Raw genomic sequence first — 72,089 nt, 5'->3', positions numbered from 1 at the left:
CCATTCTTAAATGTGGACCACAGAGGCAGTGAAAATTTTAAGTGGCTTAAAAAATTGTCCATATTCAAACTAGCCAGCTGATAGGTTCTGTCAAGTCACAGAGGAAGCTGTAAGCACTTCTTTGCAAGAACATCACTTCCAGGATTGCTAACCCATGACAACTTAGAATAAACGCTACTTAGGCACAACTGAGACATCAGTGTGTTATCAACACTATGCTCATACCCAATGCAAAACCAGCATTGGATCAGGTACTGAGAAGAAATTAACTCTATCCCAGTTGAAACCAGGGCAACTTTAATCCATTACTTGTATAACTTAGCCTACTACAAATCCCAGATGTTGTGCATCAAAACTGGTGCTTTCTTCCCCCTTTTATTTTTTTAGGTGAAACAGAGTGCACCATTTAAATTAAAAGCTAACAGGAATAACAGTTTATTCTTAGTGTGGTTTAACACTGTCATGCTGATAGCAAGATATCTGACAGTGACTTTGACCACCAGATTCTCAGCCTTTGTTAACCTCCCAGTTTCCAATGATTCAAACAGGATTAAGAGTTATCTCAAACAGAAAGGAAGAAAATGGTAATCTTTCTCTCACATTATTTCAATATCAGATATGCAAACTGACTGACACAAGTTTCTAACGAAATGGTTAAAATGAGAGGGAAACACACATCCAGAAAGTACCTGTTTACACCCATAAGCATCAAAACATTGTTGTATCCTCTTTCTGAAAAGTTACAGAACTGTATTTTTCTTCTTTTCAAAGGATGTTAAAATATTGTGTTCTTTAATTTGTGTATCTTGTAGATACATTTCTTCTGCTTTCCCAGAGTATTTAGGAAGTTGCAGAATCATTTGAAAAGGTAAAGGTTTGTCTCCTTTCTAAAGATGCATTATTTTAGAAACCAGTTATGACACTTTCTCTTCCTTTGATCTGATGAGGTTAATTTGGATGTAGTTCAAGCATGTCTGAGCATCTGTCTTTCAATTCATCTTGTTTTGGATGCAAATTGGACACTTAAGAAGGTTTTGCTTTTGACTCAGTTTATCTGAGAGCAAACATTGGATCCTCAGATCTTTGTAAATGTATTTGTGAACCATACTAATGTTTAATTAAATATTTTTATTAGTATCTTTACCCTGATCTGAACCATTTACATTCTGTTTTACCTAAATATTTCACCTGCACAATTAGCAAATGTCAGTAAACTGAAAATCATTAAGTAGTTAAGGACTTCCTGGACTCTCAGTCTTAGTCTTAAGTAATTGATGACATAGTCTCTAGTTTTAGTTAGATGAAATTAAAGAAATCCACTTTCTATGGCTAAATTCTGCCAATCAGTTACAGTATTGGCACTGGGATTAGTGCTTGGACTCAACCTTTAATACCAGCTTTTAACAAAATGCTACCTGAAGTGTCCACCTATCCACAAATCATCTGGCTCCTACAGGTAACCCTCAGCTAGGATTCCTGCATTTTATGTGACAATCTGAGTTAACTGCTGTTAGGACTTGATTTTTAATTGCTATGCATTTATTTATGTTCTCTGCAAAACCCTTGCAAGTTAAGATAAAAATAGCACTGCCTTAAGGATTGTTAACATGAAGGTCATAGTAAGCCTGTTTTCTGGAGGGGAAGACTGAAGATTTTTTTTCTTTGTCTCTGTTCAACAGTAGATAACAGTACTGCAAAACTTAGAGTCACTGCAGTAAGATCTCTCTTATGGGTCAGGGTAGGGTGCTGCTGGTCAGGTCAGGCTCCATGGTGGGTGTTTTGCATGGGAATCACTTGCCTCTCTCTAGTACACTTTTGTAATTAGTATTGTTGCTCTTACTGTTCATTTTCTTACCTTATTGCTGTTTCCAGTAAATTGTTCATATCTCAACCCATGATCCTCACCTTTCAGGCCTCCAGTTCTCACTCAACTTGCCGCAAAGGGGAGGGAGAGGGAAGAAGGAGTGTGTGAGTGAGTGGTGCTTGGTTTGGAGGATTTTGGTGGAAGCAATAAATTCAGAATACCATTTTAAACCACAGTGGGCTCTTACAGAGAAGTCAGCACAACTGTGAAGCAAAAGAGAAAACTGATAGCATACAGCTAAATAAAGACTAATGTTTAAGGCAGATGTTTACTCAAGAAGCACCTATCAGCCTTTCCCTGAATGGTGACCACTAATTGAATTAATAATAAATGGGACACTTTAATCCATTTCAGCTACTAGGACCTGGTAAGAAAGGACATTTTTTTCTGTCTTAAACAATACACACAGAAAACATTTCCTTCATATCATTTAAAGCTTTAAAAAAGAATCACCCAGTTCAACACATGCAACTAAGCAAGTTACCTGGGCTTCACAGGGATGACTGATGCAACAACAGAATTAATAGATAAACAATACAAAACCAACTGTGGTTATGTAAATGTAAAATGGGAATTTGTACATGCCTTGAATCAGCTTTGATTTAGTTATCCCAATTGATTACTTGCTGAATCCTATTAGGAGAGGCATATAAATGAGAAGTGAAATTTGGCAATTTATTCAAAGTCTGCTGGAAACTAAAGTGAATGAATATACAAAACATAGGAACTCACTAAGCATTTTAGCCTCAGTCACATGCTGAAAACCAGGTCTAAGTTTGTCCCACCTTAAATTTTTCTGTACCACCAAAGTGCTTGTAATTGCTACTGAGTTGCATATTTTATTGTATTGAAAAACATTTCTACTTTAATTCAAATTGCCTTATGTGGTTTTCTTTCTAGAAATACAGGGACAAGACTGAAAGAAGCAGTGTCAGTGTTTCAAATGGAACATATTTCTCTTTATACTCTTCACAGAATATAAGGTCCAAACTCTACACCCTCATGAGGATCCTCTCCCAGTGCCACAACTTTTAGTCAGCTACACTTTGCTCTTCGACTTCCGACTTAGGCTGACTTTTCTGTAGTACACTGGGTGGGGGGCATAAACATCTCAAAGGTATGTGAAGCCCCATTTCCTTCCAAAATAGTTTAAAAGGTGCAGCTGAGGTGTCAACATGACATGCAAGTCTTGAATGGCAGCAGCAGTGTGACATTATGATGAGGCACGAGCAGGTCCATAAAAAGTGTGCTGTCCTAAAATGCTGACAAGAGGTCTGAACAGAGCTTTACTCTCAGCAAAGCAGATTCACAACAGTTAATGCAGTGAAAAGAATACACATCTCAGCCATTCAGAATATTACTGAGGTATGTTTTTTCAGCCCCTCCTTCTTTAAAGCTCATCTCAGAATACTTAGACCTTCATTTTACTTCTACTGCAAACTGGATCATTTGAGCCAATTTTATTTGCACATCTGTGTAAAGGACAATAAAGTTTTTCTCAGTCATCGTATGTCAAATAGGATGAGGGTAAACACTCATAATTGGACAAATTTGTATGAATAACCTGACCTGTATTTTCTGCAACGTGGAAGCTGCAAGTCAGCTGTGTGCCAGTGACAGACTAAGGGACATAAATGCAGCACACACAGAACAAATTAATCCTGTTCAAAATTTTATTAAAGTTCTAAGGAAAAGCAAAAATCATAAATTGAAAAGCAGTTTTTTCTTATTTCAGATGCTTGTGCCTAGTGTAACTAATCAGTGTGTGAATCATCACATACAGATGAACTGTGAGGTGAGAAATTAATGTTACTTCATTTAATCCAAATAATGGAATATTACATTGTGGAACTCTGAAATAATTGTGGATGTGAAGAAAGGAGACAATAACTTAGTTTTCAAATTATGGCCATCAGTGAAACTTATGTTACATGGAATGAAAGAAATGCTGTGTGAAAGAAAGTATTAAGCTTTAGAACCTCATATATTAAAGTCTCTCTGCTGCAACATAAAAGATATGGTATTAAGTAAGCCCCATATAGTGTAATTGAATGTGTTCAAAGAAAAGGTAAAAATACTGATAAAAATACTGAAGTGGGAATAAAGACAGAATGTAAAAACTTTCTGTAAAATTGGATTGTATGAAAGAATTTTAACTTTAAAAGAGGAGAAAAATGACAAAAATTAATTGTAAAATAGAGATATGTATTAAAAATCACACTAAAGCACTCCTGGAAAGAATACATGACAATCAATAATTACACATTCTATTCACTCAAGGACGGGAGAAATTCAATTAATGTTTAGTCTTATTAAGAAGGTTTAAAATCAGGTTTTGTTTCTTTTTGTATTAAAGAGTTTTCATGTAATTCTACAGGAGAAGATTTAATAAATACTCTCTGCATGGATATTAGAGGATTTTACTGGTTGCTAAGCTACTGCAAAACCTTTTTTTAAATTATTCTGTGGGTAAGTATTTGTTGGAATAATGTGCAATGCAATATTACATTTGCTATGAATGCACAGACATGGAAAGTATTTATGAAGTCTGTGCAAGACTGTCCAAATTTTTGAGTCCAAGAACATTAATTTGTTCAGGCTACACATGGGAGAAGAGTTCCAGCAGATCATACTTCTCAAGAGTGAAGCAGATGCTGGCCTTAAGCAAATTAATGTAATAGATAAACACTCAGAATTGATTTTCATCTTGTAAGTCTGTTTTCAAGTCTTTTTTTCAATCTGTGGCAAACAGGGTGGGGAAATGACCTAGTGGAATGGTGTACAACTGATAGTAAAAGTGAGCTATCACCCTTTAATCAGCTCTCTACACAGGTAACAACACTGATGTTAAGGCCCATTGCAGTTAAATTGTGAAAAGTAACAAGTGCTTTAGACAAAAATATTAACAAAAAGAACCTCAACATCCAACAAATCAAAACCCGCAGTTAGTGCTTCTGCTATCCGGCAGGTTTATAGTTTCTTCAAATGAATAAGCAAAGACAGGTCAATTATTTAAGTACATTTCTTATACTTCCAGTGAAAACTAGGAGACCGTTTTCAGGAAGTCCTTTTCTCATCAACAGCCTGAATTTTATTATATTTTTAAAATTTTGATTCCTCATTATCAAAGTATCTGGCGCTTCTTAAAATCCATACATCCCCAGAATACTCATATGAGACAGGATACTGTGGTCATCACTCCTTGTAGCACAAAAAAAGTGCTTATCAAGTTAGTTGGGACTAGGTTTGGATCCCTGGTATTCGTTCACCTTTTTTTTTATAGGAATAGAAGCCAGATATAAAAGGAAATGTTTCCTGTTAAACTTTTTTAATTTCCTTTTTTGCTTTTTTCCCCCTCCCTCCTCTCCTGCCCCCATCTTGCCTCACCCAGCCCCTCCGCAGTTATCCATAGACAGTTTTAAAAACAGCTGGATGCATATAAATTTATTGACATATATTAGGGAACTGCGCAGTCCTCTGCACTTTTCTGCTGCTGGACTAAGGTTACCTTATCCTGCAGATCAGACATTTGCTGCAGGATGTGACCTGGTAGCATCACAATCAAGGTACAGCATGTGGCTCTCTGCTGGAAACATATCTAGAGAGAGAGACCAGGTGCCCAGTTTCTCCAACAGCCCTGCTTCAATGTGACTGTAAGAAGGAAGGTAATGCCATCCCATTCTCATCCTTGTTCACATGTAGGTATGCATGAGTGGGCAGCTCTGATTTCCAACAAGGAATGAAACTTTAAGCTGTGTTCTGATCTCAGGGATGTAAGGAGACACTTCTAAACCTGTCAAAACTTTGTGATTTACTTCAAGTTATTCTACATTTTCATGAACAAGAAGTAAGACATTTCTTTTGTTGTTGCTGTTCTGAATGTATATGATGCAATTTCCCATTTCTTGTTTTGTAGCACAAGTTCTGAAAACACTCTTTTCTTATGAAACATATTTTATTGCCCTTATAAGTTTATAGCTGCTCAGTGCTGCTTTTTACAAGAACAGAAGATGTCTGAGACCAAGAAAAACAAAATGGAATTTCTGGAAGAAAAATTTACATCCACAGCTTTTTCAAACTTTGAGTCCCAAGTGTCTGCACCTTCCTAAACTTTCTAAAGGTTTATTTGGTTTAATTATATACATTTATTTTCTGTACTTTCTAAATCACTGTTGCTTTTGAATCTTATATTATGTCTGTTCAGGATAAGCTGAAGCATCCCTTTTCTGTGCTCAGTGAACAATGTGTTTTACAGCATTAGTAAATTAAAGTTACCGATTCCTTCAAATCAAAGTTGCATAAATGTTTGAATTCACAATGCCTTACTACATTATAAAGCTTTTCAGATTAGACCATAAGTAAGTGTAAATTCTTAAGACTGTTCTTGCCCAAACCTGTTGGTACTGCATGATTACATTCAGACTTAGGGTAGGTAATTGTGTCTGTGAGTCTGCTCTAATTTCTAGTAAATTTATACACAACAACAAAGGCAACCTTTCCCGTCATACCAGGTGCAGAGGGATACATTAAGACTAACAAAGCAGGAAGGGGTCTCGAATTGAAGCAGTTTTTAAAATGACAGCTTAATGAAAGCAGTGTGAAAATACTATCAGTTGGATGGAAAACATCTGTCCTCAACTATTCCTGAATGATGGAATGTTATGAGATACTTAAAGAATTTTTTACCAGTCTATGTCTCTATCAACCATAGTTCAGGCATGACTTGCCCCCTTTAATATCACAGCAGTGACACTCCACAAAACCTTTCAAATGATGTGTAGATCCTGTAGTGGTCCTTCTGCACTAAAGGAATCCTTCAGAAATGTTGCATGCCATGATTCATGGATGCATCATTAAGTTAAAACTTACATTTTTGTTCTAAATAAAAATCTGAGAGTGTAAAATAGCTAATGAGACTTATGATATGCTATTCAGACAATATGAAAATGAGAACCTTAATAAATGGCATTATATAAATTTACTACATTACCTGTCATTTTATCTGAATCCATAAACACTAGCTATAAACTGTGATGAAAGTCATCCTTACAGATTTCCTCAATTTGCTGATGTTTATTTAATGGTTTCAAGCAATATTGCTAATTGATCATTTTCCATTTCTGCCCAGTATTTTATATTCCACCTAGCATTTTCAGAACAGTATGACACATCCAAATTGTGCCTTCATTGTAACACAAAACCATCCTTGATTGACAGCAGCAGCAAGTTTGTCACAAATTCACGTTCGTTTTTCACAGTGTGATATACTGACATGTCTTACTGGCAACATACAAAAATCATTTACAATTCTAGCTGAGCCATTCATGCTGCTGCGGTCAAGGGTATGCCATTACTTTAAGTTTAAAATCCACTGATATAACTCAATAGTGCAAATTTGCTTCAGGCAGGTGGCACAGAGGTTCTCAGATTTTTTTTTTTTCTCCAGAATAGGAAACTAATTGGTCATTTGTTTTATGTTCCAAAACGGAAAGAAAAAACTCAAGGAAGAAATTTGCAACAATTTGAAAGTAGCTCTGATAAGTACCCTTAAAAATGTACCTGGGCAGGTGATCAGCCCATGATTTATGGACAAAACACTGGGGACAGGGTACCAATTAAATGAGAACAGCCACTGGAGTCATTTTTCTGCAAAACTGCTTGAATCTCAATACTTATTAGATAATGTCACTTCATTCATTATATACCACACCTTATACATTTTTACATATATGTTTTTAAATTTGCTTCCCTGGGATTAGTGTTCATCAGAGTTGTGCTTTGAGAAATACTGGCAAGTGAATTTTAGTCCTGACAATGCCATTGCTGGCAGGTTGCTTTCTCTCTTTCTGTGTGTGGGTTTGTTTGTTTGTTCCTGGTTTTGTTTTTATTTTGTTGTTGTAGTTTTTGTATAAGTTTTGTTTGTTTCGGGGGTTTGTCTTGTTGTCTAGGGAGGTGGGTTTTTTAAAATTTTTTTTTTTTTGGACCTGTTTACCTTGTCTGTCTTACTCCCTGTATACTCTCTCCCCTATCCCTGTCTGTCTTGCGGGAACAGCAGTAACAAGGAGTTGGCCACCAGCTGAGGTCAGACCACCATGCTTACAGTCAGATAGATATACTTATGGCTTTGCTTGACTAGGTAAAATACACATGTATACCTAAAAATCTGAATATTATTTAAACCTCAGTGTTAAAATCTGTTATGAGTCCCAGTGTGCTTGTTATTTTTGTCAAAGTAAAGTTCTGGTTCAAAGAACTATAGGCTCCTCTTTTGAATTTGATGTAGTTTTTATATTCGCCCAGCCAAAAGGCAAATTTTAAGATCCATTGAGAGCATTTGTGAAGCCATAAAATATTGTTATCTCAGCACTTCATTTTCAACCCATTGAGGAAATATGAATGTTTACAGCTGAGGTGTGATTTCAAGCCCTAGCATTAAAAATACTGTGTGAAATATTGAGGTCACTGAAATCAGTGATCAGCTGCCTCCACAAAGGCATAATTTTTATTTCTGCAACTTTACAGAGATTTGCTATCTGCTTAATATTAAAGAATGACAAAAACATTGCAAAGTGTCCAAGGAAGATAGGTCACAGTTTCAGTTCAGTTACAGATTAGTTTAAGAGCCAGTGCTAATACTGCTAATACCAGTGGGGCAAAACTTTCACCATATACAAGTGAAATCACTGAGGAATGCAGAAAGCCATTAAACAAACGAGAACATTTCCTTACATTACTGATGTATAGGAGCCATACACAGAAACTATCACATGGAGTTGGGACAATCAACCGTTATGATAGAGGATGAACATAGTTCAAAAGAAATAAGTAAAAAAAAAGTTTCTTCAAAGTCAGATATAAAGAAATGAAGGCAGAAAAGTACACAGGTGACTATTATGCACATATATACACACAAAACTGAAATATAAAAATAGAGTAAATCCCTAATGAACATTTCCTGGAAGGCATAGTTATTGGCTTATATTTATAGAAAAATCGTTTTCTTTTACATTAGTAGTAAACTACATCCACAATGGAGAGAAGGAAAAAAACACACACAAAAAAATACTTATTTTTGATTTGAAGAAAGACCTGTAAATATGTTGCACATTGTTACACCCTGGACACTTAATGTATGGGCTAAACCAAGGTTCTTTTGCTTTGGGTAGACGCAAAGAAGAAATACCAACCAGATTTTCTCAAGAGCTAAACATCACACAAAAGTTTTCTAGCAAAAATATAGCAAATTAAGAAAACTTTAGCAAAGGACTAAATACAACACCAAATTCAATATAAAGCACTTATTTTAACATTACTTAGCATTAATTTAGCATTTACTTAGCCCATTCAACTTAGAAGCCCTTAAACCCATAAAATACTAAGTTACTCAAAAATGTTCAATGAAAAAGAGAATTAGGAGAAGAGAGAGAAAGACAGAAAAGGTACAGAAAAACACACACACGGTTACCAACTCCTAGGGTTCCAGCATGAGTTAGAAACACCAGGAGAAGGCAGGGTCTAGATGAATGGCTACTTCACAGTCAACCCCTTTTAAACATTTGGCCCTTCATGGGCCTGTCCCTCAGGTGGGACTTCTGGTCACTTGGCCAGTCAGGAGCTGGGTCAGCACTGCCCCTGCTGTGTGATTGATTGATTGATTGATTGACAGCTCTCCTAGGCTGGGGGGTCTGGGGGCAGGGCCCTGGCTCAGCAGAAGCAAGGCCTGACCCACCCGCAACCACACACACACAAGCATTGGCTTGATACACCAAACTTGTCCAGTCTGACATGCATTCAGCACTCTGGAACAATCCTCCCCTATGCTCATCCAGATGAAAATAAATGCACAGTTGTAGTGTCCTTTCTTCTTGTACCACAGGCATTGTAATTAGCTATCAATCAAATGAATTTAAACTTTATAATGAAAATATAAATGGGGTTTTTTTGATAAGAGTGATGCTGGTGCAAAGTTATGCCTTTAAAGCTGAATTTAACCCTATTTTAGAAGGCAGTCCTGGGATTTATCCACTCTTGAATAAAAGACTGAAATTATCTTTTACATATGCATCTTCCTGTGTGCTCCCTGATTGTTTGCGAGCGGATACCATGGTTCTGCTGAAAGGTTATATTTGTTGTAATACCTTTCCTCAGAAACCTACGTTTATAAACTTAGTAATTTAGGACGCTGCTGTATGTTTGGAAAAAGTGGTGCAGCGTGCACCATGTTAGAGGGCTCTTGCACTGTGAATGCTTATTTCTGGGAATGGATTAAAATAACATTGCTGTACCTGGCAGGTCTAGAGTGAGTCCTAGATCAGTCAATGATCTAATGCATAAATGGAAGGATCAGCATGGGCCTTTCATTAAGAAGCTGTCTGAGATGCTAGCTACTGCCCTAGGTACGTGGTAATGTGCTGACAGCTACAGCAATTGCCTAGGAACAGGAGGGGAAAGAAAAAAAGTCTTAGGCAAAGTCACAGATCTGCAAGCAGAGATCATAATTTAAAGTTCCTAAAATGCAGGAACAAAGTTTGTAAGCAAAGTTCTCAGACTAAAAATAAGAAAGCTGAGTTACTAAGGAGGTGTGCCTTTTAAGTCTTTGCTGAAGATTGACCCTTAGCAGTTGAGCAAGTTTGCATACAATGTTCAATTTATACAAAGAAAATTATGATTAAGAAGAGTAAATAAAGGAAAAATTCATATTTAAGCTGATCAGAAAGATAGCAAAAGTCTCTCCTTAGCAGAGAACTTCAAGAGAAGCCTAATCCCCACAGAGTGTAAGAAAAACAAATCTGACTATCATTTCAAGGGCTAGAGGCACTTTTCTGAAGGTTGGATGAAATATCTTTGCAAAGCCCTGGGTATAAGGATGTGCCATACTTAATCTAAACCTTTGGTTGTTTCAAACTTTCTAGCCTCCAGGCAATGGCAAATCCTTCCGTAACAACTTATGGAGGGTGAAACTGAAATCATACACAAGACAGTGGCTTACACCAGGTGATGGTTTGCATGTCATAACACAATGCAATTTCCTGCCATTTTAAGCACACCTGTTATGTCTAGCTAGAATGGGAAATGGTCATAGCAATAGAAACTTCTTGAAGTATTACATGTACAGTCACTCTGCCTTAATTTTCTCAAGCACACTAAGCACTAAGCAGCCCTTAGCTGAGTTTGGCTTCTAGGCATCTCTTGGAAGGCTGACCTCTTTACATTTAAAAAAGCTGGTTTGCTTAAAAGTAGGACACTTCTTCTATTCAAAGTTCAGCTAGCTCCTGCATCTGATAGCAAATGTCATAAAAATTTCAGCAAATCCAAAGACTTACGTGGACATGATTTCTACTCAGATGCCATTAGCACATTAAAAAAGACATGTTAAAAAAATTACTGTTCTGATTGAATCTTAATTTTTTCACTCTGTAAAGAACTTAGCTTGAAAATCAATATTCAGTACTCCTTTGTCAAACAGGCATGCTTAGTATGGCTGAAGAAAGGGTGGAGAAGAGGAGGAAAATAATCTGCAAAAGGGAAGGATCACTACCTGATTTGCAGGTGTGAGCCAGTTTTTGACCATTGCCTTTGACTGCTGGTAGCTAAATTTGGAATGACCAGCCACTGACAGAAAGGAATGACAAAGGAATCAGGGGGAAAAAAGAAAAAAAGAAAAACAAATGGAAAAACAAACACCTGTAGCAAAATCTATAGTGTATTTTAAGTAGCAACAACGTCCTCCTCTTTAATAGCTTTTTAAATTCTATCGGGAAACCAGCCCTTTGATGAAAGGCACCTGGTTCAAGATGCACAACAGCTGTAAATTTATATTTTCTTTAAAGCACTCAGAATCCCTTTGTTTCTGAAGAAAATACAGCTCATTTTCATCAAAATATTGAGAGACTTGAAACCTGCTGTAGTCTTAGCAGAAGTAGCATCAGTTTCAAAAAATGTTGACTTCATGCCACATCTCAGTTGGATGGAGCCTTTCCTCTTTCTGTTAGCAGCTTGCATACAGACATCCTTTTCAAAGGCGCTGGTAAACCTTGGTGTGAGGATTAAACTGAAGTTCTCCAGCTGCAAAGCTGATGGCAGTGGTAGATGGGACATAGGGCTTTTTGCTACAGCAACACTGTGTCCCCTGAGCTAACCATTTTGCCATTTGGTCTCCCATATTTATAAAAGCTGCGTAAAGTTGCCTTTGACTGCAGGCTTGGCAGGCTCAGATGTGTAGGAGAGGTAAATCTTCCTCAAGGCTCTGGCAGCCTGGCACTTGTGTGCTGTGTGCTCTGAACAGCATCACTCTGCTCCAGGTCACCTCAAAGCCTTGTAACATCTCCCCTCCCCACTGTATGCTTAGCTGCAGTTTACAAAGGTTAAGAGGGCTGCTGAAGTAATTGATCTGATTCTGCTTCTTTTACAATACCAGTGAAAATCCAACTGATTTTATTGGAACTACAATAACAATTGTAATAAAGATAGATTAAAGGAAAAGTGGCATGTTAGGGAACCTAATCCTTTCACCAGCTTATGTAGAATTATTTCTGATGGGAAAAGCATAGGTGGCTACCCTGATCAAAAATATAAGCTTAGTTTTATTTGCATCTAAGTCTGCTGGAAGAATCTGGATGTGTGAATAAAACTGCATGTGGAGTTTTATGTCTTTATTTAAGTTTGGCTATAGGAATTCTGTAATCTTAATGATCACATCATACCAAGATGAGATATCAATGTCTCATACATTTTGTGCTTGTAATGAGTTTCCCAGAGGCTCTTTGCATGTGGTAATTGCATACCATCATTTTACAGTGGAAACTATGTGTTTGAGAATGAATACTTGAGATCTCAAGAATGTTTACTGAAAGAACAGAGGTAATCGTAGAATCAATATCTCCTTTAAAACTAACGATTCGGTTGCTTAATATTTTATACAGAGTAATAGTTGTGCTGCATAAGAAACCTGAGAAGGACATCCATATTGTAAATTTAATGAATCAACCAAAACTCCTTGTATTGTCTGAAAATGACATGAAGGGTTTAGAAGAGTCTTTGAGCTAGTGAAGCTGGTGTGTAGTATTTCAAGCTGAAAATAAAGAGAATGATAGTATTTTTTGAACCCACTTCTGGGATCAATAGCTGTTTGGAAGAGATGAGATCCACCTGATTATGTAGGACAAATCTACCTTTGTCAACAGCCTGGTATGGTTTGTAAGACACTTGGTAGGGGGAGATTTCAAATGGGAATAACTGGGGAGGGAGAGGTTTCCCAGCAAGTAAGGAAGCTGTGTGTGGAGTAGGCAAGCCAAAGGCCTGGGGTGATGGGAGCAGAACTGGACACAGTAATTAACAAAACAGGAGTGAAATGCAATCTGTTTGAGAACAGGCATGAAAAGAAGGAAGTGTCTCAAAAATAGCCTTCTTGGGAGAGCTCTCAAGCCTGTATTCAGTAGTCAGCACAATTGGGTGCCTCTCTGTGGTGGTTTGACCCTGGTTAGATGTCAAATGCCCACCAAAAGCCACTCTGCCTTCATCAACTGGACAGAGGGAGAAAAATATAACAAATGGTTGAGATAAGGGCAGGGATGGATAGATCACTCATCAACTACTGTGATGGGCAGAACAGATTTAACTTGTGGTATTAATTTTTTGACAACCAAATGAGAATAAAATAATCATAATGAATAAAAAAAAAATCTTAAAACACCTTCTCCCCCTCCCTCTCTTCTTCCTAGACTTAGCTTTACTCCCAAAGTTTCTACCTCCTTTCCCTAAGCAATGCAGGGGAACAGGAATGGGAGCTGTGGTCAGTTCATCACATTGATACAGGGAGCTTAGGCTTTAAGAGTTAATTGCTGATTGTGGAAATTGCTGGTATTGCTTAATTTTGCAGCTGCTTGCTAAACAATGTGTATCGCTTCTTCAATACTTATTATGTGGGCCAGGTAAAAGGGAGGGATGCAGGGGAGAATAAGGGTAAGATGCCAGACCATTGGTAAGAGGAAGAAACTGTGACCAAAAGATCCTGCTTTCGGACCCTAAACCAGTTCAAACCAGCCTTGAGGCTTGGAATTGGACCAGGAACTCAGTGAGCAGTGCAAGAGAGCAAGGTGAAAAGTTTGAACCTGAAGAAGACTACTTACTTCACCAGAGGAAGACCTTACTTCATCCCTGAGACCCCAGCCCACGACCACCAGGTGGCACTGTACCGGCATGCTAAAATGCTAATGATGTCTGAGCTAATTATAATATGAAGCAGGGACCGACAATGAATATGTATAGACATATGGTGTAATTTAATGCATATGTAACGTGTAATCAGATATATATCGAGCTGAACACCATGGAGGGCACACATGGTTTTTGAGGGCTACCTCCCATGCGTCCAGTGCTGCAATAAACATACCCACTTTACAACTTTATTAGTTGTGGAGTCTTACATGTTGGAATCAACATGTTGTCTCTGACACCTGTCAAGAAAGAACCTTGGAATCTTCTGCTCCAGCCTGGAGTTCTTCCCACAGAAGACAGTCCTGTGGAAACTGCTCCAATGTTAGTCCTTCCCATGGGCCACAAGAGACAGTCTTCCACATATTTTCCAGAATGAGTCTTCCCTGTGGGCTGCAGTTCTTCATGAACTTCCAGCATGGGTCCATTCCATTGAGTGCAATCCTTTATGAACAGCTTAGTCAAAAATGAGACCCCCTTTCTATGGATCACAAGTCCTGACAGCAAAGCTCCTCCAATGAGGGCTCCTCTCTCTGTAGGGTCAGAGATCCTGACAGAAGCCTGCTCCAACTTGGGCTTTCCACACGGTCACAGAATCTTTTGAGCATTCCCCTGCTCTGGCATGAAGTTCTCTACAACTGGCATGTGGATGGATCTCTGCTTCCCTGTGGACCCCATGGGCTGCAGGGGCACAGCTGCCTCACCATGGGTTGCACCATGGGCTGCAGGGGAATCTGACCTCCAGTGTCTGCAGCACCTCCAGCCCCTCCTTCTGCACTGAACTGGCTGTCTGCAGAATTGTTTCTCTCTCACATTCTCACTGTTCTCTCCCAGCTGCTGTTGAGCAGTAATTTTTCCCCTTCTTAGCTCTGTTTTCCCAGACCAGTACCATCATTGCTGACAGGCTCAGTCTTGGCCAACAACAGTGAATTTATCTTCGAGTCAGCTTTGTTGGACATAAAGGAAGTTTCTAGCACCTTCTCATAGAAGCCACCCCTGTAACCGCCCTGCTACCAAAACCTTGCCACGCACCTCTAATAAAATCTGTGAAATGCCTCTAGTGCATGCTGTATGGAAAAAAACCCCAAAACAAACCAAAACAAACCAAAACCAAAAAAACAAAAAAAACCAAAAGGAGTTAGAAGTCTGTGTGCTGTCATAACGCTATGTCAGTGGATCAGGGAAGTGTAGTAAGAGAGCTCCCAAGAAAGGAGTGCTGTAATGGTTGGATACAGGCTCCTTAGAAAGACCAGAGTGGGAAGGTGCAAAGAATTGTTTTCCCTTTATGTGAGAGAGTAGCAGGAGTGCGCAGAGCTCTGTCCAGGGATAGGTAAGGAGACAGATGGGAGCTTGTGGCTGGATGAAGGTCAGCAGGTAGACCAGTGTGGCTGCTGCTGCAGTGGGTATCTGCTACAGATCTCCTTAGCAGGAGGAAGTAGTAGCTGAGGCCTTCTTCAGATGACTGGAAGAAACATCACATTTACAGGCCCTGGTCATTGTGGGGGACTTCAACCACCCTGATATCTTTTGGAGGGACAAAACAAAAGGGTTCAATCAGTCTTAGAGATTTTCTAGAGCATGTGAATGATGGGTGATTGAGGAGCCAAGAAGGCAGGGTGCTCTGCTGGTCCTGCTACTTATTAGCAAGGAAGAACTGGTCATGGATGTGAAACTCAGGGGCAGCCTTGGCTACAGGGACCATAAGGTTGTGGGTTCATGATCCTACAAAAAAGGTGAAGGGCAAAAAGCAGGACCACAGCACCAGGTTTCAGGAGAGTAAACTTTGGTCTCTTTGGGGACTTGCTTACCCAATAATGTACAATAAGTTATTACAGCATTTCAGATTTTTTGACATAGCCATGTAAATACTAGATTTTTCTTTTAATTTATGTGCCTATTGGTAACTCAAAATTCTATGGTAGGAGAGCGTTTTCTGGATTTTTGAGGCAAATACTGATTTTGTAAGCAGTTTTGTCTTCATTTATACTTTAAAGTCAGAGACTGCACTAATATGAATAAATATCAGGATACTCAAATGAATACAGCCATACTTCTTCACTCCAGAAGTCCCAATTAAGGCAGGAGATTGAATATCTTTGTAGTATCTGCTTGCTTGATTTGCTTGATTTGTAATATCTTTACTTGCTTTAAAACCCTTCCTTAAAACCTTTTTTTGGGAGCAGTGCCTACAAAGACACGACATGGCTAGAGCAGTCATGTGTTGTGTCTGCTGCTTATCACAATGATCAGTACAGGGTAATTGTTTTCTCAAATTCCTCTGTGCATTGTCTTCATCTATTGCTTCCTCGTGCTTGTATTGTAGGCTCTTCCAAACAGGAAAAGTCTTCATAATGGTCAGTTCTTTCATTTTCTATTTCTGTTCTGTGTTTTTATGGAAGATCCTTACCTTTGGATAATTCTAAGGATAGCCTTGTCTAGATACAGTGACAATACAAGTACTAGTGTTAATGCTTTTGTCGTTATTCTTGTTTATACATCTGAGAAGCTCATCTGTTTGCATAAACATAACTATTTTTTGGCTTGAAACTGCTCTCCCTAAAAATCTATGACCTGCCAGGAATACAACTTTTAGTATTTGGCATCTTACACTCTCCTTCACTGCTGGGCAGAATTCAAAACCAAAGTACTGTCTCTTTGAATTCATTTTGTCACAACTGGGCAGTTTTTCTTGTGTAACTCACAAGTTCACTTTTCACTCTTGTGTTAAGAAGAAAATCTCCAACTACCCAAAACTTTATTCTGAATTTAGAATTAATTGATGTGACTGTTCAAGAAAAATAAGTGCAACCTGGCCTAGGCAGATTTAAAATCCCTGCCACTAAGGTAGGTGTTCCACGGCCTGAGAGTGACAATGGACTTAAAAGGTTCAGAACAGCCTGCATCAGCTTCCTGTGGTTTATGTTCTTTGTTGCTTTCTTTTCGTTTCAAGAAACATAATCTAGTCATAAAATCTAAAATATGTTCAGTAGTTTCTAATTAGGCAACAGAAAATATGATCTATGCCACTGTGATTTTGCAGATCAGACACTGTCTTTTCCACTATGCCCTGAAACTAAGTTACAGCTCCTGAGCATCCCACAGAAACTCCATCTTGGCCCTCTTCCAGATGAAAGAAAACAGCTGGCTAGAGGAGTGAGGAAATACAGTAAAACTAAAATAAACTCTGGATTTAAAGGCTTACACACACAATGCATGAGAGAATTTAATCTTCACTGAAAATTTTAGGACAAACTTCATATTTGATTCCCATCCTGTTTCCTCTACTTTATTTTTTATTGGTCTTTTGAATCAATGAAACTCTACTTTGGGTTCTGCAGTCCCTTCCTGTGATATAGAATACACTGTTGTGTCAGTAGTGACTTCAGACTGCTCTCTAAAAGCATAACAATGGATGTTAATGTTAGAATCAACACATTTCATTTATCTCTATCCAGGGACATATTCTGATAACAGATCAGCTAAACTGGGCAGCCTGTCTTTCCTTAGAGGAAACACTCCTGTATTCATAAAAAGCATTTTAAATGAGGTTATTTTTTGTTTTTAATGTTTGAAATTGGAAAAATTATGGATCTTTTTCAAAAATAAAAGAGAAAAAAGAAACAACACACAACCAAAACCCTAATTTATATTTAAAATAAAACTAAAATTGTTTTAAAAATTAGTCCCCTTACTCAAAAACTTAAGTGAGCTTGCATTAATTTATTAATTTTTATGTCTTACTTGTTAAAAGGAACAGAATAACTGCCTGATTTCTCCTTGCTTCATGTCTTTCCTCATTATTATAATGGATACCATTGAATATCCAGTTCTATACTAATCTAATTTGCATCAGGCTTAATATGATTCAGAATTATGGATTATGGTTATATTTGGTTTCTCATTAGTTTTTAACAATCCAAATGTGCAAAAGGATTGCTATTACAGTATAAATATATTTACTTGCTTTCTTTCTTTTGTGAAGAAAGGTGGTCATAGAATCATAGAGCCATAGAATCATAAAATCATAGAATATACTGATTTGGAAGGGATCTATCAGGATCAATGAGTCCAGCTCCTGGCCTGGAACAGCACAGCCCCAAGAATTATGGTATATGTCAGAAAGCATTGTCCAAACACTCTTACTGAACTCAGACTGGCTTGGTGCTGTTACCACTTCCCTGGGGAGCCTGTTCCACTGTGAAGACTCTGTGTGAAGAACCTTTTCCTACTATCCAGTCGAAACCTCCCCTGACACACCTTCAGGCCATTTCCTCAGATCCTGTCACTGGTCACCACAGGGAAGAGATCAGTGCCTGCCCCTCCTCTTTCCCTCACAAGGAAGGTGCAGACTGCGATAAGGTCTCCCCTCAGTCTCCTCTTCTCCAGGCTGAGCAGACCAAGTGACCTCAGCCTCTCCTTGTATGGCTTCTCCTCCAGATCCTTCATCATCCTCACGGCCCTCTTTTGGATGATCTCTAAAAGCTTTATATCTCTTTTGTGTTGTGGTGCCCAAAACTGTCCCCAGGACTCGAGGTGAGGCCACCCCAGTGCAGAGCAGAGCAGGACAATCCCCTCCCTTGCCCAGCTGGCGATGCTGTGCCTGATGCACCCCAGGACACAGCTGGCCCTCCTGGCTGCCAGGGCACTGCTGACTCAAATTAAGTTTGCCAGGGACCAGGACTCCCAGTTTCCACGTTGCTGCTCTCATTCCCCAGTCTGTCTGTACATCCAGGGTTGCCCCATCCCGGTGCAGAATCTGACACTTGCCCTTGTTAATCTCCATACAGTTGGTGATTGCCTATCACTCTAATTTTTCAAGGCCTCTCTGCAGGTCTTCCCTGTCCTCCAGCAAGTTGACAGCTCCTCCCAATTTAGTCTTGTCACACTCAGTGTTCCTTCAAGTCCTCTCTCCAGTTCATTAATAAAGATGCTGAAGAGCACAGGTCTGAGGATAGAGCCCTGTGGAACCCCACTAGTGACAGGTCACCACTCAGATGTCACCCCATTCACTATAACCCTCTGTGTCCAACCTGTGAGTCAGTTGCTCAGCCATTGTGTAACACTGTTATCCAGCTGTGGGCTGGACATCTTGTCCAGAAGGATCCTGGGAGAGACAGTCTGGAAAGGCTTTGCCAAGATCCAGAAAGATTACATCAGCTGGCTTCCCTTGTTCAACTAGGTGGTTTACCCTGCTGTAGGAGGAAATCAGGTTTGATAAGCAGGACTTTTCCTCTCATGAAACTGTGTTGGCTGTGATTGATGACTGTGTTGTCCTCCAGGTGTTTTTCAAAAGCTCCCAGAATAAGCTTTTCCATGATTTTACTAGGAACAGAAGAGAGATTTTGTCCTGGTTTTGGCCAGGACAGGGTTAATTTTTTTGCAGTAGCTGGGAGGGGGTGTAACTGAAAGGGTGTGGCCAGGACAGGATGTTATCCTATATCACCTAATGTCACTGTGGGGAGGCAGAGGTAGAGGGACTCTCTGGAGAAGAAGGGTGTGCCTGCCTGTTGTAAAAAACCCAAATGTAATGGAGGGGGAAAGCTGTCTGTCACTGTTCATTGTCTCAGGGCCTGCAGTGAGCATTTATGCATGTGAATCACTCTCTCTTTTGTGTACTTTTTGTATTGTTGCTGTTACTGTTCGTTTTATCTCATTGCTGTTTCTAGTAATCTGTTGTTATCTCAACCCATGATCTTCACCTTTTGTGCTGCTGATTCTCAACTCTATCCTGCCTAAGCAGGAAGAAGAAGGGGAAGGGGAACTGAGTGAGCAGTGTGTGGTTTAGGAGTCTGAGTGGAGGCACTGAATTGGGGAGTACCATTCCTAAACCACAGCAGATTGACAGGCCTGTTGTAGTTTTCAGGGTCCTCCTTCTTGCCCTTCTTAAAAATTGGGACAATGTTCACCAGCTTCCAGTTACTTGAGACTCCAGATGCCCAAGACTGCTCAAAAATCATTGAAAGTTGCAATGACACCAGCCAGCTATTTGAGGATGTATGGATGAAGCCTATTAGGGCCCATGGAGTTGTAGGGTTTCGGCTGTAACAGCAGATCCTGCACAAGTCCACTGGGAGTTCATCATTCTTGCAGTCATGGTCCTCCAGTTCAGGGCACTAAGACCCCCTTGGTCCATCATCTGTCGTGAAGACAGAGGATAAAAATACATTAGACGTCTCTGCCTTGTCTATGTCCCTGTTTGGGAGGTGACCATCCGTATCCTGTAAGAGGCCTATGTTATTTCTACACTGCCTTTTGACATTAATGTATTTTTTAAAACCCTTTTTAGTATTAGTGGAAAGGATTTCACACCACACTCTTTCACCTAGGTGAAAGAGATTAAGAAAGTTCCTTTTTTACATATCATGTCATTACACTAACATGTACTGCACTATCTCAGCCCTTTTCTACTTAAAAAAGTGAGATCCTTTGAGGATTTTTTTCTGATAGTAATATGCTTTGTATGATTCAAATAAAATGAGAGATTAAAATGTCTCCAGAAGGACCATAATTTTCTAGAACAATTCTTCCAGAGCACAGGATGACAGAATTATTTTTTACGTTCAGTATGTGAAGCAACTTGGATACCTTGAGGTATACTTAAACTTTAAAGCTTGATATTATGAAATGTATTTTATTTTTGTAAAATGAGTCAGTTCATGCAGAATGACTTCCTCAAAATGCCAGCAACCCTGATAAAGGGCTAAATTGTTCTAATCAGGTAATTGTTAAAGTAATGTCGTAGCTGTTTTCTTTAAATCAGTTTCATTACTCAGATCTGTGATCTATGAAGTCTGTACCAGCTACTAAAGTACAATTCATCTTAAATTAAAACGATGATTTTCTTTGGCAAGACAATACAATGTTCTTTGTAATGCAATGAATTATGTGGGTATACTTGTCAGTATAAATTTTCTGGCAACAGTAATAGACCATTTTATCATTCATTTTATTGCTGGAGAAAATAATCTTTTCCTATTCACACAGACGTATCATTTCCATTGCTCCTTAAGAAGGACTTGGTAATACTTCAATCTGAGTGCTATTAGAAAGCATTCTATTACTGCTCAGTAAATATATTACTTTCTTTTCCATTATGCTTATGAATCTCCAAAGAAGGACTTGCTTTTATTACCCTGGTCTTCTCTGGCACAGGACCAGCCTTCTTCAGAATCTGTCCATCCACAAAAGTGGCTTTTCATGGAAACACCTCTCACATACCAATGACATTGCAGTAGCAGTGTTCACAGAATTTTTTTCACCATTCAGTCCTAAAACTCCTCAATATGGTCAAAGTAGCACAGAAATATAACTATATTTCTAATATGATGTTAGTCAAGTTGCTGTAATTGTAAAACTCCCCTAATTTATATTGTACAAATGAATATGCCCTGTTACCAGACTGTAGTCTCTTCTCAGTTGTGACTAGACAACAAAGCCTCCAGACAATTTATTCAGTGTTCAGTTTTCAGAGATTTTGCTTATAATATAAACTGCATGGCTGAGAAGGAGTTAGAGTTTATGGTTCCAAGTGCCGTCTGTAGGGGACCCACAGCCTGCACAAAACAGCAAGAGATTCTTTCAATGAAACATACACAAGGGAGGGGGAGGAAGAGAACATACATGGAAAGGACAGACAATGTGGAGGAATGGAAACTTGCAATGACAAGGACCTGCAGGAGAAAGGTACCAACAACGATGCAGCAAATCAGAATGACAGAGGAGCTCATGCATTTCTGCTGGATATCATTTAACACATAATCTTCACACACTTTCTCATATTGTCGTGCTTTTGTCCCAGCCAGCTAAGTACCAGGCAGCTGATCAGTGACTCCCCTCCAACTCTCTTGGTGAGGTGGGAAGGAGATTGAAAAACATGAATAAAACTCATGGGTTGAGATAAGAATAGTTTTATAACTGAAACTAGACAAAATACATAGAAGATAATTGTGATAATAATAGTGATAACAAAATAATAATAAAAATAACAACTGCAATGAAAAAGAGAAAGACAGATTAATAAAACCCAGAGAAATGCACCATACAGTTGCTCACCACCCACTGACCATTGCCCAGCAAGTCTCCGAGCAGGACTTGTCCTCTCCCTACCAGCTGCTATGGTTTACCCTACAAACCACTTTATATGCTGGTCATGACATCTTATGGTGTTGGAATATCCCTTTGGCTCACTCAGGTCACCTGTCCTGGCTGTGATTCCTCCCAGCTTCTTGTGCAGCCCCTCACTGGCAGAGCATGAGACACTGATGAGTCCCTGACCCTGGGAAAACACTGCTTAGCAAAAGCCAAAACATCAGAGTGTTCTCAACATGATTCTCACACTGAGTACAAAGCACAGCACTGGACAAGCTACTGGGAAGAAAACCAACTCCATCACAACTGAAACCAGAACATATGTAAGAGGGGTTTTTCTACTTTAATGTAAAGTGCAGCTTTGACTGCTGTTTTTATTTCTAACTCTGTTGGTTTTTGCTAAATAGTTGCAAAGCTACAAAAAGAGTAAGGAAGTATCTTATCTTCCCTGTATATGACTCTTTGATCCTAGACAAATCCAGCACTGCAGACAGGGAAGGATAGGAGTTGATTTCCAATTAAAGCTGTCTGTGTTGTCAGCAACCTTCTCTTGTTCTTTCCTGATAATCTGTCATAGCTCCTATTCCTACCATCTCTTTGTAGGTGTTCTGTTCCTCTGTCTTTATCCATGCCTTCTAAATAAATCTTTTTTAACTGTGATGTGCTTCAAAGCAGAAATGTTTCTTCAGACTTTGCTATGTATATTGATTCTGCCTTTGGGAACACAATTCACTCCAGTTATATCACCTTAGAATAATTTGTTCACCAGAAGTTGATAATAAACAAGGCATTGAGATCAATATCAATTAGCATCCATTAATAAATGAATAACAAATCAACAAGCCTTTTAATGTAAACAGAAATGGAGAATACGTTGAGAACTTCAGGAGGAGCAGAAAAATTAGGAGAAAAAGTAATAGTGATTGTATAAATTTTTTTCTCTTTCCCCCACCCCTCTAATTGTTGCCTATCTTGTAGTGTGTCATTAATAGTTGTGTCCCTGTTTTATTGCCTCATTTATGCAGAACCTTACTAAAAAGGGACTGCAGGAAGGACTGGTGCTCAGACTATACCAATTCTATTACATTAAGATAACCTATACAATATAACAATTCAGTTGTATTAACATATATCTCAGAGTGCTGCAACTTCTGTAGATATTTTAGATTATAAATTTTTCAGAGTTAGAAAGCAATTCTCTTTCAGAAAAGAAACTGGAGTTTGTGTTTGTTTCTGTTTTAGGAAAATGTTTGGCATACTTGAGGTTCACTAAAGAATAAAAATAATCACAAGTATTTTGCTCTCCTAGTATGTTTTTGCTTGGTCACACCATAAGACTTTAAAGAGAATGGACTTCTCCTAGTCCAGTATAAAGAAAATTTCCATTGGTTATATGGGAAAGGCAGGTAACTCTTTATCACCACTGAAGTGATTTGGGTGAAAATACCTGCCTTAAGACCAAAGAAATCCTAGTTACTATTGGAGACAAGATAAAACATATCTGTTTAATTCCTGTAAAAGGAAAAATTCAAAAAGGTTTATTTGGGAATACTAACTTGATTTCATAAGTCTTAAGTGCACTTCCTTATATCAGAGACAAGGGAAAATGTTTAGGATGTGAAGCTCCAGGGATTCTTAGTGTCACAGCAGTAAATTAATGCCATTGAGAACTGACACTGATATAATAACATATAACTTGCTATTTCAAGTACTGTGCCAATTACCTGTCTGGTGTCTTATGATTAAGTTTAAAAAGCAAATATGATTCTTCAGACTGTGGGTTAAAATTTGACAATTTAGGAATATAGGAAGCAGGAAGGTGCTGAAAAACAGTCTTGTTTTACTGTGTATTACTGCAATTTGTTTTTTGAGAAAGTTTTATCTTGCATGTTTCTTGGTTAAAGAATAAGATGGATTAAAAAAATATGGAAAAATGAGAGTGACAAACAATAAAAGGCTGCAGGATTCAGATAAGAAATGTGTGAAAGAATAACACAACATAATTGCATATCTGAATAAATCTAAACCAAGAAATGGAATATATTTAAATTCTTTCAAATTTATCTGTGTCAACAATTATAAAAGAAAAAAACAAAACTAAACAACAGGGAAAAATGAATGTCATTTAAGCGAACCAGAACAACACAGAACAAATAAACATTCATATAAGGAGATCATCTGAAAACATGGTCTTTCTAGTTATCTTTGATGTTCTCTGTATTCCAAAAGCAAAAAGTTAGTTACAATAATAACAACTAATAAATTGTTAGTTAGTAGTCAAATGAAAAATTGGAGTAAATACTGCCAAGCCCCTAATGACCATATTTTGTATTGATTTATATGCTGCAGAAAAACATAATAAAATGCATATATATTTATCTCAGGAGTGAAAATGCTAGCTGAGCTAAAATTCATTCAGTCAAGACTTATGAGATGTGCTTATCTTCTATAGATTTTCAAGTACAGTATAAGTAGAATTTTTAGATTTCTTGTATTTGTTTTCTAGTTAGTTGAGGTTTGTACTCACGGCAAAAAATGGTCCAAATCTTAGTTACTTACTTATCACTCAATCAGCTCTCATTCTTATTATTGATGATGAAAAAAATATTTTCTAAGATGAAAACAGAAATCTTTTACTGCTTTCTGAATGGATTCTAATTTTTTTTTCATAGGTTAAGATGAACACAATCCAGAACATTATCTGCATGAACTGAATACAACAAAGGAAAAAAAAGAGACTATTCCCAAACTTGGGAACAGAGGTGTACATCAACATCTATCCTCAAACAGTTTAGGAGGGTTTCAATGACACTGCATCATATACATGCTGGTCACAGGAAGTGGTTTCTGTATTACCTACCATTAGGATTAAAAATTATAAAATGGAATTAAAGATGATAATTCTTAGAAAAACCATATAAAGATTAGTTTCCTACTTCTGCTTGGTTGGGTTTTTTTTTAATCTATAATGTTAGAGAACAGTCCAATTATACTTTTCTAGTTTTATCCAGTTAGAATCATAGAATGATTTGGGTTGGAAGGGACCTTTAGGATCATCAGGTTCCAGCCCCACTGCCATGGGCAGGGACATCTTCCAGTAGATCAGGATGCTCAGAGTTCCATCCAACTTGGCCTTGAAAACTTCCAGGGCTGGATCTTCCATAACTTCTCTGGACAATCTATTCCAGTGTCTCACCACCCTCATGGTAAGGAATTTCTTCCTCATATCTAATCTAAACCTACCCCATTTCAGTTTGAAGCCATTCCCCCTTGTCATGTCACTCCATGCCCTTGCAAATAGTCCGTCTTATCTTTCTTGTTAGCTTCCTTCAGGTACTGGAAGGCCACAATTAGGTCACCCCTAATCCTTCTCTTCTTCAGGCTGAACAATCCCAATTCTCTCAGCCTTTCCTTATAGCAGAGGTGCTCCATCCCTCTGATCACCTCTCCAACAGCTCCATGTCCTTCCTGTGCTGGGACCCCAGAGCTGGAGGCAGCTCTGCAGGTGGGGTCTCACCAGAGTGGGGCAGAGGGGCAGAATCCCCTCCCTCCCCTGCTGCCCACGGGGCTTTGGATGCAGCCCAGGACACACTTGGCTTTCTGGGCTGGGAGTGCCCATGGCCGGCTCATGTCCAGCTCTCACCCCAGCACCCCCAAGTCCTTCTGGGCAGGGCTGCTCTCGATCTGTTCATATCCAGCCTGGGTTGGCACCAGGGGTTGTTCTGACTGAGATGCAGCACCAGCATGTGGCCTTGTTAAACCTCATGAGATTCCCATGGGCCACTTCTTGAGCTTGTCCAGGGCCCTCTGGTGTCATCTGCAAACTTGCTGAGGGTCCACTCAATCTCTTCATCTGTGTCATTCATGAAGATATTTAACAACACTAGTTCCTGAGAGACACCACTTGTCTCTGATACCCATCAGGACTCTGAGCCATAGACCACCATCCTTTGCATGAGATCATCCAACCCCTTTCTTATCCATCTAACAGTACACTTATCAAATCCAAATCTGTCCAATTTACAGAGAAGGATGTTGTGAGGAACTGTGTCAAAGACCTTACGGAAGTCCAGATAAATGACATCTGTAGCTCCTCCCTTGTCAACTGATGGAGTGACCCTGTCTTAGAAAGCAACCAAGTTGGTGAGGCAGAGCTCGCCCTCAGTGAAACTGTATTGGCTGTCTGGAATCATCTCCTTGTCCTCTGTGTTAGCAGAGTTTCTAGGAGATTCTGTTTATGATCTTCCCTCGCACAGAGGCTGACAGATCAGAGTTCTCAGGATTCTTGTTTCTACCCTTTTTAATAATGGATACAAATGTTTCTCTTTTCCAGTCACCTGGGACTTCACCTGACTGCCAAGACTTTTCAAATACCACGGAGAGCAGCGTGGCAACTACAACAGCCAATTCCCTCAGGACTCTGGGATGCATCCCATCGGGTCCTGCAGACTCCTGTGAAGAAGGTAAGAAAGATTTTTGCACCCTGAAAGTTTCTTTGCCACCCAACTGTAGCAGTAATATCATTATATATTGTAAATTATAATAAGCAAAAGCAGGTTAAAAAAAACCCAACGCAACAAAAAGCCCCAATATTGAATCATTGATTCATAGAATTATTTAGGTTTGAAAAGACCTTTAAGATTGAGCCCAACCATTAATCCAGCACTGTCAAGTCTACCGCTAAACCATGTTTATCAGAACCACATCTGCATATCTTTGAAATACCCCTGGGAATGGTGAGCCAGCCAATGGTGAGCAGCCTGTTTGTGCTTGACAACCCTTTCCATGAAGAACACAATCTGAGATAATTTCCTCTTGTTCCATCACTTGTTACCTTGGAGAAGAGACTGACTCCCACCTGGATACAACCTCCTCTCAGGCAGCTGTGGAGAGAGACAAGGTTCCCCCTGGTTCCTTTGTTCCAGGCTAAACACCCCCAGGTCCTTCAGCTGCTCCTCATTAGTCTTGTGCTCCAGACCCTTCAGCAGCTCCATTGCCTTTCCCTGGACCCTTTCCAGTACCTCAATGTCCTTTGTGTCATGAGAGGCCCAAAACTGAGCACAGAATTCAAGGTGTGGCCTCACCAGTGCTGAGTAAAAGGGACGGTCATCATCCTGGTCCTGCTGGACACAGTATTTCTGATTCAAGCCATGATGCTCTTGGGCTTCTTGGCAACCTGGGCACACTGTTGGCTCATGTCCAGGCAGCTATCGACCAGCACTGCCAGGTCCTTTTCTGCGAAGCAGTTTTCCAGGGATTCTGGAGAGAGGCCGAGGCATCGTCAGTGATAAGTACTTTTTACTGCACTGCCCACCAGGGTTATCATTTTATTGCATTAATTTCCTGTCCTGGGATGTTGCATTCCCATGCATAGGGATGTGTTGAAAATAGCAAATATACTGGTAAAGGACTACAGAGAGGTGAAAGAGCCTAAAATAGTGCAGTTTCATAGATACTGCCGATTGGGAGGATCTGTTACACTTCCCTAAACTGTGCTTCACAGAATCACATTGTTGAAAGTAGACCTCATGCGATGTTATCTATTCCAAACACCCTGCTCAAGCAGGGTCAGTGAGAGCAGGTTTGCCAGGGCTGTGTCTGGTCACATTTTGAATAGCTTCAAGAACTGAGATTCTAAACACTCTCTGGGGAACTTGTGTCAGAATTTAATCCAGGCTTGCAACAAAAACAACAGCAGATTTCTTGTCTTCAAACAGAATTTCATGGTGGTTTTGTGCTTATTGCCTCTTGTTTTGTCAGTGAGAAAAGCCTTGTGCCATCTTCTTTATACCTTCTCTTTGGGTATTAATAAGATCTCCTGCTAAGCTTTCTTTTATCCAAAAAGGTCGCATCTCCCCCAGGCTTTCCTCATGAGACATTCTGTTCATTAGTCAGCTTCATAGCCCTCCTCTGCTGAGTAAAGATGACCTCCCTCACACTGCTGCTGACTCTCTGACAGCACACTACTGGCCACCTTCACCATGACAACACTTCACTGGCTCATGGTCAACTTTTTGCCTGCCAAGACAGCCTGCCAGTGCTTTTTTAGCAGCCCTGCAAAGAATGGGTCAGCCTCCAGTGTTTTCTGGTGGCTGGTGGTGTTCCTCTGTGGGAAGAGATGGGATGGAGTTGATCTGCAGGCTGTGGGACACGCCTGCAGAGGCCCATGGCAGCACAAAGAAGCACATGGTAGCACAGAGAGGCTTGTCTCCTCCAGACCCTGGGGGGAGGAGGTGTCACACGGCAGAGCCCTATAGGGAGGAGCCTGCCAGGAGCTGACAGACGGGTGAACAGCGAGTGATCATCCCACAGAAGGACATTGAGAAAGTGTCACATTGCTGATGTGGCAACACGGGATAGGTCACATAGTGAGAATTACCATATAAGGAAATACTGTGCCTTGGAAAAGTGTATAAAACCAGCTCATTCCTTTGAATAAATGATTCAGATCCTCTGCTGGTCTGGGTCTGTGTCTTGGTCACTCACATTCCTCCCCAGGTGCAAGGCTTCTCACTTCCTCTTGTTGAATTTTATGAGCTTTCTGCTAGCCACTTTCTCCAGCCCTTCCTGGTCCCTCTGAATCACAGCACAAGCACCTTGTCTACCAACCACTCCTCCCTGTTTTTTGTTGTCTGTCTTTCAAACATACTAGTTGGTATGCACTGTGCCAAGAAATAGACTAGTGTACTAGTTTGAAAACAAACTAGTGGGAGACACTAAGTCAGAATAACAATTTAATAGGGAAATAAAAGGAGGGGGGAAGGAAAAAAATAAAAGCAGATAACACTAGGTTAAACTGACAGAGTCAGGATACAACCTGACACCCTGTTAGTCAGGGTGGTGGTAGCAGTCCGGTAGAATGGTGGCTGCAGTCCTCTGAAGCAGTGATCCTGTAGAAAAAGGGTCTGCTCTTCCTCAGAAGGTCCAGTGGTGGCTGTGTAGCTCCTGTCCTCTGGAAATCCAGTGGGAAGGGTTGTCTCTGTTGTTCAGAATCTCAGATTATATCCAGGATGGAATGCTTGGTTCCTCCGTCTGGGTGGAGCATCTCACAATGGGATAATGAGTCATGAGGCCAGGCGTTGATTAGGCTCATTAACAGAAGATAGTCCGGAGGGAGTTATCTCTGAGTCAGGCGGCAGGACAATGATGGGCCATTAACAGAAAGATAGTCTGGGGGGAGGAGGCAAGGAAACACTGCCCCACCTGATTTCACCAGCTCATGAGGATGCTAATAGAATACACTGCAACCCGGGACAACTAGTAGTGAAACAATATGAATGAAGAGATGCTAATGGCTTTAATTCATTCTTCAGACATCCCTGCCTAATGTATGACATAGGTGTCATCTAAGCCAGGAAGACACTGATTTATTTTTCCTTGTTAAGAAATAGTCACAGTACTTAGTCTATATGCTGTTAAAGGAGAAGTACATATACTTGGTGTATAAATATTTTTCTTTTACTAACAAAGAAAACACAGAGGGTACTTCCTGCCCCTCCACCCCCTCAACTTCTCCAATTCTATTTTCTCTTGTCACTAGAACACTAACACACATTTAAGCTGTGTGTTTAACAGTCTCCAACATGTTTGACACCAGAAATTCCAAACAACCCCCAGTGATTTTAGGAAAAGCAGTTGGGAAATAACACTGATTTGTAATGGTAGCCCAGCTAACAAGGGGATGTAGAACAAATACTTTCCAATAAAGCATGGCAACGAAAGATGGATCAGAAGCAAATACAAAATCAACCTAGAGATAATGGTGACAGAATTATTAAAATTATATCTTTCTTGTAAGTTTAAAATTATGAGCCTAAATAACTGATGTACACAGTTACTTGACATCCAGATAGATGTTTTTCCAAATTAATGGGATACTTCTATGTCAAATTATCTAAATTGGGCCTAGAATTATTTGCATCAGCAAATGAGATATCTTAAAATGGCCAGACTAAAACACACTCTACAAATTTTATATTAGAATCCATATCTAGCACTGCAACTTTTTTGCTAGATAAAAGTCTGTGATACATACAAAGTTCAAGGAGCTTGCAAAATTTGATTTCCTCTGACAGCTGAGTACTTCTGTACTTCTGTATGCACAGTGAAGATGAATATAAAATTTAAACACCCCTACAAAATTAAAGAGTAGGCACAAAATTAAACACTAGAAGGAAAGCCCGCTTTTGGCTGACATTAGTAATAGACCATAAGCATTCCAGTAAGTCAGGAAATGAATTTGTGTGACATTTTAAGTTCACTAAGTTGGATTTCTCCACTTGTGTGAGTTCAAAAGCCAGATAGGCACTGATTTATATTTCCCTATTAAGAAATAGTCACAGCATATAGTCTAGCTGATTTTCCATTGTACAGATAAATAGGAAAAAATATCTAATATGACAGGTTAAGGGAAAAAGGAAGATTACACTGAAGTGCAAGACTGGAGAGCACATGAGAAATGACTAGCTAAAGTCATTGAAGCAAATTGTATTCAACAATCTGCAAAGGATAGTGTCATCCTTTGTAGAAGTAAGCCTGATTCTGATTCATAAAACAAGGTTCAGATTTATGCTACAATTATTTGATTCAGTTCAATTTACTTACAATAAAGGGAGGAAGATGAGAATCCCAATGATGTAATAAAAATACTTTGTCCTATACTTTGACCAGAGACTGGTAATGTACACATGCCGTGGAGCTGTACCAGTTGGATGTGTTGAAAGCAGTTATTTATGCTGCACAGTTGTGGAAATCTGATTCATATTCTGAGCAAGATTCTGATACAATAAAGCTTTTTCTTTATGGCTAATATTGAACCAGTGGTTTTAAGCACTCACATACATAAAACTTTGCAGAACAAATGCATAATGATAAAATCAATGCTTTTTAAAGTATGTTAAAATCAGAAGACACTTGTAATAGGTGAAAGGCTGAAATTTCACCAGAAGAATGTAATGTGAACCCTATCTTTTCATTTATGAAATTTAAACAGCAGACTATGAAAGGTTTGTGTAGCTTTTATAAGAAACTTCACATGAGAGTTTTCTGCATAAATTAGTACTACCAAAACAAGGGAAACCACAGGTGATATTTTAGAAAATGATTTGGATGAAGCTGTCAAACACAGGGCTATAGAGTATCAAAGAAAGCATTGAAAATCAGCCCTGCCCAAAATGTAACCCCAAAAGCAGTTGAATTTATTTATTACTATGATAAATAAACTTTCTCAGAATGTATAGGATTTTATGAATATATATGAAAAGTATAAAATGTAGCCCAGACACCTTAACTGGACAAGTAGAAAGAAACATATCAAAACCAAATGAATACTAACAATGAAAGGGAGATGAAAAGGATGGTGAGAAAAGCAAGAGAAAAATATTGTAAATAATCTTCAAAATGTGTTTTTGCTTCCTTTTAAGAAGAGTTCATGCTTTCTGACAAAAATAACATTTGACATATTGCATTGTTTAGTTTTACTTGAAGCATGGTGTTGTAGAAAGGACTGCTCTTTTCTCGTGACAGTGCAGTTCTCGTGACATTCTGAGTGCTGTTCAGTGACGAGCACTCAGCATGCTCTGTCTCTGACATGGTGTTCTTCTTCTAAATCACCCAGGCAGAAGTTGGAAATCCATAAATATTTCTAAACAAATTGTCCATTGATTTTTTTCCTTTTTCTCTACTTTCCATTTGTTCACAGCTGTATTGTAAAATTCTAGAGAGCGCCACTGAAAATTTTTAACAGTTTTCCAAATAATAGTTCAAGATCTTGCACAGTCTTGTAACAAAATTTTCAGTCTGTAGTATTGTTACCTATTTCGGGGTCCCCAAGAGCTAATTTATGTGGTGTGATTTTGCTCCAACAAAAACATTTAAAACACTTCAACACATGAAGAATTCCACTTTGACCACAGAGTTTGAATTTGGAGTTCTGATTGCCTCTAACAAATACACCGAGTGTTGAGAGAAGGAGTAGTAAGTAAACAAATTTCTTTTGAACTCAGTAAACAAAGACCACATGTAGGTTTGTATTTGCTCTTTAATTTGCAGTATTAAATAATCTTAACAATAGTACTGCTTTAGCGATAGTCTAAAGATTATTGCATAAAGATAGAATGGAGTCTATATATATTTTATTAAATAGCCTAGTTTAATGGAGAAACACAGGTAAGCTTTCAGGTCATTACTCCAGTTATTTTTCCAGCAAACATGAGTGCTGTTGTAGCCATTCTGAAAGTGACATTTCTTTTGAATCTTAGCTATTCTTCAGAGAGATATTTTCCTTCATTTGTTCATGTCCAGTAAACACACAGTAGATTTCAGATACTTTAGTTCTTTGAACAAGCTAGGAAATGTTTAGTCAGATTTTTTATGACTTTTTCATTTTATGGAAAGACTCTCCAGAAGGTTTGTATTTCTAGCACAGAATAGTAAAAGAAACTACAGTACTTCAGTTATTTTAATAAGTTGCTGGAGGTGAATCAGCTTTTCCTTTGCAGTCTAAATTTAAAGTGTATGTGACATGTACCTGCCAAGAATAAAGAGGTGTAATTGCTAGGGCTACTTCTCCCTAAACAGGATGTTTTCATGTCAAGATATTGGGGCTGTACCACAATATGTCTTTCTTTCTACTATGACAGCATGTGATGTCATGTTCTTTGTCTGTACTTAAAATGTGCATTTGTCCTTGACTGCTTTCATGATCAGGGATAGATTGTCCTTTCTAGTGTGACACTTTTATACAGAGTTAAGGGTGATGCAATAAGGACTTACATCTGGAAAAATCTTCAAACACTTGTATGGGACGTTAGTACCATTCTACCCTACAACGCTGTAGATGAATGGGCTGGATTCCTTTATCAATTGGACCATGCACTGGAGGTATTTAAAGGATGTGTAGATGCAGCACTCAGGGACATGGTTAGTGGTGGACTTGGCAATGCTGGGTTAATGGTTGTACTTGATTTTAGAGGTCTTTTCCAAAGTAAGTGATTATACGATTCTATGATTTTGTTCCACAATTTAGAAGTCATCAGAAAACGTTGAAAGCAGCAGGCCTTACAGCTTCTGTATGTTCAGTAATTGCACTGATTTAGACCCCGCTGTACCTCTGTGGCCTTGTGATACTAAGTTCTTGAATAGAGTGCAAGAGGATAAAACCTCACCCTTTTATATTTAGTGACTTAGCTGTTCTGCTTTCCCTGTTTTGTCTGGCTGAACTCAATTCAAAGATGCGGAGGTGAACAGCCAAGTGAAAATGGAGAGCATTCATCTAGGTCAAAATAAAACTGTATGCAATTGAGTTTCAAAGGACATCTATCAGCAGCCATTAAAATTCTAATATCTGAGTCTTAGACAAAATTTAAAGAAAAGAGCAAATGACCAAACATTAATCAAGTCTCTTTACAAAGGTTAAAGAAATGGAAAGTGATGATAACTTATCCTTGCTGCAGTTTTCATAAAATCACCTCATGGCCTACCAAGGTTACTGAGTTGTATGTCATCCTAAAATGCATGGGTAGGGACTGAACCTTTTTTCTCCCTGATAATATCTCTTCTTCAAGTATTACAAGTGTTAACTGTATCTTTGTTTTCACAGTTTATGCCCTGCTATCCTACAGGTTCCAATACAACTGCCGAAATAATTCTGTTTTTCTTATTCTCTCATATCCTTAAACTAAACCTTACTTTTTCATAGGTCTTGTAATAGACTGGATTTATTGTTGCATCAGCTTACACTAGGCAAGCCTCTTATTATAATCACTCTTTAATAGCTTGTAGGGAAAGATCTTTGAGAAAATGTAGAGAAACTGCAGTACACATACAATTATTTATGTTTACTTGTCTTAAGGGGGCAGCAGCAGCACACTGTGCACCTCGAGAGCTGCATTTGTCTGCTCTGCCTGTGGACAAGATTAAGTGCAACTCTTTATTCGGTAGGGGAGCTTAATGGGATCTTGGTGATGTTTGTCATATCAGGTCTTTACAAAAACAAAGTCTGGTGTTTCAGCCTGATAGTGTTCATTTTTTGACATTTGTTGGACACATAAGCAATTTAATATCATGTTGAAGTACTTGGTATGTGTCACTGTAGTTTAGCTGGACAGGTATAAGGCTGTTGCTGCTAGCAGCAGCCACATATGCATGTTTTCACAAGCTTTACTCATCTGGAATTGGTTTCTGTAGTCATTACTAAGGCCTTCAGGACATAATATGGAAATAATAGAATGCAAATTTACTGCGGCACCACTCTTTAAAAGCCACAAGGTTTCTGTACTTTGACATATTGTATTCTAAATCCCTTACACAGAACACAGTTGATCTAATATGTTCTGAATCACTCTCACATTCTCCTCAAGTGTGATGCTTACTAGGCCCTTTGTCTGCTTTCTCAAACCAGTGTCTGAACAAGTAAATAGTTATTGCTTGGGTGTCCTTTTTTATTGTATCTTCTTGACTCTGTATCCCATCTACTGTAAATATACATAAATACATCATAAATACGTATTTCCGTGCGGGTGAAAGGCTATGAATACATGGAATTTCTACCGAATTCCTGGAATGGGTCCATGTAAGAGGAATCAGGGTTTCACCAAGTGTCTTCTAAAAGCAAATGTATTTTTCTTCTGTAAGTGGCTTTATCTGAAAAATCTTGAGATGCACTTCATAGGAGTGTATCTGGAGAAGACCCAAATCACTACATCTCTGCATGTGATGCTGAGAAAAGAAATAGCTGATTATGCAGCTAGTGCTTCTTCTTCAATTTACCTCTATTCATCAACGATGTATTGTATGCAAATAGTGAAGCTGAAGGTAACAACTGTGGGGACTAAACTTCACTGAGTAATCACTCAGTGGTAGCATGATGTAATGATCTGTGGCAGATACATTAGAATGGCCATTTAGCAAAAAAAAAAGTTGAAAGAAAGGCATTTTCTTTTCTCTAAAAAGCAGTTACCAAATTACTGCATCTACCAGATAGACCATTCACTATGGCTATCACTGACCCAGAGAAGGAAATTTTCCTACCTGTAAAGTTGTTCTTTTTTATGTATGAGGTAAGCATGAATAGCAGAGAAGCATGGTATTGTCAGCTTCATGTGTGAAAGCAAAATTCATCCAGTTACTATGTCCTGAATAATTTTGATTTTTACAACTATTAGAGCTTAAATGCAAGGGAGAACAAAGCGTGTAGAGTGAAATTCTTTGCTTATTTTCTCTATCAAGTGGTGCATCTGTTCTGGATTTGGAAATGTTGGCTGCACCTGCAGGCTCACAGAGATGAGCAAAAAAAGAATAAAACTACTCTGCTTTCTCCCAAAGAATAAAAATATTAGTCCCTTGTAATAAAAGACTGCAATGGTGTAAGACTAAGGAAGCTATGGTAGTAAAAAAGATTCTCCCACATGAGATATCCTGGACGCCATCTTTGTCATGCCAGCCTACTGTAGCTCTGCAACACAGTAGGCAGTTTTTCTTTACTTTTAGACAAGTGCTGAGAAATATTTTGTTCCTGAATATATAGTGTGCCACTGATGTAAAGAGCATTTTTAGTATTCAGTGTCTGAAAAAAGTTTTCAGAGTCTTCTCATCTCACAGCATTCAATGCTAAGTTGTAGGAAAATGCAATCAAATCAGGCTGTTAGCCCACATACTGCAGTAGATACACAGCATCCTTTATTCCAAGAAACTCTGTAAGATGAATAAAAAGTAGAAAGATACACAGGTCACAAACCAAGAAAACCTACTGAAGACATTGTTTTGATATTAAAAGTTGTTCCTCTTTACACATACCTGGTTTTTTTCTGTATTCTCCCTGTATACCTATATGAAAGGTGAGAACAAAGACATCTAAAACTTGACCAGAACAAGACAAGATCTTTCTAGATAAGATCACACTATGTTGCACACTCTGAGCAAGATGACACAGCAAATGACAGAATGTTCTGGTTTTTTCCATCTTTTTCTCTTTGCTCCCCTATTTGCATTGTGCCTGAGCCTATCTGTGCAACCTTCCACACATGTTAATATGCTTCATATCCTCCCCTCACATAGTAGTCCTTCTTGCCATAATGTACTGGATAAGAAACACTAAATGGCATCTGATTATGACTATCAATGATTCTATAATTCCAAGGCCTCTGATTTTCAGCGATTAATTTTCTATGAGAAGTAGAACTTGAGTTAAAACTATTTGGGTTCCTTCCTTCGTGTTTTTTCATCGTAAAGGATTTAGCTTCTTGACAGTTAAATATAATTCTTCTATCCCAGGATTTGCTGTATGAATATTAATCAGACTTCTATTCCTTGTGAAAAATTTCACATGGTTGTCTGAAGTTACACTTTGCTTTATAAAGTACCTTGCTAACTCTGCACTAAGCCAGGCAATGTGGAGAATGTCATAGCTAGCACTCAGTAGTGGAGGCTGCAGTGCTGCCCTGCTGTGGGGTGTGCAGCAACAATCACTAAAGGACAGTTACTGGGATTCCTCTGCTCCTGGAGGGTCAGTGCAGCATGTGAAGCCACTGTGCTTTCTGCTCTGGGTCTTTTCACCTGTGTGATGCACCCACCGAAAGCTATCATATGGATATAGGTGGGATTTATTAAAATGTTATTTGTATCACAGGATTTTTAACTCTCTTCACAATGGGAGCATTCATTGGTGAGTATCTGTTGGGTGCTCAAGCAGTAATTCCTGTGCACACAGACATAAGTATATACCTTCAGATGACACAAAATCCATAACAGAAGTGTTTGACCTTTGGTCATAGCTATGAGAGATTAAAAGGTTGTTTTTTATCAGACTAGTGTATAAATACTGTCTACTTTAAACCGTATGTACATTCCAGTGCACAGAGAGGCACAGCATGTGTACAAATAAAGATGTGGATACACTGTATTTGGACCACTAGTCCTTCACTTGACATATTACTCTGCTACAAATTACAATGATTTTGAATCATGCAAGAGCATCCATGTCTGTAATTTTCCTTCAGTGGGGTCAAACTAGGTTGTATTGTGGGTTCAAAAGACAACACCTATGTTGCAGATGGATTTTATACTTTTGGATGTTGGTGAGATTCTTTCTGGATCTCAAGAATCCTTTTCTCAGCACACAGTCTTCTCAGCATTTGGGTGATAACACTTTGGCTAACATTATGCAGTAAACTACCCTGTGCATCAGACCATGTAATAAAAAGTGTTTTTTTCAGACTTTTTTCTGATATTTTCTGCTGATGTTAGTTGTCATCTTGTTATTTTTAAAAAAATCTTTTTAAAAGGATTAAAAAAATTATATATTGGCTCCCTTCATCCTTGTGCTGGGAAATAAAAAAATCATGACATAATGCCTATCATAATCATGACATTACCAAGACAAAAATATATCTGGGCTATGTTAAGTGATTAATCAGTTTAAGAAGTAATAAATGACTGTATGCTGGGAGGAAAAAGACAGGGGAAAACCAGAAGGTAAAGAAAAGGTACTCATTTATTTTACAGTGATTTACAGATTATGAGATTATGCACTTGCAATGAATACAAAAGACATTTTGGGGTGTTAAATCCATGTGAACACAGAGATCATGAACAATACTCTCTGGAAAACTTAAATAGTCCTTGTAGGCCTGATGCCTGAAGATGCTGAGCACAGGATAGTCTCTACTATAGCTATTTAACCAGGTATATTTATAACCTTTATATCCTTTAAAAAATTGAACTCTGTGTTCTTTGATATGGGGCAAGGAGATCAATACATGAAAAGGTGGTTATTTAAATGCAAACACATTTTCATTTATCTTGAAAAGGATTTTATGTATTAGACAATGAAATAATAAACCTATAAAAGTGTGTTCCCTTTTAAAAGTAAATCTGGTAGTTTCAGTCTGACTATCCACTGCTTCAGATAGTGACAGTGATCAGAACGTACTGCCTCAAGATTTTTTTTTTTGTGTTCTCTCAGTTCATATGATCTCAGCACACTGTTTGATTTATCACTATCCACTCTACAAACAGTGTCTGACTGAGGGAAACAGGCTGTCTTAGGGCTGGCCTTAGGCACTAGAATGTGGGCAGCTACTTGAGTCAGAAGGCTGCTGAGAGCAGCAAAAGGCCCTTTGTGCCAGTGCTCATGGAAACAAGGAGCAATAGTTAATGCAAAAATGTTTACTCTGAATACCCCATCTGCTAGTGACAAAGGATTCAGAATATATTAGGGACTGAGATGGAAGGAATGAAAAAGACGCTTAACTAACCTCAGCCTTCTGTAAACCTCGTCTCAAAAAATGGCATGCTGTTGTTTGAGGGATTGTTGTCCTTGTCCTTACCCTTAGATGAGGCTTTGTTTCTGTGTACCCCGTCTGAGACAGCTTTCAAGCTTAGAAACCTACACATAAGATTTTAAAGCCCTCTAAAAGTTGTCCTTAGAATTTGCATCTGCAGTAGTAAGAGAAGGCTGTTTTGTTTAATTTGTTGGTTTGGTTTAGGTTTTTGGGTTTTTTTTTTAGTTTTGGGGAAGGGGGTTGGGGTTTTTTTGTTTGTTTGGGGGTTTTGTTTGTTTGTTTTGTTTTGTTTGTGGTTTTTTGTTTGGTTTGTTTGGTTTGGTTTGGTTTGGTTTGGTTTTTTGTGGTGGGGGTGATAGGGCTTAGGTTTGGTTGGGGTTTCTTTTTCCCTTGAATGCAGGTAGATCACATTTCCTTTTAGTTTTTAATGTGAATAGTACTGCTCTGAAAACAATTCCCCAAAACAAAAGCTGCTGTGTCTCCAAATATGGTATATGTAACAGTAGTGATGTTCGAACTGCAGGAGACTACAAAATTGTTCTGAATTGTTACTAGAAACCAGGCTCAGACACTCAAAGCACATGTGAAATGTCAAGGGGACAGAATGGAGCTGTGCAAAAAATGCACTCCCTCGCACAAAAAAATCCTGCATACAGCTGATGGAAACAATAAAGCATATTAAATGTGCAGGAGAATGCCAGGACACCTGAGATCTGCACAGAGGAAGGATGACTTAACAGTAAAATAAATATTGCTGTCTTTTACTTTAGTAGTTTTGACAGTCGGTATTATAGGCTGTGTCTGGGGGAAGCAGTCAGCTTCAAGGAGGTCACAAAGTTAACCTGCCCACCATGCTGATTCAGCACAGTGGCACTTACCAAAGCACACAGAATTCTTCTACAGCACACAGAGCTTGCCTGAGCATCAGAAGAAATCTGGCATTTTTTTGTTTCCTGCAGGCCCCTGTGTTTTGATGTCAGGGAGGGCATCTGCAGAAGCTGGCTAACCAAGCTGGCAGACCATGGGAAGTGACAAGAAGAGTGATTTATCTCCTGACCTATTTGTAGGAGATCAGTGCTCAAATGTTTACAGTAAAAAGGTCAGGGTAATGAACTGCTTAACAATGAAGCTTTTTCTGAGCTTGTCTTAGAAAAGAAAAAAATATTGCAAACTCAGAAAGAGACATGCAAGAATCAAGATTACAAAACTACAGTGAATCCTATCTTTTTTTTTCCCCAACCAAAACAGTGTTAAACCATTATTTTGAAATTCAAACTTCATAGGCTGCATTTTAGTTTTTTGTTCATTTTGGGTTTTTTTCATTCATAGAAAATAATGGCAATAATATGAGAAATTTTCTACTTTCCTATAATTACTTTCACTTTAAAGTAATAGCCAATATATCACGTAATAGAAAATGTGGTTTAATTTGGAATAGTCTGACTTCCTATTTGTAAGCAGCTTTGCAGAAAAGCCCCATTTATGAGCTATAGTTGTTTAATAATTTATCACTCTGGAAGCTTTAGCTTTGTGCACTAGGAATAAATCTATGACAAAAGTTTGAAGGTAAGAGTTTTTATTACATTAACAGGATGCAAGTAATGTACACAAGCTTTCAGGATCTAGTTATACTACTTATCCCCTCCTTTGATTTTCAGCAGATGCTGGATTTCAATAAATTGAGGGGAACATTCTACAGACAACAGAAGAAAAATTGTATGCATGCAAAGTAGCCTATAATGTAACACACTCAATGTGTCAATAGCAAGCCCAGGAGTCTTAAGCCATACAAACATCAATGTATTGACTCTGCTTTTCACTCGAATAAAATCCATATCCCAGTGGAGCAGTTCCTGTTTCTGAATAGTTCACAAAGGCACTGTGGTGCCCTCCTCTGTTTCCAAACAAACCTTGTGCAAACAAGCATTCTCTTTGATCTTTGTGGAATGTGGATTTATGCAGTGTCCCTCCACAGAAAAAAAATGTTCAAATGTGTGCTAGAAGGTCAAAAAGGTTGGCAATTGCTGCTTCACTAATGAAAAACCCACTTTTTTTTTTGTTGTTTTTGAGCAGATGGAAGCAGAACTATGTATGCTTGGAGGGAAGTGAACTTCTGTATTCCTCCCTATCATCTCAGAAAGTGTAAAAAGGCACTCTGAATGTCTGATAACAAAGCCATGTTGGACTAACAGAGAGATTGTTCTCCAGGAAGTGTATGGATTATCTTTCAGTTCACAAAACAGGAAAAATTTACTGTAATTTTCTCCTGTAAACACAAAATCAATTAGCAGAACTAATTAGCAAAATCAATTAGTCTGTGAAAACACAGCTCAGGATTTGGCCCATCGGGTAAATCAGTGGATGGTTTAAAAATACCAGTATAATAACCCATTAATTTGAATTCATCCATCCCTGTATTTTTTCCTACTGACAGTAATTCTGGTAATATGCTGCATATAATGGATATAATTCAAGACAAATTACTATTTATAATTTAAAATGACAAGGTCTTTATAATGCTATGCATGGGATAATAGAAATGGAAGGAAAATGTCTGTGTAAGAAGTAAAAGGATTTCAATTAGGTAAGCTCATATTTGGTGTGCCAACAACACTTGTCATAAGCAAAATAAGGCATTAAAATCAAAACAAATGTTTTGGCTAAAGTTTTGCATTTTGGAGAGATATCATACATTAAAAAAATTTCATCCCTAGTTGCAGAATTCTTGAGAGAGAGTGTGTCTCTAGTGATGTAAAACAATTATCTATCAGCTTAGAGTTATTAAAATAGTAAAAAACCCCAAAATTTAAGTGCTTCATTATCAGAAGTATTATGCTAGAGGGAGCAGGTAGGAAATTGCATGCTCTGAAAACAGTCTTTCATAATGCAAGTGTGGCTATCAGACCCATTGCCTCAAGAGACACATCAGATTTGTTGTCCATGTGCTTCACAGGTGGTTTGCACATGTGCAACAGAGTGGATCTATTTGGAATGTGATAAGCTACTGTGCATGTGCAGAAATAATTCTGCAAGGTCTGTGTAGGTGTGTGGTAGCACTTCCAAGAAACTTGGAGCCTGAGGAGTTTATGATAGAGACCATCTGTTTATCAGATACAGATCCAATATATAAATCCTGCCAATAGATCCACAGCTTCCCAAGCTCACTTCACTTGTACTACCTACTGCAAGTGCAAATACTTCCACTTGGCCAAAAACCCCATAAAAAATGGCAGATGAAAACAACCCTTTACAAAACCAGCATGTTACACGAGAAGTGTGAGAAAAAATCTTTTCCTAGTTCATCACATCGGAGTAGGTTGGCCCCCTGGTATAATCTCTCTTTCTCTCTTTTTCTCTCTCACACTCATATAGTTAATAGTAAAAAATATCTTGGCTTTAAAAGGCAAACAATTCCATTTACATTCTTAAAATGTCCTAAACTATTCTCTGCATTGTTTCTGCAGCTTTCTGAGTTTATAAAGATACTACTGAAACAGTATGTACAGTTTCATTCACTGCTAAAGAGTGCACATTCAGCCATGACTTAGATATGTTAAGGAAACAATAGAAGTTAATTATCTAAGACACTCTGATTTAGCCTGATGTGCTGGCTGCTTATTGAAGCGTTTTTGACTAGGTATTTTTGACCAGCAAACTATCTTCCAAAAAAAAAAAAATCAAACTGGCTTTACCTCAAAACATTTTAATCCACCCCTTTGACAAAATTTGAAGCCCTTCAATGTGGTAAGAATTATAGAAAACATAAAGAGTTATACTTAGATGTGTGAAAATTTCTCTGGATTCTCTTTTCTTTTAAGATGAAGTTTTCTTTGTGATAACTGACATTTCATTTAAGTTCAACTTTTCACAGGTGGCCGGGACTTGTATGTCTTTCATTTTGCAGGGTCCTCATTTAATCTCAGGGTCTGTAATTTGCCTCAGGGTCTGAACACTTGCAGCAGCTGATGGCAGTAGTACAATGCTCTGACAATATAAGATACTGCAAAGATAATATGAAGTGTCCAAAGGTTACCCATTATGCTATGTCCAATTATGTCAGTAGCAGCTGTGTAAATTTATCACTATAATTACAGGTATGTCCAATCACTATGAAAGCTGGTCCTGTATATTCCAGAATGTCTCGCAACAATATTTCATGAAAAGCAGGTAAATCATGGAGATTTTTTTCCAGAATACTTAACAAGGCAAAGCACTATGGGATATGTATACATCTGAGCTGCAGGCTTTCTAAATTAAGCAGTGTAGCAATGTCATATTTGAGCCTGTGACTGCTCCTAGGCTAAACAAAGTAAACACAGTCTGCATGTAAAAGAGGAAGTATGCCCAGAATTGTGAAGATAAATTAATTAATATTACTATTTTTTTTCCTAATTTATATTACCTGCATTCACATACTTTAGCAATGAATTTAATGGAAAAACTTGTTAGGAAATCAAAAATTCAATGTATAACACAATAGTGCAGGAAATATGCCCTGGGCCATATTGAATGAAAATGATTAAACAAATCATTGCAATAGGGGTTCATTAAGTGAACACTGAACACTGAATAAGACAAGGAAAAATGGTATGTAATTATGAAATTAAAGATTGTATTGTTGTGTGTTTACACATGGATGCTATTACTCTTTCTGCAACTATTGCCAGCTGTTGTCTGCCATGACCACTTCTAGCAGGATTATTTTTAGTTTCTTTGGGGGGCAAAACTTTACTCTGCAATGCACATGGAAAATTCACAGAATAAAAAGTTAATTATAATAATCATAATATTCCTCATATGCTTTTCCCATTTTATAATAATATGTTATATTTATATTTCTATTTATATTTATATTTATATTTGAAGAACAAGTGCCCACCAATGTCAGTGGGAGAATTCTTGGATATGACCACAAGATTTGACTGTCAGGGATCACTGAAAACTTAGGCAAGATAAAAGCGATTTTTGCTTTACGTCTGCCTCTACAGTTCTGCCCTGCAGTTGTGCAAACCAAAAGTTTGATAACCTCAGAAATCTTACCCAGCTCTAAAAGTTCTGCAGAAATTTTTACTGCAGACAAAATTGATTTCAGGAATGACCATATCACCTGTGCAGCTTGTTTGGATTTTGTCAGCTTCAAACACTGTGACAACCTGGTCAGCTTCACATTAGAAATTCTTGTGCAGATGAGATGAATTCTTATAAAATCTCTGAACCAAAAATTAGGACCACCAGTCAATTAAATCAAGGGCTGGATTGAGAAAGATTGTTCCCTCTTCACTGTGAAGGGTATCCATGCCCTTAAGAGTGGCAGTAAGAAGTATCCCATTTCTTTGACCTACATCTTCTGTCAGGCTGATTATGCAAATTTTTTCCCTCTGAAAACAAGCCCATACTCCAAACAGATAGTGATATATGATTGACCCATAAATCTATTAAACTGTCACTCAGGATTATCTAGAGGCTGTGTAGAAATTTACATTGAGAGATACTGTTTTTTTCCCTTTTATTTGGTCCATAATGAAAAAGCTTGCTTTTAAGGGTTAAGTTCATTAGATTCGACACCACTTTTTTATTCTGCTCTGGAAATAGTGCTGGCTTTTCACACTCTGGAGATAACTATATTTTTATTCAGGACTGTAAACAAATAAATGAAATTATAAGTAAAAACTTATTGCCTCACTGATCCAGATTTTCATTTGTATGGTTTGGTATAGCCAATTTCAGAAAAATTTGATTTAAACTGTCACTGGTGATCAGTGCTTTTTGAGTCATGGTTTTATCTTCTGTGACTGATAAACATACTGAGCCAAGGGAAATACACAATGGACATCTTTTATTGATTGGACAGTTTATTTATATTTTGGCAAAATTGTAACAAGTAGCACCTTACTAGTATGAACTAGAGAACAGAAAACTGCTTTCCCTGCTTTTCTGTCAACCAGTATTTATTCTTAAAAGATAATTTTTTTGTTTCTGTTTCACTGATGGAAAATTTAACTAAAGTAAGATCAGATTCTCCAAATTTTTGCCATGTAACTGGGAGATAAATTCTCTCAGATAGATGGCACAGATGCAAAACTTGTAACATTTTAGAATGAGAGTATCAGGACTAATACTACTTTTGTTGTTTGTGAGCATTGCAGGAGCTGCATCTTTGAATTTTGAATTGTTTTGCTATTGGTTGAAATATTGACAGACCCATAACCTGCTCCTGCCCCTGACTACTTGATCGATCGAGTTGTCCTTTTGGACCATTTATAATGATTAAGAGGAAAGCCCTATCAGAATGGTATTCCTGAAAAGGCACATATTTATATTTGGATTTTTCTCTCTGCTCTCCAAGGCCATCAGTTTACTGAAGAGATAAAGGCAACATGGAACTACTCCCGCCAAAAATGCAGACTTATTTTTCTACCATCTTTTTTCAAAATCTAATGTTACCGCCAGCATAAAGACACCTTCATTTAAAATATTACTTTAAACATCTGCAAGTTTTGCTTTGCTGAAAACAATCCTTTTTTTTTTTTTTTTTTTTGTCCCCCCCTGGGAGGGAAGTTGAGCATCAAACTGTATCACCCAGCAGCATTTTTGTTACATTTACCTTTCAAGAAACAGTATTTTCATCCAGGTATATTAACTGTGTCTAGGAAAGAATGTGCAGGAAACACTGTTTAAATTTGTGGAATATGTATGCACAGCATAAAATAAATACAAACTGGGTTCTAATATATTTAGAAACCCATTCCTTCTACAATATCCATTTCCTAGATGATGTTCCAAATAATGGCTAACTCAGTCAAATGTGCACAATTCCCAGGAGTATTTTGTAAGGAAGTTTTACATTCAGATACATACTTTGTTGCTTATTTGAGATATCTAACTACTGACTTAATATACTTGACTGAAGGATTTTGGGTTGTTTTTACAGAATAGACTTACACTGATTTCAGACTGATCCTATAAGTGGTGCAGTCCCCTTATCTGTAGTCCTTAAAGATATGAAAACCTTCCATAATTTGTGGGAAGTTCTCTTTGGTCTTGCTCTATACTTCTGCCAAACATGCAGAGAGCTAAACTTTTTAGAGCAAGAAATACAAGAAATTAATTTTGAATTTTTTCACTTTGTGTGCTCTCCATAAATAGGCTTTAACTTTTAGGTGACTTTGTTATTCAGAAAAAAATCTTCAACACTGTGCTGGTTTGGCCAAATTTAGAAATATATCCTCTGAGAGAAGGCAGGTCACCACCCCTCCCCCACCAGGTTCAGGAAAAAATAAATTTTCCTCGTGTCGCGGGTTCGGTTTGTAACCGGGCAGAAACACCAATTTAGTGTAGTGGTTTGGTCCAAAATACTCATTACTGTTTATCTGCTGTGAGATAAGAATTAGGAGAAATGCAAAACAGGCACCAAACTTGAAAGAATATAAAGAACTTTATTAATAGACCTAAAAGAAGAAAAAAAAATTATACCACCTTCAGAACTCTCCTCCTCCCCCCACCTTCCTCCCTTCTCCCACTGACAATGTAAAAAGACAACCCTTAAGATGTTCAGTCTGTTTACCACTTCCATAATAACCTTGTTCAGTCCATTTAGAAAGAGAAGTCTCTTCTTGCTCATGCTATGAAAACATTATCACAACAAGACAGCCGCCCACTTCCAAATATTGTTCAGTCCATTTAGGAAGAGGAGTCTCTCTGCCTGCATGTGAGTCCCTTCCCCCGACTTGCAGCTTTTCCCGCAACTGCTTTCGAGGGTCCACTCTTGAAGTTTTTTGGGGTACAATTTTAAGGTTGAGCCGTTCAGAAACAAAAACAGAGGCCCTTCTCCTTCCCTGGGAGCAAAGGGTCTTCATCATCTTCATCGTTAGGACTATCTCTGGGAGCATCTCTAGGAACTGAGGTTTTCTCCTTTCCCATTTGGAGCAAAAGTCCTCATCTGGTTCATCTCTAGGGACTGAGGTTTCCTCCTTTCCTGTTTGGAGCAAAAGTCCTCATCACTTCCATCTCTCCCTGTCCAAACTTCTCATGAAATTACAGCTGCGTCAGCATCTGCCTATCTCAGCGCAGGTGCTTTTGCTTACGAGTTGAACACTCCACCCCCCATATCTTCATGAAATTACAACAGGATACTCTGATATATCATAGCTTCACAACAGAATTCCAGCTTTAAGCATCTCCTCTCTCTCTTCCCTCAGGTTTTCAGCTCTTCACAGCAATAAAAGGGTTACTCTCACCTCGGCCTTGCAGCTTTGCAGCTGGAATGTTGAATTTTTCTCATCGCAGTGGAGAGGGGGGAGAGCCGAGCCACTCTGGCTGCCCACGGCAAGGCAGTGGGGGGGGTTCCATGGCTGGAACAGGTCCATGGCTCCAGGATGGCCGTGGCCCGGCCCGGCCTGGCCCAAGCAGGGCCTGGCCGGGCCCGCTGGCCCCCACACGGGGCCCGCAGCCACCTGTCCCAGCGCCGGAAACGAGAGAGAGCTTGGAGGGGGAGTTTGCCTATTCTTAAATGTGGATCACAGAGGCGGTCACAACTTTAAGTGGCTTAAAGAATTGTCCATATTCAAACTGGCCAGCTGATAGGTTCTATCAGTTCCCAGAGGAAGCTGTAAGCACCCCTTAGCAAGGACGTCCCTTCCGGGACTATGCTTGCTAACCTATGACATCTCGAAGGAAAGTGAAGGACATAAAAACTATTTATTTAACAAACACACGGGAAAAGGAAAATAATGCTAAATAATAAAATCGTTCACTGTGGAGAAGAAACCTGGGAAAGTGTTAGAGTCCTCCCTTTGGTCTCCTCAGAGCTGGGGCTTGGCCCAGGGCCAGGCCCTCTGTGCCTGGTGGAAAGTCCTCCCAATGTGTTCTGCAGTCCAGCAGAAAAGGGAGAAATCCGAAAGTCCAGGGAAGGGGAAAAAAAAGTTCAACTCTCAGCCTCTCTTTGGAGAAAAGGAAACTGAAAAACTGGCCAAAAGCTGACTGGAAAGCAGCAAGCTGGGTGCCTGCCTCCTCCCTCCCCTGCTGCAGCTGGAAAAAAAAAAAGTCTCTATCTCTGTGTGACCTTGAACAAGCTGCAAGCTGCTTTGAAAAAGTTTTGCTCAGTTTTTCCTTCCCCCTCTCAGGCTCAGTTTAAAGGCATAGAAAGGCACAAAATTAATTTCTGGGCATAGGCCAGCAGTATGGGATACACATCATAAAGTCACCCCAAGACAGAGACTTATGTTGCAACGTTATGCAGTATTTTAAAATTATTTATGCCACCAATAACTTTGGTTATTTAAGATGTGATCATCAAATAATTGAGTCTGGAAGGGATCTCTGGAGAAACTCTGGTCCAAGCCCTCTACCCAAGCAGGGCCACCCAAAGACAGCTGCCAGTACCACAGAGAACTTTTTAGTATCTTCAAGGATGGAGAGTCCACTGTCTGGGCAATCTGTGCCAGTGCTACATTCAGGCTCACAGTGAAAATATAACTGGTTCATAGGGAGCCTCCTGTGTTTCAATGAGTACCCATCTCCTCTGGTCCTGTCACTTGGACACCACTGAAGAAAGCCTGGCTCTCTCCTTTTTAGTTAAGTTACTCCTGAGCATGCCCTTCTCTGTGCTGAACAATCCTAACTCTCAGCCTTTCCTCTTCAGTGAAACGCTCCAGTCCCTTTATTCTGTTTGTATCCCTTCATTGGTCTCCCTCCCATATGTTCAGTATGCTATGGGGAAGCCAGCTCTGGACACAGTACTCCAGGTGCAGCCTCATCATCACTGAGAAGAGAGAATGGGTCACCTCCCTCATCCTGCTGGCAACACAACGCCTTTTGCAGCCCAAGACACCTTAGCCATCTTTAGTACAAGGACACATTGATGACTCATGTCATCACTTATGTAAATCACATTTATACCATAATAAGAAATTTGTTAAAAAGACAAGAAGAAAATTAAAGACATTTCTAGGGGATTGATTGAGACCATTTCTGTTAAGAAACGGCATGTAAAACCAGCATGAAAGCAACTTAGAAACTCTTATTTTACGTGAACTTTTTCATAGAATAAAACTCGCCGTTATATTTTGAAATTTGCAGTTTGTGAAAAAACTACTGAGTAGAATTTTGGAGTTGTTGCAAAAACCAATCACTTTTGTGAACAAATACTTGCAAATAGTTATTTAGGACTTTCTTTCACACCGCTCATCAAAAACTTCCTTACGTGGATAGCCATCATTTCTCTGAAAAGAAAACTTATTCTTTCAAAGAATTAATAAATTGCAAGAAAATATATTCAAGTCCACATTACACATGACAGCTTAATGGGTGCAGTGGAAATGGAAAGCCTGACATCACTTAAGGGGAAAAAAAATTAGGTAAAACTCTTCCTTCCTTCTTTTTACACTTTACATTTACTGACAAGACTGAAATCTCACTGGGAGTTGTCTGTAAGTCTGAGTCATGCATCCTTCTTTTCAGTCTTTCCCACTCCTGTCCCATCCCTGGAGCAGCAAGTGGGTTTGTGCCCAAACTTTGTGCTGTGTAATGAAGCAGGGATTACTGTGACAGCTCCTCATCCACTCCAAATTGAAAAAAAATGTTGAGTAATTACTCTCTCCAAACCTTCAAAACTGATTGCAGGCAGAGACCACTTTCCTTCTAGCCCGTGATATCGAAATTGCAGGCACATCTTGATACACAAGGTGAGAGGTCTGCAGGTCTTGTCAGCCCACCTTCAGCCCTTCTCAAGAATTTTTGTTTGCACCCTTAGGTCCCCTTTGTGCTCCACCAGGCCCTGCTCCACGACACATCAATGCTCCTTCAGCACTCAAAGAGCCAGAGCTGCTTCAACAGGGGAAAACTCTCTGTTTTCTGTCTATGAGTTGGTAGTTAGGTGGGCCAAGCAGTGGTGTTCGAGCCAGGAAGACGTTAAAATTTCAAGGAGTTGGGGATCAAAATTTTATAAATCTCTTAAAGCAAAGCTATGCTGTTGTATTTTAGAACTTTTTACACAAAAGTAAAACTGAACTTTAAAAAATATATAAAAATGTTAATACTAGTGATATAAATTATATCTTTTATTAGCACTGGTGACCAAATTTTCCATAGCTTTGGCACCCACAATTTCAAAGCTAAGATAAATATTTATTGTGTAGAATTACATTAGAGTAAAGCTATACTTAATATGTCCTTGTAGTGGATTGACTGTAGCAATTTTCCATTTTCAGGAGTAAAACCAGAAGGTTATGACACACATTTAAAACCTCTCTGAACTAGAACTAAACTTTCTGAAAGACTCAAACCAACAATCATGTACACGTGGAATGTGAACCAAGTTAAATAAAAAATAAATGCTATGACAGTGCTTTTAAGTTCAGGATTTTAGTCTCCATGCCAATATCCTCAATCTCCTAGGTCAGATTAAATTTTCCATTATGTATTGTGATATCTTTTCCTGATCAAAAGTGGATACAGAAAACTGGTGCTGTCCCAAATGATTTGCATCAGACAAAATCCATTCCTGCAAAGGGCTTATGTGATATATTTGGATGCAAAAATTTTAATTTCTCATCCATATGTGTTCAGTGAACTCTTTCTTTTCTTCTTCTTTGTGAAAATGTGCCACACACATTTTCAATGGAAAATCAAAATTTAAGAATGATTCCATAATTAGGGACATCTAAAAACATGGAAGAATTAAAACCATACAATTCTATTTGATAATAATTTTGATTTATGAAAAAGAAACTGGTGCGTGTAAGTATTTGTTTCATACCTTCATATGCAGACAGACACATATCTACATGTTTGTGTGTGTAGATAGCTATAGACTTGCATATGTAGATGTATGAAGAAAGAGAAAGGTGACTTATTTTTTTTAAGTTTTTAGTATTTTGCCACTGAAACCACTAGTTTCAGTCCTTCAGTGCTGTCTTGGTGACAGTACTGTCACACAAATGCTGCAGTGTTGGGCTTAATCATGGCTCACATTCCAATAGCCTTTCTTACCCTAGGCCAGTTCTAAGCAGGAACATACAGTTCTCTTGATAATTTTTAAGCATAAGGGTCTTTTCACTGGAGATTAGGCTAACCTCCTAACTAATTTCTTTCAAGCATTCTACAGGTTTTGAAAATCCATTCTTTACAACATAAGGTCTGTTTCAGTTAATCCTGATGAAAATATTCATGTTTATTATAAGTTTCTCTGTGGACCCTATTAAATTAGTATTTCACTGTCTCACAAACTTGAAAGATCATATTCTCACACTATTTATTTGACAAGTGTTTTATTATTTTGAGGACAAATTTAAGGCATAGTTTAAATAATTCTCAAAAAATGATGTAGGAGAAAGATGTCAGATGGGTGCTATGTCCTTACCACCTGGTCATTATTCAGTGTCTTAATCACTATTAAGTCTTCCGGTGAGTCAGAGATGGCCTGGATCCAGCAATCAATAGAATTATTCAGGTGCTTAAAATTGTGCACAAGATGAAATACGTTGCCAGATCAAAGGCTCAATGTCCTTACCAATTTATGGACAGAATATTAGGGAGGTCAAGGAGAAATGAAAAGCTTATTGAAAAGATGTAATATGTGTGATTCTGAGTGTGATATGGTAATTGATGCTGAATAATTAAGAGTAGGAAGGTGTCACAGCCTAAATTCACTGTTGTAGTAGAACTACTGCTTGAGACTTTTTTTTCTCTCTTCTGTTGAGTTCAATGAACTCTCTGCTACAATTTCAGACATACGTATTACTCTTGCACTCTGAGGGAACAATTAAACTTTATTATGCAATTTGCAATGCCCACAAAAGTGGTATAAATCTCCATCTTTTTATTTTGGAAAGTTGAGGTAATTAAATTTGTAGTAAAGAAAGGTTTAATTAATCTTGATTGTTGCAAGTTAGTGTCAGAGACTCATATGAATGGCATAGTCATGAAATGGAAGCCAAATTGCTGCAGAAAATAGAATACAACAATAGATGTGGCTGCACTGTCCATACTAGTGTTGCTGGGAAAACTTCAGAATGTAGAAAAAAAGTCCTCTAATAACTGTTTCAGCCTTGCCAACTTCACTACCATATGGATATTTTTCCTATGCTCTAAACAATGAGATATTGCCAGGATTTTCTTTTTAGTCCATATAAAGTGCTGCTGAAACCTATTTGAATCTTATCAATTTTGATGTAAAATAGAATAAGCACTATGAAAAGGAAAGGGGAAGATGATAGTTTTTCAACTATTTTCAACTGGAATATTTGATATTTTCCAAAACTGTATTGCACAAATATCATTAAGTGTCTTTCCTCCCTTGTGAAATACAGACTACTGTTTTGCTTCAGTTTGAATTTAAAATTGATGGGTTTGATATTCTCAGTGAAATGACTTTTAAAAATTAATTACCCAAATCAAAGTTACACAAAACCCTGAATTACTTTGCCATCAAAATAATAATAATAATGATGATAATTATAAAAATTATTAATTAAAATAACATGCTGACTCATGACCACTGTAACTTACTAGTAAACAGAAACAAAAATAAGTAGGGTTTGTGATAGGTTTGTTGATAAAAGGATTGTTTGGTGCTGAGATTAAAAAATCCACAATTGTAAACTCAGTAATATTTGATGGTATTGGATAAATAAATTTGGAAAGTGTTATTTTTTGTATTTTCCTGGCTAGCAATGAAATAAAGGAAATTGTTTGGAAAGAATAAAGAGATAAAACTATTTATCAGTAACTAAGAAGCTCAAAGTAAAGTAATTTAGATTATGCACTTTGTTGATTAATTACTACCAAGCTAAAAAATTGAACAACTGGTGAGATGTCCTTTTTCTTCATCTTTTTTTCTTTTGAAATTGATCCTACTTTATTTTTTTTAATGAAAAGGCAGATATATGTGTTGAAATAATATTGGCAAGATAAGCACTGCATTGAGATGAGATTACAGCAACAAAGAAATATTTTTCTTATCATGATTCTTTAAGTGAAATCAATTTAACATTTTGGAGCTGAAGTAAAGGAAGATAGGCAACGTCTGAGCGCTGCTGCTGAGACTAAGGGGTCAAAGCTCTAAGGAAAATCTATTACTCTACAGATTATGATGGCTAAGAACATGTAGTGGCTTTTTTAGTCAAATTTGACCATGAGTTGAAGTTTAGTAAAAATCTGAAAATGTTAATAAAAATGTAAATGAAATGTTACTAGGTATATTTTTTATATTTTACTTTAAATTACGTTAAAAACCACCAAAATTTAATGCAAATTTTCTCTTGCATTTTTTTCAACATGAAAGTCAATATTATTTGATGGCATGAAGACATAAATACCAAATGAACTATGAAACTAGAAAGTTTAAGGAAAAATTCTGCCAGAGATCCTAATATAGAATAGCACCTACATGTAGGTTTCAGTTATTGTATTCTTATCTATTATCTTATGCATTTATCATTTAAAAAATTAAACATATGTAAAGATCTTGGCTATAAAATTCTGAGGTGAGATTAGCTCTGGTTCTGTTGACCTGTATATGAGGCCAACTTTTGGTTAATTTTATATGGTATTAATGACTTGGCAAAGTTTGGTTCAAAACTGTTCAAATAATTTGAAGCAATTAAAGTGATGTCTCATTATATTAGCAATATTACCAAATATTTTGTTATTGGAAGGCTTTTAAGGGATTATTCACATTAATCACCCTTTGTCAAACATGACATGCTGACAGTCCAATTTTACAGAGAAAGGCAATGTACAAACAATGATGTGATTATCACATTCTTCAGAGGAGAAAGCAAAAGGTGTGGCAGATTTAGTGTAGAAGTGAATGCACAGAAAATAGTGGGCGAGAGATAGTACAAGATACAAGACATCAGAAAAAAAAAAGAAAAATAACAAAACCTAAGGAAGATACACAAACATGTGGAGGGGTTTTTTTGCTTTTTTTTTTTCCCAAAGAGATGTATCATGGCTCTTTGTTAATATTTCCACCTACAAATCAGACGCCCGTATATTTAACAGGCCTTCTAGGAATCATTTCAACCTATGGGCTTCCATTATGTGGATACAGAATAATGTAAAAAAAGTAAACATAATTGAACCCAATATATACACAAAATTGCAGAAGTTATACATGCTTTCAGAAAAGGAAATTCATGTTTAGTGGACATATTCATCCAAGAATCTAAAGAATGTGATCTCATTGTTCAGTACTGTTGAAAATGCTGGAAGTGGTGATATCATTTACATAAAGAGAGCAAACACTAACCCATGATTGGGAAAGACAGTAATTTTATGCATGATAGTACAGGTTGCAAGAAATAATTGTACTGAATTACATATCTGAAAACATGTACCAGAGGTGATATCTTTTATGTTACTGAAAGCAATCTTCAGTTCTTTTTCCCCCATTAGATGTTTTTCATCATTCACAAAATGGTAATAATCTTGGTGCAGCTGGTAAACAATTCACAGGTTTCAACTAGTGGAAAGCACTCATAAAATTATATACTATGCCTTTTTTTTCTTAATTAGCAAATGCTCCTTATTAATTTAATTCCAGTCTCTTTAAATGCAAATACATAAAACTGGATGTGGTTGCAAAAGAACATGATTTTAGGAAACTTTGAATGTCTCTAGCTCCTTCTAACTTCTGAAAATAACATTATTATTTTGAATGTATGATCCTAAGCACGTGACTCTGGAAATCGGAGTTTAAATTAAATAAATAATATTTGAATGTGTTGTGCTTGAATTCCAAATTGGTATTCTGTGTGAAGAAAATGGCATCTCATAATGTGAATATTTGTCCTTTAAGAAGATGCTCTCAAGCTTTAAAGATTTCATATCTCCCATTAGAATAAGCACGTACAAATTTTTGCACATGACTGTGCATAACTAATATATACAAACCATGCTTCTGCAAGTAAATGGATGACAATTGCAAAATTCATTTATGGCCACTTCATTTTTGTATCTGTAATTTCAAGATGAATTTTGGGAAAAAAGTGACATCTAAATGTAACCCTTGTAACATAATCACTCAAGCACTATCTTCCAATATCACTCAAAAATGCACAAAAAGCAACTGTACAATTTATGACCTGAATACTGATGAATTTTCCTGATCTGCTACTAACACTGCCCAATTTGGTGTATCATGCCTGCTGATAAAGTCTCACTGAGTTGATGAAGAGATGTCATTTTCTGTCAGTGGGGCTTTTAAATTGTCAAATTTTTAAGCATATGATGTTTAAATAGCAACCTATGCTGAAGTCAAACTGGAAATGTAATAACTAAATTTTCAGGCAGAAACAAGAGTCTTAAACAAATCAAAATATTTCAAATATTCAGGACAGTTGCTTCTCTATTTCAGAGTGATTTGTCTATTATTTTCTCTCTTTCTCAGCAATACACAACCTCTGATTTAGAAAATTTTTCAGAAAAATTTTGAGGCTGATGTAGAAATTAATGCTGCTTTCTTGACCACAAATTTTCTGAATTTTCTTGAATTCAATCCACTGGGATTTTTTTTTCAGGAAAAAGGGAGAGTTTTTAGGAAAATCATTTGAGGTATGCAATAATATTCCTGATCAAAAAAGGAAGAAAGAAGAGCAAGAGAGAAAATGAAGAATAACAAATAGACTTTGTGGTCAGCAATTGTCTTTGCTACTTGATTAGTTAATTCCTGATGATTTCTGAAGTGTGAATGACCCAGAGTTAGTTTGTTGCACCAATTTAAAGTGTCCCAGACTTTGCCCACACAGTATTGAAAATGGAACAACCTGAAACAAACCTGAAATCCTAAAAAACTCTGCAGAATAACAAAGCAGGCTTTATTAACTCTAAGTGGTGACCTTTCTTCTGTCCATCATGTCCTATCTGATACTAGAGACCTGACTTCTTATCCATCAGCATCTAATTCTTTGCTTTGCTTGCATGCCCCTAATGGCTTGTGTCTGTAACATGTAGAAACTGTGGGCTTCAAGGAGAAGCTTGAGCTCTCATTCTGCTTTCTCCTCCTTGTTTTGGTATTTGGCCTTTATTTTCTCTCCACAAAACCATGCCATCTGCTTCTTCCAAAATACCATGCAGTCACATGGCTGTCCAGTGTAGTTATCTGATACTAAAATTCTCTTCCAAATTCTTTCCTGGTACTAAAACATCTTTGTCTACTCTATCTTCTCAGTGTCCTGCTTCAGGAAACCTCCTGCTATGCAGAGATATACCAGCCTAGCAACTTCCTTCAAACAGTGCTCAAAGCACTGCTCCAGAAAACATGTATTATGTAAAAACAAGAACCCACATAACAGTCCTTCCTGGAGGGCTTCTTCAGTTCTCCATGCTTTTTTTTCCCTACATTTTCATGCCCCAGCATCTGCCCACTCCACTAATCACACATATACCAATGGGGCACAGTTTTTGTTCTGTCTTATGCTCATGATTTATGGTCTGACCTGACTTCCTTAGACCTTTCGGAGACTCTCTCCAGGGATGAGTACCTCTGCTTCTGCCTTGCATTTTCACTTTCCCACTGTCTTCTTAGTCTGAGAATGCTCCTTTCCTGGGAAAGGCCAGAGATAACTATACATAAATGAAGTCACATTCGCATATGGTTCCTATACTCAGAGGTACATGTATTAGAGCTGACTCCTTCTTACATAAATTATGCCCCTTTTTAAACATGCCAAAAGAAATTTACTGCTCTCTGCTATAAAATGTTTAAGATGTGAAGTGCAAGCAAACAGGCACTTGGCTAAGATTCAGATTGATAAGCCAGTCCATATATCATCACATCAGTCCAAGGACTGTCTGTTCCACTAGGATTTTGCTAAATCAGGGGAAAGATTTACATACAAGCAAATCCATATGACTGTACAAGATTTGATTAGTTATAAAGCTCACAAGTAAAATGCTTTGTATATAGGTGCCTTCTGATTATGCAGGCAAGTTCATTTGGGGCACAGTCCTACCAGGAGTGATTTAAAGACAAGTTGCTCACTCTTAGGCATTCTGGAAGTTGTCTAACACAGAGCGCAAGAGCCCACACAGAATTAAAACATCTGTAAATACAGGCCTTCTGCTGGCTTTGGACAAGGATGGATTGCTGTGAGAAAGGTAGGGAAGGTAAGATCGGTTTTGCTCACCCTTAGAGTCAAATGAGGAATGAAGAATACTGTTTTAGGACAGAGATGATTTACATTAAGCAAAAGGAAGGATCACTACTCCTGCAAAGTTCCAGGACCCACATCCAAACAATGAGATTTTTACATATGGACCTATAAAATACTAGTCTGTGAATGAAGATAAGACATCTCACTCAGTGTAAGAACACATATATCTGCAGAGATGCAAATACAAAACATATCCATACATGTGAGTTATGTGTTGATATATGTACTTAGGTATTCATATAGATAGATACACATATGCACACAAACACACATATTTCTACTTATTGCTTGATGCATTATTTCATTATTTCAAGGAACATAATTTGTCTAGTAGTTTTGAATTAATCTATTAATTTTTGGAATTTTTTGCCCTCTGATAATACATGTGCAGATCTCTTTGGCACTGAGGTAGAATTTACTGTCCATGGACAGTGTGCTTGCTCAGAGACTATAAATTCTAAGAGAAAGTATTTTTACTTTCTTTCTGCCTCTGAATCAGCATTAGCATCACAAAGTTCAACAAGACCAAGAGCAAGGTCCTGCACTTGGGTCCAGGTAATCCTCAATATCGATACAATCTGGAGGAAGTATAGATTAAGAGCAGTCCTGCAGGCACTTGGGATCTGGGAGTTGAAAATCTGGACATAATGTACACTTGCAGCCCAGAAAGAAATGTAGCCAAGGTCAAGTGAGGTGGTTTTGCCCCTGTACTTTGCCCTCGTGAAACCCCCTCAGAGTACTGTGTTTAGCTCTGGGGTCCCCAGCACAGGAGGAGCGGGTCTGGAGGAGAGCAATTAAAATGACCAGAGGGCTGGAGCACCCCTTCTATGAAGACAGGCTGAAGGAGTTGGGATTGCTCAGCCTGCAAAAGTCAAAGTTGTGTGAAGACTTTGATATAGCTTTCCAGTATATAAGGGGGGATTATAACAAAATGAGATAGAGACTTTTTGACATTGTCTGCAGTAACAAGACAAGGGGGACTGATTTTAAACTAAAAGAGCCTTTATGAAGGGGATGGTGAGACACTGGAACAGGTTGTTCAAAGAAGCTGCAGATGCCTCATAATTTGCAGTGTCCCAAGTCAGGTTACAAAAGACTTTGAGCAACTTGATCTAGTGAAAAATGTAAATATGTGGATTATGCGATCTTTAAGGGTTCGTTTATATCAAAATAATTTTATGATTTTGTGATTTTTCAAAAAAATATTAGACATCAAGAATAAATGAGCTTTTATTTTAAACCTGAAAACATACGACATTTCTAATGTCTTTGATATGTGACTTCAATTTTTTGGACTATTTTTGTTGGTCTGTTGGTGTATTGTTTTTCATACCTTCTTCTTTTCACCTCCCATTATTTCTATATTTTCTTTGGCAATGTGTGAAAGAAAATGTGAAAGAAATTGATACACCTTGCCTAATTTCTTAGTCACTGTACAAAAAGGAAACAAATAGTAAATTTTTTTATGGATGTGTTTGATAAAACACTAAAGAATTAGTTAAAAGAAAATATTATTTTAAAATATGTTTCTACCATCTGTCATTAATGAGTGTTGAGGTCACTTAAAGAATCACCATCAAAGGATTAGCAAAAGCAGGTTTAATAACAATTTGGGAAACACTACTGAACAGAGCTGGATGGCAAGGTTTTCTCTGTTGATAGGATGAAGCATACAGAGGAATATCAATTTAAGATCACCTAAACAGTCACTGCCTGAGATATCCCCAAAAAGTGATTTTAGTATGATGCTGAAAAGTATCAGCACAGTTCAGCACAGATGGGATTTTTACACAGTTTCTGATCTAGCAGCAGTCTGAGGTTTCTTCAGTGGATTTATTAATGTGGATCAGTTTTAAGATGGATCACAGGACTTTACAGCACTTAATCATTGACTAGTTTAACATTTACAAAGTCAGTCAATAGGATTTACTGTAATCACCGCAGTATCTTAATTATAGATCCAAGATGGCAACTTGGTATAATATATCTAAATCAATTCACACATGCTTTCACAGACACAAAGTTAAATGCCTGTTAAAAATTCCCCTCTAGTTCAATAAAATACTCACATCTAATAACTTGGCATTTCTAAACAGGTGAGGGTTGAGCCTCAAAGAGTGGGGGGTGCTGGCCTGGGACCTCTTGTCAGCTTTTGGTGATGGTCCTCTGAACTTCACAAGCTTGTGAGTTCACTGGCTCTGAGAGGAGTCCCACTCAGAGGGAGGTGCTGGTGCAGCTGCTTGCAGTTCAGAAGAGCTCAAAGGGCCTCACTTAGGATTGCTGTTTATACAGCTGAGAGACCCTTGACTTTGGACATCAGCAAATTTCCATCCTGGAATTCTCAAATTTCTATTACACTCAAGCTACGAATGTTCCAAGACTGTCAGGCAATGATGGATTCTTCCCTCTTTTGTTCCCCACTTTGGCCAGGAAACTGGAGTCCATGGTATGGCCGGTGCTGCTCCATCTTGGCTGTGCAAGAGTTCCTGCTGCAGTCAAGAAATGCTCCACTGCCCAACTCACTGCATAAAGGCCAAGGGCTAATGGCAATTTTTGAAATCATATGTGAGGAAGGAAGAGTGCACCATCACATCATTACACACAACTCTGTGGTTTGTTGTGATTTTGTAATTTTATTTGGTTGATTTTTTTCTTGTGTGTTTGGTATTTTGCAGATGTTTTTGCCTTTTTTTTTTTAACACTGCAGTTACTACTCTTAGTAAGAATAAAATGGAAATTGGGTACAAGACAACTTTAAAGCACTATATCCCTGTACGTTAGCTGACACCGGCTTTTGTTCTTGTGAAAAACCTCACATAACTTTCTGATGCTGAATTTATAGGAGGAAGTATTTAAATATGTTTTAAATTTTGTTGCACTCAACCCCCCTTCATTAATCTTTGCACCTTTATTTCCCTGAGGAGAACTATAAATCATTGTGTTGTATTGCTGCTATTCATGAAAGATACTTTACTTTAAGGTATATAATTCATCACAGAATGGTTGTTTATGCATAACTGTCTCTCCTGGACCAAAATAATTCAATACCATAAACAAAGAGAGAAAATCAAGTAAAAAATAATACTAGATTATTTACATGGATTTTAAAGTACTATCACATGCCACCTTTAACTCAAATTAGAGAAATGTTACTTCTTAACACAACAATTTCTTCTTATCACAGAAAACCATTCTTTAGTTTATTTTTGAAAATAAATTTGTTGATCTTACTACTCAAAGATGAAAAATTCCCCAAAATGTAGCAATGGAGCTGGGCTAGTCTCTGATCCAAAAAATGTGACATTAAATGGAAATGTTTGTTATTTGCCTTTGCAAGTCTTTCACTTGACATTGCCAGAGAAAAATCCACTGACTTGCTCTACAGGCTACATATGACTTGAGAAGTATTTATTTAACTCATGTTGGGGTTCCTCCCCCCTGGCATGGGGTCTGGGGGGAGGGGACCCTGGAGGAGGGGTACAGCCTACGGGTTCTCTGGTCACATGTACCCTAATCCTGTTCCCCATTGGTTATTTTGTGTTCCCCTGCCCGGGGAGGATCCTGGTTGTCCCATGACTGCTCAGTTCTTCAGCAGTCCCCCGGCCATGTGGCTGGAAAATAAAGATCTCTGAAACATCTATCAAGAATCAGTCCCTATTTCTTTCCATGGGCCTCGCTAGCTATACATGTTGCAGAAATCCCCACTGCAACAAATGGGGGATACATATGCAACAATGGGCAACATACTAAGTCCCTGGAGTCAGCAACTGTGAAACAATCAAGATTTTGAAAATCCCCAAAAATTTGTGAGTAAAGAAACTTTCTGGATCTTGCTTTTGTTTTGCTGTTCCATAAACTATGGAGGAACTGTGGAAAGACTCTTGGATCTCTGAGCCACAAAGGGACATTTATCTTAAACTTGAAAAGATTCTTGAACAGCAATACATAAATTTTAGCTTAATTCAATCTCAAAAAGAACTAAGACACTTCCTGGCATGGTTGTTTAAAAATTTTTTCTACATTTCTTGGGACTTGATTCTTACCAAAGACTTTTGGAAGAATGTTTGGACACAGTTAATTTCTGAGTCAAAATACATGCCGATGGAAGAAATTTCCGTGAATATTATCTAATTATGGAGACTGTTGAACAATATCAGCTGTGTCTTGAGAAGGGAAATGTGCCTCAGGGACCACGCGACCTTGGCCATGTGCACCAAGTGTGCTGCGGGCGGCGGCAAGGCAGTTCCCGCATGCGGGCGAGCCAGTGCCAGCTGCAGTGTTGGTGGCAGAGCCAGGCTCGGTGGGAGTGGTGTGACCCGGCGGTGCCTGCCTGGCCCCGCGCAGCACGTGGTGGAGCGAGCCCCGTGAACTCCCAGCCAAGAGGGTCAGCGCGGCGGCCGGCAGCGATGGTGGTGGAGCAGAGCCACACATAGCCAAAACACGCACCAGAACGGAGTCGTTTGCAGGGTGTGGGGGGCCGCGTTGCGGAAGCCCAGTCGAGACGTGGGTGCGACGCCAGGCAGCGGCAGGGCAGCTGTGACCAGAGGCGGCACGCAAGGAGCTGAGCAGTGCAGCCTGGCCCGGCCTGGCCGGCCGTGAATGCGACCCCAAGAAGTCGAGACTCCGCAGTGAGAGCACGCAGACATGGGCAGCCCTGGCAGCTCCAGCAGCTCCAACGTGGGAGCAAGCAAAAGCGAAAGTGAAAGCAAGAACACAGTGAAACAGAAAACAGCAGCGACACAGAAAAAAGAAAAAATTATTGTAGCTAAGGTTTTAGGAATAGTAAAATGGCATAATGTTAAACAAAATTACGGTGTTATAATGAGATGTGACAACAAGGAAGACATATTCGTTCATCATACTGCCATTATGAAGAATAACCCCAAAAAATATATCCCAAACTTAGGAGACGGAGAAGTAGTAGAGTTTAAGATTATACAAGGAGGGAAAGGCCGGCAAGCAGCAAATGTTACCGGGCCTGGTGGTGTTTCTGTGAAAGGCAGTATATATGCTGCAAATTGTAGCCATGTCAGACAATATGCCCATTATAAGCAACCCATACAGTCTCCCTTTCCCAATCCTACCTTTCCCTTTTATCCCACATCCTGTTATCAGTTTCCCACCATGGTTTCCCTCACAAAACCATGCCTTTACCAATTGTTTCCCCAAAAATCCCTTTCCAATGCGAGTGGGGGATGACAAGGGGCGGGGGGGAAATTAACTATTGTTTTTTAGAGTTCCAACAGGTACAAATGGAAGAAACCCTCTCCTGCCTCAGTTTCCCCACAAAACATGCTCAGAGAGTCCTGTCTCCCTTCTGCCAGCCCTAAGATGTTCCAGAGAAAAAATCTGTTTGGACATTTAGAGACTCAGGAGAGCGGCTTGTTTTGTTTTGAAACTGTTCTTGTTATCTTATGTTTATCCAGTTGTTCTCAACGTTAAGTTTTAAATCTCTTTTAGTTAAAACAAAAGGGTGAAGTGTTGGGGTTCCTCCCCCCTGGTGTGGGGTCTGGGGGGTGCGGACCCTGGAGTAGAGGCACAGCCTATGGGTTCTCCCTGCTCTCTGGTCACATGTGCCCTAATCCTGTTCCCCATTGGTTGTTTTGTGTTCCTCTGCCCAGGGAGGATCCTGGTTGTCCCATGATTGCTCAGTTCTTTGGAAGGACCCTGGCCATGTGGCTGGAGAATAAAGATCTCAGAAACGTCTATCAAGAATCGGTCCCTATTTCTTTCCATGGGTCTTGCTGGCTATACATGTTGCAGAAATCCCCACTGCAACAAATTCAGAAGCATTTTCAAACATTTTCCCTTGATAATAGCTCTGCATGCAGGCAAGATCTGTGTGGAATATGGAGTCTGTAAAAGATACCTTAAGAAAGGCCAACAGTGACTGATAGACAATAGGTAGCTTGTGGAAGCTTCCCTTTCTCTCTGTGGTTAGTGACATGCAATCAACTCCATCAAAAAATAAGTAAATGTCATTACAAATACCAGTTAATTAATAATTATCACATAGTTTATTAATTCTGGGCAGTACTTCTCAATCACTTAAATATAAGTAAAACCTGGACATGATTTGATCAAAGTGTTTAAATGTGATTGTTCAAGTGTCATGAATCACAGACATATGGTACATCTTAGGAGATAGTCAGTAGAGACTATCTATTTTAATCCTTTCTTTTGCAATACAAATATGCCCTTGAAGTTTCTCCTACTGATTCAATGATGCTAATTGACAACTTAAGATCTGCACATGCCATGCCTCTCTACCTAATCCCCAAGCCACACTTGTGCCTCCTGTAAATCATAAACAGGCCAAGGACACTGTCTTAACACTTTCAGCAGCCTGTGGGAGTCTTTTGATGTATATTAGTCTCTTCACAGTACAACCTGCTCAAAAACTTGATTTTCAATGACACCAAGAAGTGTCTGTGTCTTCTAGTGGACTAAACAATGCTCTTCCCTTTGTGGAAGAAAAATGACACTCTGTAAATCAGTAAAATGTGTTCAGAGTAAGAATTAAGTCTCACTGGCACTGTGGTACCAAGACACGTGTCATGATTTCAGACTTTCATAGTGACTTCTCATGCTTTTGCTACACCTTAAAATAAAGACTGGAGAGGAATGAATTTTGAAAAGTATAATTTTTCTATTTTTTTTATATTAAGCAAAAATATTATTACAAATAAAAGTGGCTTAATTTTTGATACATCAGTGTCTAATTGAAGGTTCTCCATACAGTTAGACTATTTTTCTAATGATAATTTATAAAATTCATGGTGAATTGATAGAGACTCTAGATCTTTTGCTCAAACAAGCAGAAGCAGCTTTCTTTTCTTCCTCCTTTTTTTTTTTTTTTTTTTTTGTCTCCTTTTATTCAGAAGCTCAGCTTTTAGATGGATATTATTAGGTCATATAAATGTCACCCTGTTTTCTGGAAATGATGTGTCACAAAACCTTGCCACATGAAGCATCCCCAAGATATTGTTCTGTTACATTGTTATGCTTTTGACTGTTCTTCACTTGTGCCAAGTGCGTTCCTACTACATCTGAAAATTCAGTCATACAAATTGTCCTAAATTCTTGAAAGGTGAAAAATATTTTATTGAACCAAGAACTAATAATTCTTCAGGAAGTGTTATTTACCATCCACTTTCTATTGTCCCCATAAAAAATACTGCCATGACTTTGGAGTGTGTGAGGAATATGTATTTGAGTCAGTGCAGTGTTATTTAGCCATCCAAATCCCATTAATGTCAATGACTGTCATGCTGCTAAATGTCTGCACACTTTTCAGGGGAAGTACAGTTGATTATCTAATGCTCTCTCATGCAGAGTCAGGACCTTTGGTGCTGAGAACACCATTAAAAATATGTACAACACCATTAAGTACCCAGATCACACTGGTCACAAGCTGGTTCTGTAAGCAAATAGGTAATAGGTACTATGGCAGCAAGAAACAGAGGCATGGTTTTCTTTTCTTGGAAAGAACAAGTCAACCACATTTTCTGTGTGTTTTTTATGAGGTCTTTATGCATTCATTATAAACGTCACAGAAATATTGTTTGAAAAATATATTTCACACACATGAGAATGGTCAAGGTTTATTATTAGCGCTCTCCAGAGAAAGAAAACCAGAAAAGTGAAACAACTTGCTGAGAACTTCTTTGCAAATCTTTGACAGAGAAACTATTAGTAAACAGTACATTCCAGAGGTCACTTTCTGTTTATTTCTCCAAGCTTGGCTATTCCTCATTTATAATTTTAAAACAATATGGTCCAGGCCTATAGAGATTGGTGAGTATGATTTTTTGTTTAACAGCTTCAGTTTTCTCTGTGCATGTCTTGTTAATCTGGGACTATTCATCTGGGAATGAACCCTAAGGAATAACAGGTATTTTAAAATGAATTGACTGTTTCTAAGACAAACCACACGATGTGGTGGCCCAAGAGATAGTTACTGTTACTTAACAGAAGTGAATGTCATATTCCTTATATTAGGTGTTTAGTTAAAAAAAAATTTAGTTGTTAATGGCAGTCTTCAGAAAACAAACAAAAACCAAACCAAACCAAACCAAACAAAGCAAAAAAACCCCACCAAACAAACAAACAAACAAACAAAAACCAAAACAAAATAATAACCAAGTTCGGCTGAACTTACAGGTACCTTCCATCCATCTTCTGTTTCATTTCAGAAGGGTAAATCATCAATGCTATGCTTAGACTATGATATAGTTAAAGAGTGTAAATCACAAAACCTGAAAAAAGAACTGAAACTGAAATTTCATGAGAATGGATTCTATAAAAGCACTGCACCAGAGTAACTGTCTTGACAATTAAAACATCTTTTTTCCTTTTTTATTTATGCTATGTAGGTGATCTCAGGAATTAGAGGAACATATTCATAATTCACAGTATTCAATATGTGAATATTTCTGTGCAAATACTTGTATGTTCATGTAAGTAGATAAATGAAAGCTTGAGTCTGAAAATTGTTGCTGATAAGTGTCATAATGCATGGAATATTAATGTATGATACTGTGTGTTTTCTTTGAATTTCCCCCAGCTATTTACTTATCCGTGGTCATTTTGAGACATGACAGAAGGACCTGTTTCCTAATAATGAGAGTCTCACTGGATAGCTAATAAAGACATGGGAACACACGAGGTGTTAAAGCCCTTGACGGAATAAAAAACAGAGGAGGGAATTATGTGAAACAATCATAAGTGGTTTATACAACCAGGAATTAAATAGCCCCATTTTCTCCAATCTTATGATTTTTATGTAAACAGAATGGGAAGATATAAGAAAAATACTGAATGGTTTATGGACCCAGAAGAAAAAACAGGACCTTCTGTTGCCAACTTTACATGCATTTTCTTATTACATTTAGAGCTGGTGAAAAGCTTCAAAGAAGCATTTCTACAAACAACCTGGAAAGCTCCAGCCTTTGGGAGAAGGTGTAGTTCACAACTCCATTGTCAGATATCAGGATCACTCAGGTGATGTCAGAGGATGCAAAAACTTGAGAAGTACGGTCTAGGTGAATGAGCTTTATATTAACACCAGACATTTAAAATGCAGATACTTACATCAGAACTAGTTTCACAGATTAATTTTAGCCTAAGTTAAGGAGGCTACTTTACTATCAGGTATCTGTATACTGGCAAAAATATTTCCGTATATGGATATGGATCAAGCAAGCAGCATTCTACAAGTTTGGAATGAAAACTGAAATTAAGACCTCCCTTTCTCATTCCATCTCAGCTGAGATGTAGTATCAAACCTTGCAAGTTTTAAAAGTTTATTCAAAGTAAAAATATAGATTAAATAATTTCATCCTGATTTTAAAAATCAAAATTGAGAACTATTTAAGTTGTGTCAATGGCAGTAGCATTACCACCGTGCATAAGTCAGCCAATGTGATTCCTTGTGTTTCACAAGGTCACTCAACATAATTGCGACTAGTGTCCTGAGTGTCTTCAGCAATGCTGACTTTTCTGATTACCTCCCTTGGTAGCCTGTTCTATTCTCCAATTATGTTCACTTTTTCTGATTAATTTGGGATAGAACAGCATGAGTTTCATTTTCAGGGACTTGTTTCCAGTGGAGAACAGTCATGTTGTGACCATGAACACACAAAAGTACTACCAATGCACTGACATATATTGTGACATAACCCTTTCAGGAGAAACATTACTTTATTAATTTTTTTTTCACATGGATATGCCACAAAAATGATGCTTAAAATATATTAACAGGAACTCAGAAAGTTAACATGAGATTCAGTGCAAATAAAAGGTTTTCCCCTGACTGCTTGAGAACACCTTATACCTGCATCACTTTAATTATTCTTGTAATTGCAGTATGGTAAACTGTGATATCATGATCAAGATGCACAATCCTAGTTGCTATGCAATTTCCTGTGGTCCATGATGCCCAGAGTTTATGTAAACAGTTGCACATGCTAATGGTGATATTCTTTTCTGACACACCAAATAGTAAGTCTCCCTTGTCACACCAAAACCAGATACCTTTCTTGGTTTTTGAGGGGACTAAATTTTTTTTTCTTTTTTGTAAATTCTTTACTTGTTCTTGCTTACTAAACCTTTTCCACTGGGACTGAAATTTATATAAGTGATATCAAGTCCAATGATGACCAAAACTCCATTCAAATACTATTCTTTTTTCTGTGTAAAATTATGTATCTGGTTTTAGAATATTACCTATTTCAGTGATCCGTTCAAAATAGAGTTTATATGAGTTCCTGGACAGACCGTCAGAATATTTTAAGGGATGCAATAAGGCCTCTGATTCTGCAGATGTTCAGCCACTCCTGAATAAATCCAGAGTAATATGAGACCCCTTATGTCTTCAGTTATCATTTGCTATTTTGAGAAATGGTCTTCAATAAAAAGAAGATAAAGTAACTCTACATGATTTTTTTAATTGGAAGTTGTATAGGTTTGGAGAGAAGATGGTATGTTCTGTACTTCACTTGTTCCCCATCATGTTTCATTGAGGCAGTATTAGTATTCGCCAGGTATCTCGGACACCTACTGCAATCTTAGATGACTTTCTGCAGGTCAAGACTGAAAAGCAATTTGCACAGTGTTATAAATTAAAACTGAATAATATAAATTATACAAAGTTTCATTCAAAATACCTTTTTTTTTTTCCAGTATTATTGCAGTCAAGGAGAAAGATAACTGCTGTGTGATGTCACTTTGGGTTTCCTCAAAACCGAAAGATCTGGAGTTCTGCTTAATAATTGATCATATGAAAGTCTTGATACCAATATGGGACAAACCCTAGATAATTTAAAAGATAAACCAATATGTGAAACCTGCAAGTATTTTGCTAATTTCAGCATACAGAAAAAGCCCCAAAACCATACATAAATATATATTTTAACATATAACTTTTATTAGCAAGTTTACTTTCTGTGAACTCATTGCATATTTTTAAACTATATTTTAAACCTTACATTTGTTCAAGGGGCAAGCAAAATTTGTCAGAATGAGAAGAGTGATTTGACATGCCTAACCAGTTATAAAGAAGTAGGTATATACTCCCCTTCCAGGGTATCTTTATATTTAACTAAGAAATAAAATTCCCAGGAGATTGAACTACCATTTTTAAATGTTGATGTTCTTTACTCTGTTGTTATCCATCTTATTTCACTGATTACCAAAAAAAAAAAAACCGCTAAAAAAAAAGGCTCGGACGACTATATTAGATCACATTACAAATGTCTAGCAGCTGGGACTGAGGAAGGACTGACTCACTCGAGTCTGATGTATAGGGGATACTTTTCCTCCAGTGTGAGTGGTAAAGCTGTCATCATACACAGGACTTCAGAATTATACTTCTGTTGGAGTCAACTGATGCATGGATCCAACACCGGCCCTCTGCACTCTGCTGAATTTCTTTTGCAGTACTGATTTAACATTTTATTCAATTATTTCATGCTTGGCACACCAGAGCTTTCATGAGTTACATTTTCTTATATCACTGCAATTTCTCATGAAGAAAACAGTTCAACATCTTGATGCTTTTATACATTATAAATCAAACAGGTGTGAAGAAATGAAATCCACTCACCAACCAGGATTTTAAAAAGCGCTGTAATTTTCAGAGAAGCTGTATTTACTTCCTCACTTGAATGGTAAAACTCTAAAAGGAAGAACTCCAAGGAGCTACCTATGCCACTGTACTTGCTGTTCAGAAATGTCTTGGCATTAAAAAAACCCAAAACCAAAACCAAACCAAAAAAAAAGGGAGATATCTCATCTTCTCCAGTATTACAACAGTATATTAATGTAAGGTTTTAACTGGATTAAGACAGAGGTGGTATGAAATCTGTAATTTGCATGACTTTTTAACTTTTCATTTTTGTAAAAGCCTTTAGAGTATGTTTAAGTTCCCGTGTAATGTCACTATTACACTATTACTGTCTCATAATTGTGCAGCTCTGAAGCAATGAAAAGTGATATATACCTCGTGCATTTCCTATGGGTAAAATTAGTTTTATGATCTTATTTCGTATATAGTCTTGAGTTGAAAATTATATATATGCTGGGGCTGTGTGAATGCAAACTTTCTGTGTCTGGCAAAACATCGATTTGAGGAAAGTGTAAAAAGAGGCCATGTATAACATGGGTTTAACATGGGGCAGCCAAGAGCCTTGTGTCTCTCTGCCTACAACTTCTCTCCATTAGCAACATCTGTTGTGGTATGTGCTTTGAGATATGTCATGGCAATTTCCTTCATTGTAATCTTTGCTTTCCTTTCTGTCCAATTCCACAAAGCTCCTACAGCTTTTGAAGCATTTATCCAAGCATCTATTTATACATTTTGAGTATTTTCTCTGAACTGCGAGTTTGAAAAGTTTCCAAATGTGTCAAGTTTCTAATTGAACTTCAGTGCTATCTTAATGCATGAGATATTGAACAAAAACAATGCTGAGAACTGACATTATGCAACCCCCCTACCGTCTGTTTTAAAGACAGGATGGATAAGTCCCTATGAAGAATACGCAATAGGATATGCAGCAGCATGCATAAATATGACAGACTAGGATTATTAATAAGACCTTCTGTTTTCTCATTCACTGATAAACCTGGTGATGGCAGTTTTTGGGAACAGAGAGGATGTTGGCTTTTCAGGTTATTTCAGCTATGACTTTAGGAAGGTCTACATATTTGTTAGGATTTGGCACTCTAAATTCTTTAATCATACAAGTTAAAATGTCACTGAAAATGACATCTCCTTTAGCGTGCCTCACATCCACCCCTCCAAGTTTCACATCACTTATTTTTGGCCCATCTGTGTGGAGAAAAGTGTACAGAATCACATCACTTATATATTTGAGACTTCTTGCTCTTAGTCATGGTTATTTCAGACAAATTTGCCAAAGAGATCGTCAAAATATGATGATAATACAAAGTTTGTAAAATTTACGATTTAGGTGATAGAAAGACTCGAATTTCTGCTTCCACTGAGAAAAAAAAAACCTGATGCATAAACTTACAGGTTCTGTTAGACACTAGGGGAAACCTTAGCAGGAAATGTCCCAGAGGTCAGCCATAGGAAGAGATTTGCCTGGAATATCTGCTCTTTCAGAAGTGGGGTCAGTGGTATTGTGAGACTTGAAAAAGGAGAAGAACACTCTTCATAACTTGTTAGTCACGAAACAACCCCTATCTTTTCTCCTTTTATTTTAAAATTATTTTCAATCTTTTGCAATTTTAATTTTAGTAAGTTATGGTCAGCCATCACCTTTCCTGCTGATTATTATGACTTGGCTCATAATCTAAAGTGACTAGTTGAAATGCTTCAAGCTAACAGAACTGTAAAGCTCTGCAGTGGGAAATGCCCAGTATAATGAACGTGTGGTTGTAAACGGTCTGACAATCTGAATACACCTGAGAACAATTTCAGTGTCATGCTGCAGTGCCTTATGCTGCGTTAGGAACAGGTAGACCTTTAGTAGCTTAAAGCTAGGAAGAGCAGACAGACAGCACTATGGTTTATTTTCAGAAATTTTATACAAGACACAATTGGACAAAAGTCTTAATTTGCTGCCTAGTAATTGTTTTGAGAGCAGTGAGATCAGGTCCTCTGTATGCAACTAATGAAGAGAAGATATTTCCTCTCAAGATCTTACCAATATAGACATGTTAATTTCTTTTTGTTGTCAATAGTGAACTAATTCCACAGCTTTTCAAAATAACAGGCCTTTCAAGGTATAAACTTTTTTTTTACCTGTCAATTCCAGACATATTTGACCTATTCAGACATTTTCAAGCAGAGTTCTGAAGAGATTAACTGACTTAATCTCTAATGTCTAGTTTTTCTGCAAGGGCATGAAGCGCTTCAAAGGTTGGAATATTTAGACACAGAATAAGGTAGTAATGCCTTCTATGATAGCTCTTTTTACTTGGGGGTTTCACTTTTTACTTTTTTTGACTCTTGAAAGGTTTTATTTGCACAGGGAATAGCGTTGCTAAAAATGCATATGTAATTTGCATTTTATGAGCTCCTTTTTTCAAGAAATTACACTTACGAAAACTGGTGATGGGTCAAAAAAATTCTGCCTGTGAAAACACACACATTCAGTGGAAAAATCTGCACAACACCTCATCTAACATTCATTCTTACTACAGCACACTACTCTTTTCCAACCTCTGGGTTATTTGGGATATGTATTTTTACATCAGCCTGCTATCCCAGTTTTATGTAACTAGATTGTTTAAAAACTTTGTTCCTAAAGGTGGATATCCAATCACCTTTTTGAAAGCTGGTGACAGGCCATTTTTACTGGAAGGCTGACTACTCACAAATTCACTGCCTGCAGATGGAATAATGCTGAAGATCCTGAGCAACATTTTCACATGACTTTCTGTTGGTTAATATTTACACTTTATGCTCTGACTTTAAAGGAGTCAGCAATTCATTGGTATGTCCGCCTTTAGCCCTCGTAGTTATTCTAAAGAGAAATACAGGCATCTTATTTTTTTCCTGCTCCTCTTGATAAATTTCCTTTTCTATCTGAAGTTACCTTCATATGTGCAGAAGAAACCCCAAAAATAACAAAACCCCCCAAGCAAACCAATGAACAAAAAACCCCCAAACCCCACAACAACCAAACCAACCAGCCAACCAACCAATCAACCCACCAACCAAAAGAAATGCTAAACCAAGAGACTAAGCATCCAGTGACAAATTTTGAAACATTAACTGGTTGGCATTGCATCTGCCAACCTTGGCTCTTGATGATCTGGCAGCCTTTTGGCACTATTTTAAGGCAAGTCACTCATCATCATAAACTTTATTGTAGTAAAGTGCATAATTTTGAGCAGATTTTTAAATCTTCTTTTTAATGCAAGTATAATGGGCAAACAGTTCACTGCATCTCTAGCTCCTGGCATAAGGTATCCAGGAGAACAAGTCAGCCCATCAGATTAACCAGGTAATAGACGCAGACGCAGCTTTAGAACTGTAAAACAAAATTGCTTATGGAGTCTGCCAAAGTACCAGATGCTGCTGTTGGAATAAATATTTTCCAGTGCTTAGCATCTGGGCTGTGAGGTTGCTGGCAAAACCTGAAAAAAAATTGTTAGCCACTACTATTTTTATTTATATAGGTTTTGTTCAATGTGAGATTATTATTTTCATTACTAATACTGCCACTGAAGTTCTTTCTGAATAGTTCAAAAAGTTTCCTATTAGTTCTATCTTATAATAAAATAGATTTGTATTTATATTCTTCTTCAGAACAACAATTCATTTAATGCAGTAATTTATCTCTGATCAGAAATGTGACCAATAGTATGCAAAGTAATTTAATGCATAGTTAGATGAGTAAAGAAGATTCCTAACACAGGTATAAAGAAACTTTATTAAACACAGAACAAACTAGCTCAAAGATAAAAAGAAAAAAGTTAGCTATATATTACCAAGTGTATATGCAAACTGGCTTTGTA

At 38.0% G+C, this 72,089-nt stretch overlaps 2 long non-coding RNA genes across 4 annotated transcripts in view; both read left to right on the top strand.

The window, feature by feature from the left end:
• The window catches only part of LOC121664643, an 11,855-nt gene extending 5,005 nt beyond the window's left edge, over positions 1-6,850 (top strand). The window contains exons 2-5 of one of the 3 annotated variants that reach the window (XR_006016066.1): positions 3,600-3,659; positions 4,242-4,333; positions 5,385-5,711; positions 5,836-6,850. This is a non-coding gene — a long non-coding RNA (uncharacterized LOC121664643). Of the gene's footprint in view, positions 1-3,599; positions 3,660-4,241; positions 4,334-5,384 lie in introns of all 3 variants that reach the window. The other 2 variants (XR_006016065.1, XR_006016064.1) reach the window with 2 other exon arrangements.
• A 19,612-nt stretch (positions 6,851-26,462) lies between these two features.
• LOC121664641 lies at positions 26,463-61,552 on the top strand. The gene is made up of 2 exons (XR_006016062.1): positions 26,463-26,628; positions 59,031-61,552. It is a non-coding gene; the product is annotated as an uncharacterized LOC121664641 (long non-coding RNA).
• Positions 61,553-72,089: the final 10,537 nt, after the last annotated feature.

The sequence above is a fragment of the Corvus kubaryi genome, unplaced genomic scaffold, assembly GCF_017639235.1.
Source record: "Corvus kubaryi isolate FWS band 111438036 unplaced genomic scaffold, C.kubaryi_AGA036_p1.0 37302, whole genome shotgun sequence".
Taxonomy (NCBI): domain Eukaryota; kingdom Metazoa; phylum Chordata; class Aves; order Passeriformes; family Corvidae; genus Corvus; species Corvus kubaryi.
Note: the sequence above shows the minus strand (reverse complement) of the source record. Positions and strands in the feature narration are given on the sequence as shown.